Below are 51,225 nucleotides of genomic sequence, written 5' to 3' on the forward strand. Positions count from 1 at the left end.
GTGCTCAGGCTGCACCTCTGGGCCTCAGACCCTGCATCTGACACCTGCTCCCCAACTTCTCTCCAGCACCCCGGCTCTGCCCAGCCCCCTGCCCGGCTCCCAAGGCCTGGGGACCATTTATAGACCTCACCCCACCTTGCAGGAGACACCCCAGCTCCAGCTCCCAGCCCTGCTTCTCAGGGCCTTGGTTTTCTTTTTAAGGGACCCACTTTTTTTCTTTTTTTTTTGAGACAGAGTCTCACTCTGTTGCCCAAGCTAGAGTGCTATGGCATCAACCTGGCTCACTGCCACCTTAAACTCCTGGGCTCAAGCGATCCTTCTGCCTCAACCTCCCAAGTAGCTGGGACTACAAGTACGCGCACCATGCCCGGCTATTTCTTTCTATATATTTTTAGTTGGCCAATTAATTTCTTTCTATTTTTAGTAGAGATAGGGTCTCGCTCTTGCTCAGGCTGGTTTCGAACTCCTGACCTCAAGCGATCCGCCCACCTCGGCCTCCCAGAGTGCTAGGATTACAGGCGTGAGCCACCGCGCCTGGCCGGACCTACCTTTTCTTCACCCTCCCCAGAGACACTACCTGGGTCCTCATCCCCTTAAATCACTTCCCCTGAAGCCTGTCACTCGAGGGCAGAGAACACACCTGCGTTCCCACTCACAGCCTCTCTCATCTTGAACACACCTCAGGCAGCTGCTGTGCATTTTTAACATTTTATTTAAATGTAGACTATTCGTCAAATGATTGGAAAATCAATAATGAAAAATAGTTCTTTAGGGTTTTCTCCTGGTGCAGAGAAGGGACATGTGATAGCTGCACTTGCCCTGGTGCGGGGCCGGGGTCAGCCTGAGGGGTCATACAAGACCCTGTGGGTTGAGGGGCCCTCATGCCCCCGGCCCCAGCCCCCAGCACGGTGACCCTCCCCGGGCCGCAGTGCACGCAGGGAAGCCACCAGCCGGCCCTCGGCACCAGCCCCTCTGAGGCCGTCCCACATCCTGCCCTTTCATAAATACGTACAAATCCCTGGACAGTCTGGGGCACCAGGCCCAAGGCAGAGCTGGGGTTGCCTGTCCCCAAGCCTGTGGCACATCGACTCTTCAGACGGGTGCCTGGGGTAGCTCGGACCATCACCGCCCCCCACACGTCCTCCCGGTCGCCCGCTCTCAGGCGGCTGCCAGCTGGCCCAGGACCCGGCGAAACTGCTGGGTGCTGTGGCCCAGCTCCTTGACCCTGTCCACCATGTCCTGGGCAGCGGAGGGCGAAGGGTACTGCAGGGCAGCGGCCTTGGTGGTGGCCACGATGCCGCGCAGGAGGTCGCACAGCAGGTTGCTGTAGTGGGTCACCTGGCTGCGCACGTCGGCTGCCTTGGCCTGCCGCGACAGCGTGTCCCCGATGAACACCAGCTTGTGGGCGCTGAGGATGACAAACTTGCTGTGCGCCACGAAGATCTTGGGTGGCTGGTTGGTGGCCACGGCGGTGAAGAAGGCGTCCACAGCGTTGGTCAGCGTGGTCAGGTTGGCCTCGCACTGCTCCAGGTAGAAGAGCAGCAGCTGCCGGTCCGAGGGCCCCAGGCCACCTGTCCTCCCTGGGCCCAGGGGCTGCGCTGGCGTCCACCTGGCCAGGTCGTGGTCTATGGGCCGTGATACCTCCTGCTCCAGGCGCTCAAACTGCTTCAGCTGGAGAGGCAGGGGAAGCAGGACAAGGTCAGGCTCTCGGCCAAGTTAAGACCACAGCCACAGGGCTGGGCAGCCTGCCCTGGGCAAACCGGCCAAGACTTTTCTAGAAAGGGCTACTCCTTGGAGCTGTGGAGAAACAGGCAATCTCTTGTCCTAGTGGTGGGTGGGGCCACATACTGTTAGTCTTCTAGAGGTTCTTTAACACATTAACTGCCATGTGAGTTGTATTTAACTCACGCTAGTGGTGAGCCTGGGGCCTCGTGAAGCATGTGTAACTCACACACGTCTCTTCGTCTTGGGAGCCTTCACTATTTTTCAAATTGGCATGTAACTAACTCACCCACAGAAAATGATAAAATAAAATAACAAATTCTTCATTAAATTAGAAAGGATCGTTTTGTTTTTGAAGCTTTTATCCTATTTTCACAACAAAACACCGTGGTCCCAATGAAAAAAAATTTTTTTTCTAGTGTGCCAGTTGATGTGCTAAATTACTCTTCCAACCAACCTTAAAAGGTAGGATTCCGTTTATTTAACAATTTTGAAACGTGACAACGATAGAGGTGGAGAACAGGTCAGTGGCTGCCGGGGGCAAGTCACCGCCCCAACTCTGGGGATTGGACTGTTAACTACTCAGCACTGGGCAAACCCAGTGAACGGTGCTGAGGACCTCCCTGCGCTGTCTCTGCAAATTCCTGTGAATCTATAAATATTTCTAAGTAAAAAGTTAACAAAAATTTTCACCTTAGTTCAAAAGTAACACACACATTATAAAAGCACTCAAATATACCAAGCAGAACAATGGTAGATATTACCTATAATCCATGTGCCCCTAGAAATAACCTCTGTTAAAATTCTAGTGAATTATCTTTTAGAACTATAGACTAAAGAATTTGTAGATGAAATGGTATATAACGTCTTCAAAATAACTGACAAAGAAGAAAGGGAGGCAGATGAAACAGGATTAGCTGTTGTTCGGATAACAGATGCTGACAGATTCTTGGGGGTTGCTTCACCTTTTCTAATGGGTACCTGGGGAGCTATTTTCTCCAATTTTATAAATGTATTAAATTTTCCATAGTAAAAATTTTTCTTTTTTTCCGAGATAGGGGTCTTGATCTGTTACCCGGGCAGGAGCGCAGTGGTGTGATGGTACTATTGCACATTGCCGCCTCCGACTCCTGGGCTCAAGCCATCCTTCTGCCTTGGCCCCCCGAGTAGCTACGGGCTACCACAGTGCGGGCAGAGCGCAGAGGGAGGATAAGATGCACACTAGTCTCTTAAAACAATGAGGTTCTGAATATATTATATGTACGTTTACATGTTTGTTTTCAAATTATTAGCATTTATTCCTTTCCTGAGTGTTTCCTAAGTGCCAGGCGCTTCCTGAGCACCTCCCACTCTTTACTCATTTATTTTCCTATCACTCCTGGAGGGCCCCAGCTCCCCGCTGGGAAGCACCACGCCTGGGCCCCCGGTGGAGCAGGTCCTCTCCTCTCCACGGTCCTCTGCTCACGGAGAGCGCGGTCAAGCGCAGGAAACTTGATGGGTGATACGCTTTCGTGTCTACTTGGTGCTGTTCTATATTTTAACTTTTAAAAATTATCTTTATAATCAGAATAAGCTCCCTTAGTATTTTTTTTTTTTTAACTATTCCTTTCCTACCCTCAGGAAATGATTCAAAATACAAAAAAATTCTGTGTCTGCACATAAACACAACACTCTATTTATAAGGAAAACTAGGCACAACAAAAACGTTTAACAACAGATATTATGTGACCTTTAAAAATAATTTCTGGCCAGGTATGGTGGCTCACAGCTGTAATCCCAGCACTTTGGGGGACCAAGGTGGGAGGACTGCTTGAGGCCAAGAGTTTGAGACCAGCCTGGGTAACAGCAAGATCTCATCTCCACAAAAAACAGAAAAATTAGCTGGGTGTGGTGGTGTGCGCCTGTAGTTCCAGCTACTCAGGAGGCTGAGACGGGAGGGATCGCTTGAGCCCAGGAGTTGGAGGTTGTAGTGAGCTATGATGATGCCACTGCATAGCTCTAGCCCAGGTGACAAAATGAGACCCTAACTCAAAAAAAGGAGAAATTTCTGAAGAATGTGTAATGCCGTGGAGACATGCCTGAGACAGAAGCAGGGTGCAATGTTCACACAGCACTGTCTGGACAGGCAGGGACAGGCCCCAGGGGAGGGAGCAGGGTGACAGGCAGCCCAGCTGCAGGATTTGCTCCCGCTGAGTCCTCCTGTCTGTCCTCTCTGCCTCCCACCTGCACCCTGGCAATAACCTACAGACGGAGATGGCCACGGGCTGGGATGGAACGAGACTGGCTGGAGGCTAGTGCCAGGCCCAGCCCTGAGTGCTGAGGGGGCTGGGAGAAGCTAGGGAACCGAGGGTCTCGCCCTACTGGGCAGGAGCCAGGGGCCCGGCGTCACTGGGCCTCACCTGCTGCAGCTCCAGCTGGCTCTTCGCCTGCCGCACGATGTTGCCCTTTTCAAGCAGCTCCTTCTGTGTTTTCTCAAACTCTTCCTTCCCCTGCAAGGGAGAAAGGGCTAGGTTGGGTCCAGTCTTTGTGCTGAGCAAACAGCACCAGCCAGCTCCTGCAGCACAGCGAGGGCCTGGCGGCCACCAGATGGCGCTACACGTGCCAGACTGGCACAGGCCTGGCCCAGGAAGGGGCTGGGCACAGGGCGAGCTTCACACGGAGGAGGGACAGTCCATGGGGCGTGGCCACCCTCCCTGCCTAGTTCCCAGGTTCCCCATAGGATCGAACTCCAAGCCCCTTCCCTTGGCCTACAAGGCCCGGCACTTGGTCCTGGCCCACCATGCCCAGCCTGGAACATTCTGCACCAGGACATCCATCTGCGGGAACTCAGGCCTCTGCTCAAGGGTCTAAGCCTTGGGACCAGTCCCAGCCACCTTCCCACAGCCTTGTTCTACGTCCCCACGCCTCAAATCGTCTTTCTATTGTATTCTTTCAGAATGTGTCTCCCCAAGCACAGCAAAGCCATCTCTGCCCTGCTCACCAGAGCCACCCAGCCCTGGAGGTGCTCAGGAGCCACCCCTGGTTGGGACTACAGAACCCAGTGACACGGCCACACTGGGCCGATGTGGGCTGACAAATGGGCTTCAGGGGCCCATCTGGCCTGGAAGGCCCAGGTGAGAGGAGGGTGCAGGGACTTACCAGTGGTCGGCCCCGTGGGGAGGGAGGGCGGGGGGAGCGGGAGCCACCCACCTGCAGGTGGACGTAGTCATAATCCTCCATCCAGCCCCCCTCGCTGTTCTCGTACTGCCCGTCCGGTGAGTCCTGGGAGGTGAACTTGGGAGGTGAGGGCAGGGGCCGTGACTGGATGCTGCTGGCCTTGTCAGTGGGGTTGGAGTGCAGGGGGCCACCCCCCTCAGGCCCTGGGGCAGGGGCCTTGGTCCGTCTGAAGAGCAGGGAGGCATTGCCGTGCAAAAAGGAGGCCAGCTGCTTGGCGTCCTCGGGCACGGCCCGCGAGCAGGCCACCAGGCGGTCCAGGTCTTCAGGGGTGGCTCCCGGGCCTCCCCGGCCACTGTCGAGGGCCTGACCGTGTGCCACCAGCGTCTGGTACACGTCCTCCATCTTCTGCAGCTGCCTGCTCAGCTTGGCATGCAGGGCACGGTCAGATGTGTGGGCGGCGTTGCCCACGGCGCTGCGGGCAAACTCCAGCAGCTCGTGGACGGCGCCCTGGACGGCGGCCACAGCGGCCCGCAGGTCCTGCACTGGTGGCTCCTGCAGCTCGGGGGTGCTGCGCCAGCCCCCTGCCCCCCCAGCGCTGCCCGCCAGGTCCAGGAGGTGGGCTACGGTGGCGCTCACGCCCTGCTGCAGCCGCGCCAGGGTCTCCACAGCGACCTCCAGCTCCAAGGGCTCCCGGCCCGGCCCTGCCACCTCCAGGGAGGACACGGACTGGCTGCTGCGTGTGCTGCCGGTGCTCGAGGCCGACAGGCGCTTGGCATCGGCCTGGGCCTCGCGCTCGGCTGGGGGTGGCACCGAGTACACGCCGTCGTCAGCCACGCTGCCGTCGGCTACCTCCGGAGGAAGCGCCCGCTCACGGGGCACATCGTACAGGGTGCCGGGGCCGGGCCGCCGCAAGCCAGGGGGCACGTCATAGAGGTCGGGAGCAGGGGGTGGGACGTCGTACACATCCTCGGCTGGCGGGGAGTCCGGAGGGGGCGCGGCAAGGACCAGCGGGTGGCGGGCAGGGTCAAAGGGCTTGGTCTTGGCGAAGGCGGGGGGCACGTCATAGGTCTCCTCACGCAGCAGCAGGCCGTCGGGCATGTCCTTGCTCACAGACGGGGGAACGTCGTACACCTGGGGTCAAGGCTGTCCATCATCTGCCTTGCCTACCCCAGGGACTGGGGCAGGACCCAGTCGTGCACGCATGCGCACACACACACACACACACGTGCACACACACACACACAGAGCCCGGGGACACGTTCGTCACAAGTCTTATCCACGATGCTTACAGTGAAGAGCCCAGTTCTGGAGCCAGGTGACTCTGCCTCTCTGTGCCTGTCTACTCAGCTACGACAGGGAGGACCTCACAGGGTCCCAAAGGTGTTAATGCACGTAACTGTGTAGGTGCAGACGCTCAGGGAAAGGTCAGCTACCCTACTGCCACCACCACCACCACTATCATCGTCACTATCATCACACACTGTCACGTGTGGACTTTCTACTCTATAGCAGGCTGAGCTGTGTGTTATGGTCAGGGTGGCCACGCCCTGGTTTCCCCACGACAGTCCTGGTTTGTGCCTGATGTTCCCAAGAAACTATCAGTGCCCCCTTCACTCTCAGCAGTATCCTGGCTTAGATGACAGACCCTGTGGCCACCCTGTTGGTACCTCTAAGAACCTGCTGAGAAGGCCCCACGACCTGCCGGCCGGCCCACAGGTGAAGCAGCTGAGGCCCAGACACACATATACTCACGGGGCAGAGCGGGGCCGGGACCAGCCTCCTCCTGCCCGCAGCTGTGCACACACTAGCCACCCACAGCCACACGCAGGGGTAAGGCCCCGCATTTGCTGCCTGCTCACCGCGTGGTGGCTGGATGGCGGCAGGCCCTTCTCCACGCTGGGGGGAACATCGTACACGTCCAGCAACGGGTCTCGGCCATTGGGACCCTTGACAGCCATGGGGGGTGTGTCATACACCTAGAGGCAGAAAGAGTGCAGCGTGACAGGTGCCAGGGCCATTCAGGTGGAACGGGGATAGCAGGAACGCTGCAGCACCCACCCCAGGATTGGCCAAGCAGAGGCACAGCCTCCCGGCTGGCCCTTACCCCAGACACCTACCTCCTGGCCATACTGGTTGGGAAGGAGCCCCCGAACGGGGGGCACATCGTAGATGTCCTGGGATCCGGGGGCCAGCAGGTGGCGTGGGATGTCATACTCGTCCTGCTCCGGCTGGGGGGCCTCGTAGACGTAGCCCTGCCCTACTCGGGTGGGCACCACCACCTGCGGGCAGACGGCCGACTTCAGCCCTGGCCCCCAGGCCAGCCCTTGGGATCCACCACGGGCTCAGGGAGACTCCCTCACACCTGCAGGCCACCTCCCCCGTGCGGGGGCAGGGGCCACGAAGCCACTGGGTCTCATCCCCTTTGCAGCCTCTGACTTTTTTTCAGCGAAATGCAGTGCTTGGGGTACAACAAGACCCCTGAGTTTTTAGAGCTGTCTGGTTCTGGGTCAGGAAACAGAAAGTTTCTACAGCTGGATGACCCGGAAGGTTCCAGAGGAGGGTGCATGTGAGCGGACCAGGAGAGGAGGAGGCGGGGCGAGGGGCCGAGGCCCTGGCTCTGGAGGACGTTCGTTGCCAGTGGGCAAGGGCCACCCCTGACTGGGGCGCCTGGGCCCTCCAGGGTGAGAAACCACTGCCTGTCGTCACCTCCCAGCTGCGCCCTCCTCGGGAAGGCCTGCCCCGACCAAAGGACCCAGCAGCTGCCTCCCAGCTCTGGGGACAGGTGCAGGTCCCAGGCTGGGCCCAGAGGGGGTGGCCTGAAGGGGATACCGAGGAGTCAAGGCCTGGGGCCTCCAGCAGAGCAACAAGCACCCTCCCCTGTCCCCCTGCAGCCTGTCTGGGGGACATCCTGAGGACAGGAGAACCAAGCACTCACAGACCTCAGGGCCAGCTCGGGAGGGCAGGTGGGGGGCAGGGGAGTTACAACCAGAACCAAGGCCCCCACTCCCCTCTGCACCTGCACCTGCAAAGCAGCCTGCAGCAGGCAAGACCCCAACCACCCGGGGAACAAGGTCTTAGTGGGGGGATGCTGGTCCAGCCCTTCCCCTCCCCAGGTGCTCTCACTCCGGCCCAGGGCGCTGGGCTGCAGCAGCAAATCCTCGGCACACGTGGGGCAGCTGTGGGTGCGGGGCCTGCTCGGGACAGCAATGGCCCTTAGCCCGGCACAGCGAGCACGCAGGGGGGTGCCTGGCAGCCGCCTTTCCCGCAGGCGTCCGTGCGCCACCCTGGGCAGGATGAGGCCCAGCAGGTCCTCTGGCCCAGCTCAGGCCCTCACAGCTCCGAGGGGCTCCCTGTTCAGCTCTTTCCACAGAAAGGCCTTTGTTCCCTTATCAAAGGGGACTTCTGGGACAGGGTTGACTCTGGCCACACACCCCTGGGGGCAGTGGAGAAGCAGGCCCCTCCTCCAGGCCCAGCGCCCCAGCACCCTGCACCCTGCCGAGGCCCTCTGAAGGCCTCCTGGCCTGGGCTCTGACGACAGGCGCTGGCTCCCAGGAGCAGCAGCAGCTCCACCTCCCTGCAGGCAGTGCGGGCGGCCTGGCACAGCCTCCCAGGCGGCGGCAGGGCTCGGCGGTGATGCTGGGCCTGCTGGGCCTCTGGCCGGGCTGTCTGGCAGCAGAGCTGCGGGCTGGGCGGTGCTCCCTGCCCCCCGGGGCGTCTGTGTGGAGTCAGGGCTGCCTCTCTAGACGCATCTCCCTCCAGGAGCCCCAGACTGGAGTCTCCTCCAGAGCTATTTTTAGATGCTGGAACCTGCCAACAGCGGGGCAGGCGGGGGCTGGCGGGACGTGGCAGGTTGGCCAGGCCTCCAGGCAAGGCCCAAAGCCTCTCCAGGCCCCTCAGCCTCCCAGAGGCAGGCTGGGCAAGTCAGGTAAGCCCTTGAGACCAGGAGTCCGAGTGACACCCTCCACCTTGTGCCCTCCCACAGAAAGGGCCTGGGGGCGCAGGCCAGAAGGGCTCTGGCAGCCAGACCCCAGACCCAGGGCTAATGGCCGCTTGCCAGTCCTGCGGTCGAGGCGGGTGGCAGGCAGCAAGCAGCCACACCGCTGAACAGCAAATGCCTTCTCGTTAGAAAACTGCAGGCCAGACACCAGCGGGGAAAACCTGTTAGGGAGACGGACTCTCCCGAGAGCTGCTGAGCCCCACTAATGATGGGCCACCCTGCTCTGCACCTGAGGCCCCATTAGCAGGACCTGGAGGCCCCTGGGGGTCGAGAGACACAGCCAGTGTCCGGGAGGAGGAGTCAGAGACACAGCCACTGACACAAGACCCACACGCTGACACACACACCCCTCACACGGTGCAGGAGAAACAGAAACACACAGCATGGCACGCTGCCAGAGGCACTCACAGCCCCAGGCGGCACAAGGCCCCGGAGGCCTGGGCTGCCTGTCCTTGCGACCCCTCCTCCCCAGCAATGGGGCCTCAAGGGAAGGGACGAATGACTCAGAAATACGCCCTAGCCTCCAGGTCAGTCCCAGGAGGTGACTAAGTCTCAGGGCAGGCCTGGCCCTGTAGGGAGAGTGGCCCCTGCCGGCCTCCCAGCTCCGCACTCTACCCTGGGCGCCCTGATCGCCTCCAGGAAGCTCGGTGGCTGGTCTCCCCCTTCTGAGAAGTGGGTGTCACCTCCCCGACCTGGGCTGTCTCTCTACTCTGTGCAGCCCGCCCCCTCACCCGGGAATCTCATTTTCCTCCTCCGGGAAAGGGAGCTCCACGGGAGCACCATGGGGTCGGGCAGGTGACTGCTACTCCTAGGACACGGCGGAGGGAGAGACTCGCCTGAGCAGGGTCCAGCGCTGCCTGAGCACACGCCTCCTCCCACTGCGGCGAGAGGAGGGTCCAGACCCAGGCGGAACGGGACTGAGTTCACACCACAGCTGCAACCCCTGACCCAGGGACGCTCCCCCAAGAGTGACCTCACACGGGTGCCTCCCCTGCTGGGGGGTCCTACAGGCACACAAAGGAGCCTCTGCCTTCAGCTCCTGGAAGCCCACGCCCTGGCCCAAAGGGTCTCAGGACCCAGGGTGGCCCTGACCTCTCCCCCAGCCACACAGGTCACTTGCTCCCCTCAGCACCAGAGGGAACCTGCTCCAGGCCCAGGGGTCCAACCTCTCCTGGCCATCAGCCTTGTCACTCGGCTTCCTGGGTGCCAGTGGCCTCCTGCCCACATGCAGCTCTGGCAAGCCAGCCCCGCCCACCTCTGCCGGAGCCAGGAGACGGGTTCCCAGACATCTGAGGGCAGGACCTTGAACGTGGCACAGATGCACACATCCAGATGCCGTTTGTGACAAAGACACGAGCAATCCAGAGCCACCCAGTGCCAAGCCCAGCAGGGGGGTGGCCTGGCACACTCTAGAGAGGAGTTTAATAGCCCAAGAAAATGCTTTAGAGATCTAATGTTGGATTTACAACTTCAAAATGCAAAACTACATGTACGAATCTGTGAAACACAAATAGGGAATATGCTAGACAAAATATGCCAAAATTTCCCAGTGATTACCTCTTGATAGCGGAATTCCATCTCTAGAGTTTTTCATACATTATGCATTTTCTATGGCAAACAAGCATCGCTTTCATGATCACAAAACACAAGCAGACACAATCAATGCTGCCCAGGGCAGGGGCAAAGAGGCTTCGCGGGGGAGGGCAAGTGGGCCTAGGACACAGGGCAATCCTTCCTGGGCCACCAGCCCTGTCAGGGCTTGTGGCACACAGGCCCAGGCACAGGAGGGCCCAGCCCCTGAAGCAGTCTGCTAGCAGGCCCCTTGCCTGGGAGGAAAACAGAACAGCCGCCAAACTACAGGCTCAAGGCCCAGCCCGGGCCCCAGGGTCTCGCTGCTGCTCCCTGGCCACAGGCTCCTGCTGCCTGCCCAGCCTCCCATTTGCACCAAGACAAGCTTGGGGAGGAGAGGGCAGGGGAGAGGGTGTGCCTGAGTAGGGTGTGGGCAGTGTGGACTGCGTGGGGGTGCGTGCGAGCACGTGCATTCACACGTGTGGGGCGTGGGAGTGAGCGTGCACCTGTGTTCAGATGTGTGGGTGTGGAGGGGAGCAGTGCCCAGCCCCTAGATGGGGTTGAACACATGCCTGGCTGGGCACTGCCCCTGGCTGGGCACTGCTCCCCTTGGCAGGACCCTGCCCTCCCCTTAGAGCCAGCGTGGGAACAGCCCCACCTGGGCTGTCCCAGTCCAGCATGGCATACTTTTCTGCTCCTTGCCTGTCTCTGACCAGATGGCTGAAGAAGCAGGTAGCTGGGGACCCAGGTTCCCCTTGTGGCCAGGGGTGTGTCCCGTCTGCCTCCTGACTCGCTGCCCAGCTGGCACCAGCAAGATCCCCACCTCACCCTTGGCTGGCTCTGAGTACAGAGGCTCAGTGCCACGGGCTGAGTGTCCACTTCACTTGGCCACTGCCTGATCAGACACAAGTGGCTCTGGATGGGACATGGTGAAAACACGAGGCTGGGCCCGGGCCTGGGGGGCTGACCCAGCAGAGGCCGAGCTCCTTCTCCTAAGGGCCAGCTGCTGTGCCTACCACCAGGTGGCCTCACCTACCTGCTGTGGTGTCCCTGGGACCTGGCTGACTGCCAGGGCTCTCCCTGGGAGTGTGGGACAGGTTTCTTGGGTCCTCTTGGTGAGCTGCAGGGGAGGGGCAGGGGTGGAGGAGGTGGGGAGCTAGGCATGGTGGCTCAGCCTCCAAGTCTTCCGGGCTTAGGAAACTCCACTCCCCAATCCTGGGGGGGCTTCGGACCGGGGAGAACAGGCCAACCAAAGGCAAACCGAGGTTGCTCCTGACTCAGCCCAAACAGCTGGCAGGCCAGGCCTCTGCACAGCTCAGGCTGCTGTGCTCAGAGCCTGAGGCCAGAGGTCTCGTCCCTGGAACCAGAGTCCAGTCGGCAACAGCCCACATGGGCCTTGAGTCCGGGTCTCTCCAGGGTGACCCTGCCCTAGCAATCCCATAGGCAGCATCCCCCATGGTCCAGGAGTCATGAACAGGTCACTCTGCAGGCACCTGCTGGCTCACTAACAGGCCCCAGAAGAGAAGGGCTGGCCTGTGGAACCAGGCATGTGTTCAACCCCATCTAGGGGCTGGCCAGCGGCTGCTGAAGGTCCTCCAGAAGCCCTCTGTCCCTTCTTCCTTAGGACAGAGTCCCAGTTAGTGAGACATTAAGACAGGTGGCCACGAGGAAAAGGCTCCTGTTCCCAGAATCCCTTGCAGCTAGATGGACCACAGATTCAAGTTCTGGCCGAAAGAGGTAAGTGGAAGGACCACCAGAGAGGGCACATCCTCCTTTGTCCCTCCCTTCCCTACTGGCCAGACAGACGGCACCAGAGCTCTGGCAGAAACCACCCTGCCCTGAGACGCAGGACCACGCTGAGGACCGCAGAACACCTAACACTTGTGCAGGTGCCTGTCTGTCCTGGCCTCTCCCCTCCAGACTTGGCTTATATGGGAAAGAAAGAAACACCTGCTGCTGCCTCCACGTTTGATCTCTCCCCTTCAAGTGTGGCCCCAGACCTCATCCTCCTCTTCCTGGGCTCCCTTGTCTCAGTCTTGACCTCTCCACACTCTGCCATGTCCTCTGCTCGTGGTTAGAACAAGTTCGCTAAGACGTGGATCTGGGCAGGTTGCACCTACTCAAAACCCTCCACCATCGGGCAGAATCCAGCCCTTCAGTGGGCACTGGGCCCCTGAGATCCGCCCCAGCCTGCTGTTCCGGCCTCGCGTGCCAAGCCCTGCCTGCCCACCTGGAATGCAGGACTTTGTCCACACCTCCAGACCTTTGCAGGCTGCTTCCTCTGCGTTAACACCTGCCCACATATGTCAGCTTGTCCAAGGCCAGCTCAATGTCTGTACTCTGGGCTGCCGTAGCCCGGTCACATCTATTTTCACAAGACGAATGAAAGCTTTCCCCAAACACTCTCACCTTGATCCCAGACCAAATGCATATCCACTGCTGGGATGCCAGCAAGCCTGAGGGTGGCTGGGCCCTGCTGTGCCCAGAAACTAGGGCCTGGGCTAAACCCACGGCGGGGCTGCGGGGCGGAGCCAGGCTGGCCTTACCTTTGCCGGGGTCTTCGTCCCCTCCCAGCTGCGTGTGTCCATGGACAGGGGGACCTGGTAGATGTCATGTCCCATCCCAGCAGAAGGTGGCACCTGGTAAATGTCCTGCGCAGGACTTCCGGGTCCTGGTGGCACCTGGTAAAGGTCTGTGGCTGGGCTGGGAAACGGGTGATGGGACGGCTGCTTCGAAAACGTGGACGTCTGCTTGGCCGGGGGTGACTGGAACTGAGGGCTGGGTCCAGGGGCTTGGTAGAGGCCTTGCTGAGCCTTGCTGGGGGTGGGCACCAGGTAGACGCTGTCAGGTTGGGGCTGGTAGGCGGTGGGGAGCATGGGCGTGTACTGGGAGGCCGGGGGCACTGCAGCGTGGGGGCCCTGCGGGTGGCCGGGCTGGGGTTGGGCCGGGGTGGTGGGCGGGCCGGGGCCAGGCCCTGCCGGCTTCTTGTCGTACATGCCCACCAGGATCTTGAGGCGGTTCCCTGGCACGATGCCTTGGCGCCCATGCAGAGAGCAAAGCCACCAGCCGTCCAGGCCCTGCGTGTCCCGCTCCAGCACGGTCATGATGTCGCCCTTGCGGAAGGAAAGCTCGTCCGGGGACTCGGCCACGTTGTCATAGAGGGCTTTAGCCAGCACGTTCTGGGGAGAGGACACAGACGGGCGTGAGGGCAAGAGGATGTGCACGGGGCTCCTGGGGGCTCATCTGGCCCTCCAGGACCTGGCAGCATCTGGCTTTGGCACTGGGAAAGGGGTTCAGTCGGGTTTGGTGAGATCATGGTGCCTCTGTCCCCTCCCACCCCCCATCCCCAGCAGAAAGGCTCAGCCGATCCCCCCAACTGCAGTCACCAACAACACTAGCGATGATATTCAACACACTCCTAATCCCCTCCTGAGGCCACACCACCTCAAAGAAACAACAAATGATTGTCCCATGATACGCAAAAAAATAATTTGACAAAAATGACAGCTTCTTAGGATAAAAATACTGGAAAAAAAAAGAGAAAGGACTTCCTTAAATTAATAAGGTCCATCCACCAAAAACTATAATTAATGAAGAAACTTCAAACACCTCCCCTAAGGCTGGGGAGAAAAGAGGAGGCACACTCCCTGCTCCCTGTCCTGCTGCCCTCAGCAAATCCCCCCAGAGCAGGGCTGCTGCTCCATGGGGCCCAGGATCAACGCAGCCTGAGCGGAGCCTGGAGGAGGCTGTGGGATTAGAGGCAGGAGGACCACAGTTCAGGCAGGCCCAGAGCCTCACTGGGGACACAGCCTGGGTGGGGAGGCCCCGCAGTTCTCATCCCTGCTCGTGCAGTCCTCATTCCCACTGCTGCTCCCCTTGCCCAGGTGCCAGGCTCAGCGTGAGCCCAGAGATACCACAGACGGTGCCCAGCTACAGGGTGATGGTCAGTTCCGGCAGAGCAGGCACAAGGGAGGTGCCGAGGAGAGACAAGGCCAGGGCTTCCCAGCCCCTCCTAGGGCAGCAGATAGGTGTCCGGGTTCAGCAGGGACCCCAGGCCTCACACAGGGGGAAGCCAGGTCTGCTGGGCTGGTGACCCCTCTGGGCTCCAGCTGCCCCACCAGCCTGGCCTCAGCTCTGGGCTGCCCTGCAAAGTCCCTCCTTGGAATCTCCTGGGGTCTGAAGACACAGAGCCTGGTCTAGACTGACTCAAAAATGGGACTTTGGTTCTGGTCTGAGTCCTGTCTCTGGACTCCATCTCCAAGGAATCAAATGAGATTCCAGGCGGAAGGAAGGGCCACACACACACACCCCTCACAGAAACAGGAAGTGGGAGCCTGGGCCCACCCTCCTGCCTCCACCCTCCACCCTAGCAGCTGGGGCTGGAAAGTGGCTGTGAGCTCCACCTCCCAGGCCTGCACACTGAAGGTGGGAAGAGGATCCTGGGGAGAGGCCCAGGCAGGCAGTGGGTGATCCGGGCCCCAGGAGCGGACGTTCAGATCCAGCCACTCATTTGCCCAGGGAGCCACCAGCCAGGAGCCCACTTCTCCAGAGTAGCTCACAGCCCTCAGCCTCAGAAAGGACCAGAGGCCAGAACCTTGGAGCCAAGAGGGGCAAGGCCCAAGGGACAGAGTAGCCCACACGAGCAGCTTGGGGAGGGCAGAGCCCGGCAGTGAGGTGCAGGGGCTACCTCAGTACCAAGGTGAACGCCAAGGGCAAAGGCCCTTGGAATTGCTATAGTTACCGCAGCACCATCCACACCACAATTACAACACAATTTAAAAGGCACTGAAGGATAAATGCTGCCTCAATTAAACATCATGAGAAATTTTTAAGTGGAGAGAGGATCGGAATAGCACCGGCACGTTGAGACAATAGAGAATACTTTCTCTTCCTGTTTTTCAGAATTTTTCAATTTGTACTTAATGAGTATTTCTTGCTTTGGGGCTGAAAAAATACACATCCTGAAAAAGCAAACAGTGAACTACCTCCTAGGCTCCCAGGCAGGATGGGACAGGCAGCCTCGACCCGACCAGAGGCCAGTGCCCCACAGAGGAGCCGGCAGGGGCGGGGGCTGCCCCGCAGCCCACCCAGCTCACGGCCCCCCTCCCCAGGCTGCCAGCCCGAGACTCGAATTTCCCAAATATGGTCTGCAGCCGGCCACCGGGACTCGCATCCCATCAGGGGGCGGGACGAAGGCAACCTCCCCCAATGACCCCACAGAAAAGAGCTGCCCTACCCGGTCCCCCTAGCCCCTGCCCTGGTGACCACAGGAAGTGCCAGCAGAGTGAGTCACAGGAAAATTCCCCTCCAGGCAAGTCAGAAAGATGGGGGTGTGGACAGAGGAGACTGCCCCCAAAGGCCCCTCACCTCTTAGGAGAGCAGCCCAGTAAAGGCTGGCAGAGATGCCCCACCAACCAGGGCAGGGCACTCGGGGTCTGCTGAGGGCAAGGCTGGTGGAGAGGGGAGAGGGAGGCCTGGCCCAGGTGTGCCAAAGGCTGGCCTTGGGCCTCCCAGGATGGCCAGTCCCCACCCCCTCACGGCATGAGCTCACTGAAGGCTACAACTTAGTCTGGGGCAGCTGGAGCCGGTCTGGGAAGCACTTCCTGGGCTGGGCACGTGGCACCAGGCGCCTGGCACCAGGAGCTCCCCCCCTGCGTCAGCTGGCATGGCCCCACCCAGTCCCCAAGGCAGCCCCTCCCCCACCCAGCATAGGTCCTGGGTACTGCTGGTGCCCAACAGACCACTCTAGCCGGCCAAGCACCCACCTCTCTGCCTCCCCAAGAACATACTTACTACTTCTTTCTTTTCTCCCCAGTCACCAAGTAGCAGCTAAGAACCAATAGGATTGTTCTTTTGTTTAAAAAAGATTTGCCTGGCTCCATGAAGAAGGCCCCTGTCTTTGTGGGGCTCACCATGCAGTGGGGCAGAAAGTTAGCTATGATGGGGAAAAACTGGGGTGCAAAAAATAATGTGGGACAAGGCCTCTACATACAGGGCTGGAGATGGCCTCCCCAAGGAGGTGACATTTCAGACAATTCACGTCAGGGAAGAGCATGGGGGCAGAGAGGGCATTACCTGAGGAGCTAGAGCAGGAGAGGGAATGAGGGGAGACAGGTTACAACCCTGGAGTGGCAGACAGGCAGGGACTGGTAGCACTGCAGATACCACGGGATGAAGCAGCAGTAACTCAATAAATGTCATCTAAACAGCAGCTTCTCGGGGCCAGATGACCCCAGACCGGCCAAAACCCACACCACCCCAAGCATTCCCACTCTGGACATGCTCCCAGGCCCCCCAGTCACCTCTCTCGGAACCCTGTATTGCACCCCAAGCTGGAGGAGAGGCCACAATCCCCAAATCTGCTGTCCTGGCCTCCCTAACTGCTGGGCCCAGGCATATGACCCATCTAGGCCAATCAGGGGCTCCCATCCCAAGTTCTCGAGGGGTACAACTGACCTTGGAGGGGTGCACAGCCAGGCCACTGCCAGTCCAGGTGGATGCCATCGGCCATCTGTTCCAAGGCACAACAGAGGCTGTTGCCTGACTTGCCCAGAGTCTCTGGCCACCCCCCTCCTGCCTCTAGGAACCCTCCTGCTGCATCCTAGTCCTCCTTCAAGACACGCTGGGATAGCATGTCTTGAGGTGTCATCTCCCCTCACCACCCCAGCCACCAACTTGCACCTTCAGGCAGTCTCCGGGTCCCTCTGAGGGCACCCACACCCCCTTGCTCCTACCTGCCACTGCTGATCAACATGTCTTGTTACTGCCCAGTTCATGCCCCGAGTGGGAGGGAGAAGTCCATCTCCTTTAGCGCAGTGCCTCTGAGCACTGGGCCTTGCACAGGATGCCCGGCCAGCGAGCGTCGGCTGATGCTGGAGAGGCCCAGGCGAAAGGCCAGGTCCTTCCCTGGGAGCCCCTGTCCTGCCTGGTGAGCAGCCTGGCTGCACAGAAGGACCCAGAAAGACCCTTTGGGGCTCGCTCATTCCAGAGGGCGGGGGCAGAGAAGAAGGCCAGCCCAATATCAGCACTCCCCAGCCAGGCCCACGCAGAACAACATCCTGGTTGTTGCGCTTGGGAGCCGCCAGGGCTGCCCCACAGGCCAGCGTGGCTCTGAGAATGGCCCTCATTGTGTCTCTGGGGTCTGTCCGGGCGCCAGACCCACCCAGACTGGGTGGACCCTCAGAATCAGAGCAGCTGGGGCCTTAGCCACAGGCGGACACACGTCAGGGAGAACTACAGCCATTTGATGGGTGTTCAGGTCTCCTCCTCGGCTCCACCAGCTGCCTAGGGGAGCCCTAAATGTGGGTATCCCCAAACTCTGACTCTGGGGGAAGGTGCAAGCTGGTGGCTGGGGTGGTGAGGGGAGATGACACCCCACAAGGCTTCCTCTCTGAGGAGCCTTCCCTGGTTGCCTCAAGGGAAGCCCCCACGAGTTCCTTAGCAGCAGGGCCAACTGGGCCAATACGGAGGACACTGCAGGCGTCTCTGCTGACCAATGACCCCTCTGCCAGGCCTGGCTCCATGTCTGGCCTGCTTTCTTTCAAACAGCAAATGTGTTCTCTATACCCACAAGCCAGCCCACGGTGGGGCTCCTGGTCTCTGCCCAAGTCCCTGGGGTGGGGGGAGAGACATAGAAAAGGTTAACAGCGACATGCTGGTCACCAGGTTTACAATGCTGACAAGTGTGGCACGGTCACGCCCCACCAAATGCAGAGCTCTTTTGTGTACAGGCATCAGCTCATTTAACCCTCAAAACGACCCTGTGAGACACTATGGTTCCCTCTGCCTTACAGCTGGGGAAACTGAGGCTCGGAATAATTACCTTACTTGCCCAGGGACAAGATCAGCGGCAGCAGGGGCAGACCAGGGCTCTGAGACAAAGCGGAGCTGGTGGCTCCTGGGAGATGCTGAGGTTCACGGAAGCTGGGGTGGAAATTCCACAGGCCTTTCCCGCCCTCCTTGCCCCACCCCCAACACACAGCCTTACACAGCAGGGACTTGGGAAACACTGGGCTCCCTTCATACCCAGAACGTGGGCCAGGTTTATTTCTGGGATATTCTATTTGCTTGTCCCAAAGAACCCCCAGTGGCCAGTGGACGCAGGCCCAGTGAGTGTGTGCCCGACTGGCAGTCTGACCCACCAGCCCTCCTCACTCATGCCCGGGGATGCACCTGAAGGAGCCTGCCACCAGAGACCTGGGGCTAAGGTCCTGGCTGTCCCACCGTGCCCTGCCCCCAGGCTCCGAGGGACTGCACCTCTTCCTTTCCGTGCTCAGAATGCCCCCCCTGCCCCACCATGGGTGGAACTCTGGGACCAGCCAGCAGTAGAGGCATCTTCCCCTAATACTCCCACAGACAACTGAGTGGCCGGGGTCTGGCTCAAGTCCTTGGTGGTGGCAGAGAGCAAGAACATGGGTGGACCACACGGCCTGTGTGCAGGCCTCACGTTCCACAGCTACCCCAAAGGGAGCAAAGCTCTCGTCCCACCTGCCTCTTAGCATCGGTGGTGTGCAGGTCCTCAGCCCCATGCTTGACACTCAGCTGCCACAGGAAGGTCTGCAGACTGAAGGGATAAAGAGCCACCTGTGGGCTGGGTGCAGGGGCTCACGCCTATAATCCCAGCACTCTGGGAGGCCAAGGCAGGAGGACCACTTGAGGCCAAGAGTTCGAGACCAGCCTGAGCAAGAGCAAGACCCTATCTCTACTAAAAATAGAAAAAATTAGCCAGGCATAGTGGTGCAAACTTGTAGTCCCAGCTATTCAGGAGGCTGAGTCAGGAGCATCTTGAGCCCAGGAGTGTGAGCTATGATGATGCCACAGCACTCTAGCCCAGGCGACAGAACGAGACTCAGTCTCAAAAAAAAAAAGCTACCTTTTGGGTGGCCACTGCAAAGGGCTCCCCTGCACAAGCACAGAGCCACAGCCTGGCCTTGCGCGTAGCAGCAATAGCAGATGCCTTTGTGTCCAGGGCCAGCTATGGGCTGGAAGCATGTCCCTGGCCACACTCCTGCCAAGACATCCCAGACACTGTCCCTGGGAGGCTGGGCAGAGGAGTGCCCTGGAGAGCTCTCCTGCTGGACATGGCATCTGCAACTCCAAACACACCATGGATGGTGGGGACATGCTGGCAGACCCCGCGCCTACACCCGACTACTCTCTGCTCTCCTTCTCTGGCCTTGGAGCCCTGCAGAGAGGATTCACAGGATTCTCCAGAGGACTGGCAAGTTCACTCTTGTGAAGTGGGTCTCAGCGGGGAGCTCAGCATAAAGCTGACCCCTTATTTCAGAGACAGCAACAGCCCAGTACAGGGGCAAACCAACCGCCAGCCCCAGCGCTGTCATCATGGGGGGGCCCAAGGGCCAGAGGCAGAAGGGACACACCTTACAAGGCCTTGGTTTCTCCATCTTAACATCTAAAGCACCCCGCAGCTCTGCCCACCCCACTCCAATCCTAAACGGTACCTTTCAGCAGCCCTTAACACAGGACTATCTGCCTGTGCAGGGACAGGGAAGAACACAATGTCCCAAAATGTGAGGTTCTCCAGCTTTGAAAAAAAGTACCAAACCCCTGATTTCTGAGATGCACCAGGCCCGAAGTGAGACCCTGTCTTTCTACCCTCTGACTAGGTCCACCCCAGGGCAGGACCTAGAGGGGAAGGAGCAGGGCAGCAGCACAGGGCAGGGCCAAGGCCTCTCCCCCATGCTCAGAGAGCCAGAAAGGGCCTAATAGAGGGCAGAGCCCCAACCCTTGGAGGGAGACCACCCTGCTGCCTTTATCTGCGTGTCCTAAAGACCCAGAAGGAGAGAGGTTTGCCGGGTGTCTTGTCCACAGATAAGTAAGATCCCTATCACCAAACCCCACTTCCCACACTTCCAGTCTGACTCCAATACTGCCTCTTCCAAGAAGCCTCCTGGAAGCATACCTCCCCTTCTGGTTGGTTCCGGCTGCCCCAGCTGGCTGAGGGTTCCTGGGGGAAGGGGAGGGAGTTGTCCAGTTCCAGGAGAAATGGGTGGTGGGACCTCCTCAAGAACAATGGATGCCAAGAGGGGGCCACAAAGGCACAGTCTTGGAGCCAGAGTGGCTCCACCATGTTGGCAGCCCCAGTAGAGCATGGCAGTCCCTCCTAGACCAGAGCTCCCCCAATCCCAGGTAGGGAGCACACGTGGTGCAGCACACGGGGCCATGCCAGGAGACTAGGTTCTAGGTTCAGTTCTGTGAGGACAACTGACTGTCTCTCTCTGTTACTCAGTCTCCCCTCCCCATCTGTATCATTCATAGGGGGGGACGACGACGACGACAGCTGTCCCAGGAGCCTCTCCTGTGCAGACAGGATGCCCTAGTGGCACTGCCCTTATTTCAATCCCTTGCCCACACCTAGGCAATGGTACCAGCCCATAGTGCTCATACTTCTGCTCAAACAGTAACGGCCTGAGTCTCCACTCCTCCTCCCCCCAGCCAAAGGCGACTTTCCCGTCAGAACGTGCGACTGCCCTGCGCTGCCTCCACCCAGCTCCCACTTCGCTCCTTCCTAGCCTGGGGCCAGCGGGTAGTGGGGGCTGGGGCCAGCGGGCAGTGGGGGCTGTGGCCAGCGGGTAGTAGGGGCTAGTGCCAGAAGGGAGGGCCAGCTCCTCCCATAGCTCCTTTCGCCACAGGCTCCACCTGTGCTCAGCCCTGATCCCCCCCAGGCACCCTCACCACCCAGCTCTCCACCAGGGGAAAGGAGGGTGTGTGCCTCAGCACAGGGCGGTGGGAAACAACCCCTCACCTGGCCAAATTCAGCAAAGAAGAGATCGACCCACGGCCATTCTGAGAAGGTGACGACTAAAGCTGCAGCAAGCCCGGGAGTGCCTCCCAAGCCAGACCCTTCCACACACTGGGGGTGTGGGGAAAGAAACTAAGTGCCCCCAAGGCCGATATGGGAGCCTTGTGGTTGGAAAAAGGAGCTGTTGCCCCCAATCTGGAATTCACAACCCCAACATCCCCCAGCCCCTAACTCGCCTTTCCAGAGTCCCTGTTCCCCCAACGCCCCCAGCCCTCAGCAAATCTCGGCTTCCCGATTCCCAGGAGGAGCCCGGGACTGCGGACTCCGGATCGGCAGCCCCTCCCCTCCCCTAGCTCTGCGGGCTGTCGCGGCCCAGGATCCGCCTACAGTGGATCCCAAGGCCCCCACGTCTATGCTGCAGAACTGGAGCCTAGCCTAGCCGCTTCCCTCGACTCTCCGCGTGCCAAGCAGCGCGGTCGCAGTGCAGCGCTGGACTCCGGCCGCCAGGATCCGGCTCCTACCGCCGCTTGGCAAGCGGGGCAGGTAAAGTCCGAGGAGCACCACCCCTGCTCCCGGAATCCAGCGCCGGTGGCCGGGTGAATCATTAACTGACCTCGGACTGGCCCTCCGGATGCGCCGACTACCCACAGACGCACGTACCTGCTAGCCCGGCCCTCAACCCCCTAGCCTGCGAGCGGTGGGCAGTCCCCACTCCTAAACAGTCGGACTGCTACCCCGCCTGGAAGCTCACTGTCACGGCCTCCAGGGACCCCCCATTCTTCCTCGCACCCGGGGAAACTGAGGCCCGAAGGCAGGGCGCAGAGGCCCAAGGTCACACAGCAGGCGGTAGCCGGCAGGGGGAGTGCGGGCCGCCCGCCAGCAACTTTCCCGGATCCAGGAACTTTCCTGCCCGCCAGCGGCCCCTGCGCCCGGCCCTTCCATCCGCCCCCAAGCTCCGGGAGCCCTTGGCTCCGCGCTCCCGGGACACGGAGGAAGGAGGTCCCAAGACTGCGGACCCCCTCCCGGGCGCGCCCCCGCAGAGCCTCCACGGGCCGGCGGTTCCCAGGACCCGCAGGTCCGGCAGGAAATGCCACTCGCTTAACTCCTTCCCGCCCGGGCCCGCCCCGGGAGCCGGTAGGGCGGCTGCCGCGAAGCCCGGCCGGCCGCCGGGACCAGACCCCGGGCGCGCCTGCCGCACTCACCAGGTAGTTCATGGTGTCCGGCCGGCCCGGGGCCCCGGCTCCGCGCAGGGGCGCACACCGAGCTGCCCGGGCCGCGCGCCCTCGGGGCTCCCAGTGCGCCGCGGCCGCCCGGTCCCACTCGCGCCGCTCCGCCGCCGCCTCCGCAGCCCAGAGCCGGTCCCACTTCGCTCCGCCCGCCGCCGCCGCCGCGGCCCGGCCGGCCCAGCCCGGCTCCCGGCATGCCTGGCCCCGCGCGCCCATTGGCCGCTGCGGCTTCCCATGCAAATGAGCCGCCGGCGCGGGAGCGCGCGGTCAGGCGCCCGCCCGGTGGCACCGCCCCCCAGGCCTCAGGCCCCTGCCCGATGCCAGGCTCTAGCCTGTGGTGCGGGATATCCCTTTTCCTCCAGAAGCACGTCCCCGCCTTCCTGCGCGGGTGAGCACGCACCCGGCACCGAGGGCCCACGCAAACGCCTCCACTTCTGGGAAGACTGCCCGGATTGCCCCCTCCTCGGAGCACTGGGCACGCTGCACCCGCCCCACCACCGGCTCCAAGTCCACTTTTGTCTTCCCCGCCCACCAGCCCCAGGGCATTTAACGCGTGTCAGTCGGGCCTTCGGATTCAGATCTGAATCTAGAGGGAAAGAGGAGGGGGCGTGTCCCAGCCTACGGAAAAATAATAACCACGGGGGCTCTGACTGTGGACAGGCCTATCGTTTGAGGGCCCCAGGAAATGAAGACTCAAAGCAGGAAGGCTGGCAAGCTTCAGCTTTACACATGCAGCACCTCCTCTCCCCATGCAGTTTACTGGCTTTCGGGGACTCCAGCTGATCTGCCTCTCCCCTGACCCATTCCTAAGTCAGACCCATTCCTAAGTCAGCTGCGTCCAGGCCTAAAACCTGTGCCCAGTACCCTCCAGAGTCCTGCTCCATCTTGTCTGTCCCGACAACACGGGGGAGGGGCGGTGTGCCAGGAATGAGGGAGAGAGAAGGAAGAACCACTGCAGTGAAAGGGAGTACAGCCAGCCTTGGCCTTGAGCACCCTCCTCGCTAGGCTGCAGGTCAGTGACTGTCACCTCATGCAGCAGAACCAAGATGCCAAAGTCCCTGAGCACTGCAGGGAGATCTAGGATGGAAACTGCTCTGGACCAGACGGGATCCCCAGTCAACAATCCTGGGCGATTGCTGAGCACAGGGATGCTATCAGACAGTTCACGGTGCTAGGGAGGCAGTGGGGGAGACCCAGCTTGCCCCAGCAGAGAATTCTCAGGCACCTACAGCTGCCCCTCTGCCTGACAGCTGGGGCTCAGCTGACTCAGACCTGGCCAGATGTGCCTCCTTGGGCAGGGGCTCTCCCTCTCTGGGCTCTTTTCTCAAAAGTAAAACAAAGGCAGCCCAAGTCTGGGTGTTTACAAATCCTCTGGAGAACTTGTTAAAAGAAAAACAGATTCCTTGGCTCGCACCTGCAATCCCAGCATTTTGGGAGGCCAGGGCAGGAGGATGACTTGAGCCCAAGATTTGGAGGTTACAGTGAGCTATGATGGTACCACTATACCCCACCCTCTCTCTAAAAACAAAAAGAAAAAAACCCAGATTCCTAGGTCCCACCCCTCCAGTAGAACCAGACATCTGCATTTCCCCAAGCTTCTGAGCTCCTGGCTTGGGAACCACTGGCCAGAACTCAGCACGTGCATGAGGAAGGAGCAGTGTGACAGGACACAGTGTAACCCAAAGTTCTCGAGAGGAAAAGGGCAACTAACCAATACCCTGTGCCCTCCCCAAGGCTTGCCCCGCTGGTCACCCTCCAAACAGCCCACTTCTCCACAGAAGAAGAGCTATCTCTCAGGGCAGCACTGCCCGAGCGTCCCCTCCCTGCTTGTTCTCAAGAGCTATGTCCCCAGTTTTTCTGACACCCCAGCCCTGCCCAGCCACTAACTCCTCAGCCTGGCTGGCACCCCATGTTCCCAGGAAGCAGGTCTGAACCCGCTGACTGTGCTGGGGGCCGAAGGAGTCCTCAGGTTGTCCCTGGGTCTCCACTGTATGGGGATGGGTAGGGACCAGGCCTCAAAGCCAGGCAGGGCCCAGCAGGCAGGAGGTCTCTGCAGGGACAGTTAGGGACACAAAAGGTCTAGCCCACCAGGGAGGTGGCCCCTGCTCCATGGTAGCTGGCCGGAGAGGAGTGTGGAGGAGACAGAGAGGGGAGTCTTGGGGAATGGGAGAGCCTCCTTCCCAGGAGTGAGATTAGAGATGCACTGGGGGTGGGACTGCTGCTGTGGGCAGGGAGGCAGGAACGCAGCTCAGGCACAGGCATTTCAAAAATTTGCTCCTTTTCCACTTAAACTCCCTCCCCCCCAAGCCTGTGCCTCCCGGAATGGCATTTCCGCTCTGAAAACAGGCCCCAGGATCTACACCCCACTGTGTTGGAGAGGGCACAGCTGTGGGCTCGGGGGAAATGCCCCCTCTCAGGCTGGTGTGTGGGGAAGGAGCACCCACAGGGCCAGCTCTGGCTGGGGCAAATGAGGGGCAGAACCTCAACGCCAGTCTGGCCTCCCTGGCCCTACTGCCAAGGCCGACAACAGGGACGCAGCCCCAGGTGCCAGCACAGGCTCCCCCCCCCCCCCCCCCCCGCAGCACTCGCTTATTTCACAATCCTGAAAAATGGGCTTCACCATTAGCCCCATTTTATGGATGAAGAGACTGAGGCCCAGTTTACCGGCCCTTGGCCCATTCCACACACTCCAGGCACAGAAGGGACAGAGCTGGTGGCCAGGGAAGGGATGGTGGGGCTGCTAGACCTCAGCCCACCCTGACTACTCTGCAGCAGGAAGGGAATCTACCGACAGTAGAAAGCCAAAGACCCCTGACATGCTCAGGCTCAGAATCCAAAAGGACAGGCAGCTGGGACAGAAGCACCCCATGACAACTGAGCTCAGCACTAGGGCTCAGCGCCACCCACCCATGAAGCTCAGCTCTCCTGGTGAGGAGGGGTCTGCTAAATATTTGTTAATTGGGTGGGACCTCAGAGGTAGCCCAGGTGGGAAGGGCAGGCCAGCGTGGGGAAATCTGAGGCTGCCCCAGTCTCGGTAATGGGGGTGGTTAAGTCACACACGCAGGCACGCACAGCAGGACTGGCAGAAAGGAGAGGGGCCTAGGTGACTATGAGCTGGGAGGAGATGCTGCTAGTCTATGCAGACAGCAGCAGGTGTACAGCCCAGGCGCCAACACAGTGCTCCTCCGACAGCTGTCAGTCATCTCAGGAGTGGCCTGGCACCTCCAGCCAGGCTGAAGATGAGCTCATAGGCTGTGCAGGGAACAGGGAGGGCCCTGCACCTGGGGTCACCAAAGTGTCTCCTGGGGGTGGGCTGCTTAGACTGGACCCTACGTGGGGAGAACAGGTGGGGACACAATTCTTGCATTCTGGGTTTTCTGAGGTCTTAGTCTTCAGCACAGACCCACTGCACTAAAGAACTCTTCTCGCCTGACGCTTAACGATGTCCATCAAGGCATTAGTGACAGCAAATGGGGTGGGGGAGGTGTAGCATAAACGTCAACTCTAGGGGACTGGTCAGACAACCACAGCGCCTCAATGGAACACTGCGCAACTACTCAGACTGCCACCTCCAAGAACCAAAATAATGCAGGAAAACGCTTATGACAAAGTGACATGAAAATAGCAGGTTAAAATCGCCTGCAGGACTTGACGGCCTGCCGCCCCTTCCCCTCCTGAAGCCTCAGCTTCCCAGCAGCAGAGGCAAGAGGGGCTGGATGGGTCAGCTGACGGCCGGCTCTGGGAGCAGCGGCAGGAGAGGATTTCCTGAGGCCGGAGGTGAGCACTGCCAACCCCAGGGACAGGAAGAAACCATGCTCTGGAGGGCCACGGGGAGTTGACGCCTTCCGCCTGGGCTGGCCACTTCTGCTGGCAAGCTCAAAACCCAGGCGAGGGTATAGGGACCCTTACGGATGGCACAGAGGTGAGCCCAGCTGGACACAGACTGGACACCCCCCACACCTGAGATGAGTCAGTCTCACTGCTGCCCCAGGGACCAGGATGGAACTACAGCTACCCAGAGGCTCAGAGAGGGGCGGCGCTTCACTCGGGTCACATGTCCAGAGAGTGGCAGAGCTCACAACCCCGTACCCAGCAACTGGGTGTGTGCCCACTAGAAAGCACCCCAGGTGACCCCAGACAGGGCAGAGTGTGCACTGTTAGGGTGGGTGTTGGAGCTCTTGGGTGGAGTGACCAGTGGGGCAGTCCACTGTCATTACAGCAGTGATTCTGACTGTGGGAAGGTGGGCAGGCCCTAAGCCTGGAGCCAATCCCTCCTCAGGAGGCCGTCCCCTTCAGCATGACCCCAGGCCAGTCCCTAGAGATGGGGGAGGACAGGGGGGGCCCTAAGGTGTGCAGGGTTGGGTGGAGCCACCAGGTTGGGGGTAGGGGGACATAGCCCAGGGTGAGGGGTGCCTCCTGCACCGCAGATCCAGGCCGGGATCCTAGCAAACCCAGGCCCTCCCATGGGCTCTCCTGAGGCACTGTCCAGCCACAAACCTGGAAGAGAAAGCACAACTCTCCCAATTATCTTATCTCCTGCTTTTCTAATTTGAAAATTAAAGAGGAGCAGAGGCGCCTGCAGGGGGTGCCTACCTCAGAGAGGGGCTCTGCCCAAAGAAGCTGAGGCTGGAGGGGGCCAGCAAGGCTGGGCCCTATAGCACTGCTCAAAGGCTCTCTGCCCCAGCCCAGGATGATGGCCGTGGTGGCCTGAGTCCCCCTTTCTCTTCTGCACCCTCTTCTCCCACCTCCTATCTCCCTCTGAGACCACCCTCTCCCCTCCCATCAGGGGCCTCCTTGGGTGCTGGCTGGCAGGTGCAGACTTGGACCAACAGCTGTCTGTGTGTGTGTGTGTGTGTGTGTGAGAGAGAGAGAGAGAGAGAGAGAGAGAGAGAGAGAGAGAGAGAGAGAGAGAGAGAGAGAGAGAGAGAGAGAGAGAGATGAGGCTGGGCCTTGCACACTTTGTCCTCCCTGCAGACCTGGGACCCCACTCCCGCATCCTGGCCCCGTGGCAGAGGCAACCTGTCTACACGGCCTGAGTGAGCAAGGGTCCTGGGGGAGGGTGGGTGGTGAAGCAAGGGGCTCAGTCTGCAAAGAGGAAATGGGGATAAGGGGCAAGTGTCAGTCCCCAGAGAGCGAGCTCAGCTGCTGGTGGCTGCCCAGGCCTCTGATAGGCTGGGTGGGTAAGGACAAGGGTGTGGTCAAGAGGCTGCCCCGGCCGGCCATCTGCTCTCGCTCTCCCTGGCAACCAGCCCCAGCACATCAGGCAGAGATGATGACTTCACAAGCCATCTGCTGCCCACCCCTGGCCGCTTCCACCAAACACAGGTGCCCACACCCACAGATACCCACGGAGGGGCAGAGCAGTGTGGCCAGGCCACTCTGCTGGGGTTGGCAGGCCAGGGGCAGCAGGGCCACAGGAGGGGACCCTGGGGCTCTGGGGTGGGAGTGCAGGAAGGAGTGATTCCGGAGAAGGCAGAGCTACAGCAGCCACTGGAAAGTAATGTGTTTTCTTCCTCCTGGACAGTACCCTGGCGGGCGGGCGGGCGTCCCAACCTGGGCCTGCTCCAGCCTACAGAGAAAGGCTCCTTTGCTCCAGGCCCACGTCCTCGCCCAGGGTGAGCCTACAAGGACAGGAGCAGGCAACATCAATGATTCTGCACAACACTGATGGCTTCCCTGAGAGGTGCCAGTCATTGCAACCTCTCAACTTCTCGGTGTCTCAGAGGTGAGGCTCATCTGTCACACCTACACCCTGCCAGCAGCCCTGCCCATGCCCAGGGCCATAAGACTACGGCACAGGCCAGCTGTCGCCCACAGGGCACCCTGACACCCCACCTTCAGCAGCACACCCCCCCCCCGCACCATCATGCACGCTCCCCTGGCCTGCCCCACGTGCACAAGGACACCCCTATAGGCCTATCCCGCAAGGAAACCCTCCTCTCCTCACCCCTGCACAGATACTCCCTCCCCAGGTGCCCTGAGCTTCCCCCACCTTCCCCAAAACCTTGTCTGAGACTCTGGGGCAAAATCTTTCCTGGGAGTTTTGCTGCTCCAGATCCACCAGCCAACACTGGGGGGTCGGTAGGGGGCAGGGTCTCCCCTCAGGCCCCCCATGGAGGGTGTGGGGAGCAGGGTCTGTCCCTGAACATTACGATGTGATGCTTATTCACTCACACACGCTGCCCCGCACCTGTGTGCTAGGCTCTGCAGGGCGCTGCTGCCGAAAAGGACAGTCCATGTCCTCAGAGAACTTACGCTCTGAGGCGGGGGTAAACACACACCCATCCGTGCAGGTAGGAAGCTGCAGGAGGGCAAAGCAGAGTGATGGGGCCAGGGGCACGTGTGGGGGTGCCCCTCCAAGGAGGTGACATTTGAGCAGATGTGTGAATCTTTTGCTAAGGCTCATTATGCAGGAAAAAATAACAGTAAAGATTTGTAAAAATAGCGCAGGCGAGCCAGCTCCTTCCTTCAGAGTAAGAGCCAGGGCAGCTGCAGGGAAGGTGGCACAGAAACATTTGGGGGGGGGGAGGCGGCCACAGGGCACTCTCAAACAACCCTGGCCCAGTCCTAGCTTCTTGAGAGGTGGGGTGTCCACTGGGCCTGGGGCTCCTAGAGTGGAAGCAGGAACAGCCAGGAGTATCTGCTGGTGGGATGTCTTGGCGCATGTTCAGAGAAGAAGAGGAGGGGCCCAGGAATCTGTCCGAGCTAGGGAGAAAGGATGACATGGACACTCCACTGCCTCCCCTTCTGCCTCCTGGTCTCCTTAGGGCTTGCAGCCAGGACCTCGGAGTGACAGGGGCCCTGGCAGAAACACAGATGACTCAAAAGCCTAAGACACTTACCCTCCCAGGTCACCTGGGAAGACAGAGTTCAGACTCTGACACCTGGCGATGGCTGTGCATGGGGAGGAGTATGGCTATCCCACCTTCTGGGCAAGCACAGAACGTTGGCAGAGCTAGGACGTGGGGCACAGACCTGTGGCCATGCCTCCAGGCACACAGGATTGGGTATCAGGCTTTATAAAACACAGGAACAGGGTGTTAGGCCAATGATAATGCCAGTGTTCCAGTACCCCAAAATACACAGCACGCTCAAGCTAGAGTCAGAGATCCCTCAGCAAGGGCATAGACAAATGCAATGAGGAATATTCGTAAATGGAACACTCCTCGGCAACAACAAGAGAGAACAAACCACTGATACACACCGCAAAGCTGCAAATGTCAAAACCGCTATGGTGAATGAAAGAAGCAAGGTCCAAGAGTACTTACTGTATGTTTCCCCTTACACCAAGTTCAAGAACAGGCAACTCAGAGCCGGGGTGACAGAAACGGGAGTGGTGGGTGAGGGCACTGGACTGTAAAGCAGCTTTAACTTTCTCGGGCGGCGGAGACATTCGCTATCTTGGTTTGACTGACAGTTACATGGTCTGTATTAGTCAAAACTCATCCAACTATACATTTAACATCTGCACCTTTTTTGACATGTAAAATCTATTTCAATAAAAGAGTCTCAATTGATAAAAAAAATAAATAAAAGAAAGCACAGAAGAAAAAATACATGGCATTACGAATACCAAAACCAAGTAGTGCAAGCCTAAACCCACCATGTTATCCTTTATGCCCTGGTTGTGAGGGAGCTTAAGGTAAATCTGTATGCCTACCTACCTACACTTTCTGAAATAATTTTTCCTCCTTTCTCATACATTCCATAATTCTGGATTTTTTGATCATTCCAGATTATTTGTGTCTTCCACTATAATCTGCTTCAAATCCTCGGAACTTGGCAGGGCTCAAATAATAAATTAAAATTACTGCAAAGCCTTCTCAGCTTCTAATCCCCCTTAGAGAAGAGATTAACTTTAGAGCCGAAACTTGTGACGATCTCTCTCGCCAGAGTGGGCATCCTTCCTCACCTCCACTGAGGTCTCCACGTGTCCTCAGCTCTTTTTCTTCTTCCCAAAGAGAGGAAGACAAGTGCCCCAACAGTGACTCAGAGAAAAAGCCACAGCAACTGTGGGGTTTGACCAGGATGCAACAAAAGTCACCAGCTGCAATGAAACCAAGGCCAAGGCCAAGGCTGAGGAGTCAAGTGAGCACAGGGCAGAAAGGGGACCACAGCTGACCACAAGGCACAGCCGCAGGCCCGGTGGGAAGAGGGGAGGTCTGCAGGAGCCACGTGCATCCTGCACTCACCTCACAGGCCTTGAGGCCCACCCGCCTCCCTCGTAGGCTTGAGCCCCCCTCCCTAAGGGGCCGTGATCCTCAGGGTGGGCAATGGGGGCTATCCTGCCCTCTGAGGTCCTGTCTGCCCTTGCTGGAGCAGGCCGCTGCAGACCACGCCTGAGGAGAGGCCTGCGCCCCTGCGTGGCTCCCATTGCTGCAACTATGCTCACGTGATGGGCCCGCTAGTGGCCCCAGCAGAGGTCACTCTCTCAGTAAGGTGAGGACAAGGCGCAGGGGTCCCACAGGCCACACCAGTGCAGGGGAGAGGCCAGGGTCATCCTACCACTAAGGCTTTGGCGGGAACCATACAGACCATAAAGAAAGGGCTGGAGGCAGACTGTGGGGGCCCCAGAGAACCCAGGGGGCCCATCCGCTGGCTGTGCATGAGCCAGGAGTGGGGCTTGGGGCACGGCACCGGCCAACCACGGCAGGATAAAGACAATAATCTCCACAGCAGTAGCTGTGTGACTTGCTATCCCCTACTGACAGCTTCACGCTTCCCTCAGCAATCACTCACAAAACCCCAGCTCAGGGCTGTTAACGTCCCCATGATACTGATGAGGAAAGTGAGGCTCAGGGAGGTTCAGCAACTCACTCAGGCACAGAGCTGACACCAAAACACCCTTCCCACCCCAAAGCAGCCTCTCTGGGAACCCCTCTCAACCCCCCGAAAGGTTCTCAGGAGAGTGGGAAGACACCCGGCTCCGAACGGGGACCTGGCCCCTACCACAGGGGCCACGCCCTCAGCTGCAGCAAACAAGGGAGAGAGAGGGGAGCAGGGCAGCCACCGGTCCCACCCTGAGTGAAGCCTGACAGCAACCAGAGCACCCACCACTACCAGCCATCACCCACGGGGCAGGAGGGCTTCCGGGTGCAGAGGGCTGGCGGGAGCAGGATCACTCCTACAGAGGGAGGGACGGCATGGCCAGTGCCCTGCTGCAGGCGAGGGCGTGGCAGAGGCTATGGAGACTGAGCTGAGGACTTTGGACTTCGACGTGGCCACTTCCCACTGTCCCCTCTGGAGCCTGTTCTACCAGGCGCCAGCTGTCTACTGCCCAGGCCAGCTGTGAACCCAAAGGCAGACCCTCGAGGCTCCTTGGCCAGCTCTCCACTCATGGCACTGGCTAGCACAGAGCCAGATATGGAGGGGGCCCAGGATGGCTGGCAGAGGTTCGACCAGATGCCAAGCCTGGTCCACTGATCTCCAGTGAGCCCGGCGGGGGCTGGATGGGCTAGACCGAGCCGGCTGCCCAGCCCTGGGCAAGCTGCCTGGCCTCTCTGAGCCTGAGCTGCCTGGTCTGCCAGGGGTGCCGAAGGGGTTGCACAAGCTCACACGTGGAAAGCTACAAGCAGAGGGTCGGTCTCTCAGCAGCCTTAGCCTCTGGGGATGGCTCAGCAGGCTGCAGCCCCCACAATTAGAGGCCATGCAGGATGATGGTCATTTCATGGCTTTGGATTCTGTCAGTCTTGGTTCCCACCCTGCCTCTGCCTCGCCCTGGCCATGCATCTCTGGCAAGACACGGGCCCTCCCTGCACCTGTGAAGCCGAGCCCAGTGCCTGGCACGCAGGGCAGCACTTGTGCTCCCTGAATGGACCCTCCCCCAATGAAGGGGCACAGGAAGGGCTGAAATGGCCACACCCATTTCACAGACAGCAGAAGGACTTCTCTGCAAGCCGGAAGCTGCCCTCTCGCCAGGCAGTGCCAGGGGCAGTAGCATCTTGCCATTCCTAAACATGGACCCATGCCAACGCCAGCTAGGGGTCTGAGGTGGGTGACACGGCCGTTTTCCTTTCACATGTGTCCCGCCAGGCGAGGGAAGAGACAGGCAGGGCACTGGCCAGCCGTGCCCAAGAGGAAGGCAGATGTCAGGGAGCAAGCAGGTGAGTGTCCAGGGACTGCCTGAGCACAGGAAACAGCACTGAGCAGAGGGAGCTGGGGACACCCTGCTGCCTTTCCCTCTCTGGACCCCAGACCCCATGTGAGTCAAATGACAGGGTGACACCAGCCAACCCCTGCTCAGATACTCAAGAAGTCATTCCCTACTCAACCTGGCCCACACAACCTCTTCTATCTGTTCTGAAGCATCTTGTAATTTCTGTAGGCCAAAGTGCCTGCGTCAGCCCCATCCAGGAAAAGACTGCCCAAATGAATGGGTGTGCTTAAAACCCAAATGTGTCCCTGAGCACCATGTGGGCAATCACCACTCTGGGTTCCAGGAGCAGGGCTTGAGCAGGCGGCTCAGTCTGGAAGCCTCTGCTGGGCCTCCTCAGCACATGAAAGCAATTTTCTGAACATTTCACTGCCGCTCCAAAAATGAACTTCTCCTCCTGGCCCCAGCTCCTCACAGACTGCCCAAGGTCCTAGGAGAGAGCCAGAGTAATGTGACAGCCCAGCCACACAAAGGGCAGATGGTGAGACCCCCACCTACCCCTACAGAATTCCTGTGGGCTGTGGCTACAAGTGAAAGGGTGGGAAGTGACTTGGATCCTGCAGCGGTGTGGATGGACCAGACCTTGGTGGCAGGTCCCCACAATGATGCTGGTCTGTCCAAGTCCCACCTGGCCTGCCACCCCTCTTGTCACACATAAGGCACAGAGCCAGGAAGGCTGCCCAAAGTCCCATAAGGCAAGGGGTCTGCATGCCATCCCAGACCACCAAACCAAATCAAACAGAACTTCTCCGTTAGAGACCTGTCCAGGCTCTGATGTGGCCAGAGTGACATTCCCTGCTTACTACTGCCCTGGAGACCCCGGCCTCCCAGCAGGCTCAGGTGGTCCACCTTGCTTCTCTGAGGAGTACCCACAGGAGCAGGACTGGTCCGTCCCCTGATGACCCTGAGCCAGAGAAAGCAGAGCTCTGCAGGAAAGCAGAGGAGGAGAGAAGTGCTGGCAGGCAGTTTCTGTCTCCTTTCTTTCTAAAGATGAGGCAATTACGCTCTGAACCAGAACAGACGGGGGGGGGGGGGGGGGGCGTGCACATTAGCATGGTCTGGAAGCCCTAATTTTTTCATCTGTAACTCTGCATTACCGCTTCTGGAGACAGGCAGGAGCTGGGATCTTTAATTCCATAATAACAATGCTTTGCACTCACCCAGCATCTCCCCTCCAGCAATCTGCACACACTCTGTGGTAGTTAACCAAGAGGCCACTTGCCCTGCCAGGAAACCCCAACTGTCTGCTTCACAGAAAGGAAGAGGTCGCCCAGGTGAGGAGCAGTTCCAGTGGACAGGCACTCTGGCCCACTGCCCCTTTGTGATAAGCCCCTAACTCAGCAGAGAAACAAAGGCTGGAGCCACAGCTCTCCGGCGTGCAGAAGGTCCCTTTCCTAGCAGGATGATGGGTGTCCACCTCCCACCTCGGTCAGTCTATCTGTAAAATGGGCCTGTCCCTGAGGCCTGGTCACCGAGGACAGCCAGGATCACTTACCTCCCTCAGGAGGTGAGATCCAGGTGCCCAGAGACACCAGCGCCCAAATGTGGAGTCCTGGCCCTGGGTCTGCCCAAGCCTGCCAGCCCCACCAGGAAGAGGGGGTGTCAAGCAGAAGAGAAGCCCCTACAGCCGGGCGGAGGGGGGGGGCTGCCAGTCAGGGCCCCGGGGGTTCAGCGGAGGGAGGAAAACTTCCCAGGAAAGTGAGTAGCCCAGCCATTAGGGGTGGGCACCATTCCCAGCAAGCCAAGCTGCCCTGGGAAAGGGGTGTCTGCGGGCACAGGCACAGACCCCGCCCCAAGCCTGGCCACACGGGTGAGGTCCCTGGAGCACAGCAGGGCAGCTATCCGAGGGGGTTTCCTGAGAGCCAGCAGAGACTTCCCCACCCCGCACCCCGCCCAGCAGTCCTGGAGGGCTGTCCCCCCACACCCCCGGGAGTGGCAGAGACCCTCCCCACTAGGCCCAGCCCTCCTGGCGTGGGGTCCTGGGGCACGGCACGGACTCCAGCCTGGCCCAGCTGTCCCCAGGGGGTCCTGGGGGGCCAACAAAGACCCCTGCCGACCCAGCCATCTTGGGGGGCTCCCCGCGAGGACAGCACAGACCCCTTCTCCTGGACGAGGATGGAAAGGCAGGGGCAGAGGCCGGCTTGGGGGAGGCTCCTCCACCCTCCCCTCCCAGGCTCGAGAAGGCCGGGCGGAGCAAGCCCAGCCGGGCGAGCCCGGGTCGGGGAGCCCCCGCGGCATCAGGCCTGCAGCGGGCGGCGCGAGGTCGCAGGCCCGCCAGGGGCACCAGCCCGGGGTCCCGGCGACGGTCGGCACTCACCGGCACGGACATCTTGGCCGCTGCTCCCGGGGCCCGGCGGGCAGCGGCGCGGCAGGCTGGGGGCTCGGGTCCGCCCGCGCCGCTCACAGCCCCCGGCGCGGGGTCCCGGCGCTGTCGCGGCGGCCCGCGGGCTCCTGCGCGCTCCCGGCGGCCGGACTGTCCGGCCGCTCCAGCCGCGCCGCGCATGCGCCGCCCGCGCCGCCCCTCCCCCTCCCGTCTCCGTCGCCGGGGGCCGCGTTAAAGGCGAGGACCCCGGACCTCGGCGCTTTTCTGTCGGCCCAACGCGGGGAGGAGGCTGCGTGTCCACACCTTGCCCATCCTTCAAGGGCCACCGCCAGTCAGTCGCACTACGTCCTGCTCGCCCACCCGGCTGCCCCACCCCCACTCTGCACATCCCCGGCGCTGGGCGCCTGCCCCGTGGCCCTGGCCCGGCCCCCGGCCCCGTGTCCCGGCTCGGACGGGGGAGGGGCTCGATCCGGCCGAAGGCCACCGCCGACTGGCGGAGCAGGGTTCCTAGAACCGCTCTGCCGGCCCCCAGCCCAGGGGGAGCCCAGAGACCCCCGGCACCCACGCGGCGCTGCCAGGGCGCCTCTGCCGCCAACCCCGGGGAAGAGGAGCTCCCGACAGACTGGCTCATCCTCGGGTCTCCCGATAGTGGGATTTGGATCCCTCCTCCCTCCCGTCTCCCGGTGACCCCACAAACGGGCCCACCCACAGCCAGGCGGGCTGGGCCACAGACCACCTCTTCAGGTGCTGGCAGACATGCCTTTGCGGACCTGAGCCTTCCTTTCCCCAGATTAAACACCCTCAATTTTTTCAGCTGTTCACATGTGATTGGTGCCCAAACATGGTACCTGCAACCACTGGGCACATACATGTTAGTCCTCATCCCCCGACCCTCTGCCAGGTGGGCCTGGCTGCTGCTTCCAGGTTACATTTAATAGGCTGAGGCTCTGAGATCCCTCAGCCACCAAAAGGAAGAACCAGAGGTGTGACCACTCTGCTCTGCTGCCGAGGGAGGGCTGGGCGGAGCCCAGGGCAGTGACCCTGGGGAGGAAAGACACAGCTGTTTCCATGAGGCTGGTTGGCAGCAGCCCCGGCTCATAGGGAAACCTGGGGAGCTCCAGCCGCCTGGGAAATCTGTGTGTGAGTGTGTGTCTGTGCATGTGCCTGGGGACAGGCTTTTCTGCCTGCCAGGTGTGCTGTGCCAGCAGGCCCATGGTGATAGGGTGGAGGAAGGAGACACAGGCAGCAGGCTGGCTTCCCCAGAGACCCACATCTGGCCCCAGCTCCCCAGACCTCAAAACCCTCTGTCAGCAGGTCATTTATTGGAGTTTGGAAGGCTTTTGGCCTTTCTCTCAGGGGTGTCCCGAGGAGAGGAGGGTCCTAACTAGCCATTGGCAATGAGGGGAGTGTGAGATGTGCAAGAAAGGGGGCAATGGTGGTCCAGGATAAGCCCCAGTTCCCTGTCCTGGCACTGATGAGGGCCCCCCCACCCCACCCCCACTCCACCGCTCCCCCCCACTCCAAGGGAGCAGGGTTGCTCCCTTCACCCCACCGAGTGGGGCTCCCAGTTGTGTACTTCAGTGTCCCCAGCCCGCTGCTCAGCAAGGCGTTGGAGGGGGCAGGCAGGGCCACAGCCAGCAGGGGAGTCTGGCCCGACAGCTGCCGTCTCCTCAAAGGGCGCTCTGTGCGGATCTGGCACGCAGCCCTGCCCGTGCCCACCCTCCAGCGTCCAGCTGGCACTGGGGCTCCTGCACCGGGAGCAGCAGCTCAGCCTGGCACCCTCGCTCCAGGCCACACACCCCGCTGTCTCTCAGGCCCAGCAGCCACCCCACACCCTCAGTCCTCTCCCCTCCTCCCCTCCTGGGCCAGGCTCCACCTCTCCCTGTCTCTCCTACTCTGTTGGTTCTTAGGGCCAATGGCTTCTGTCTCCTCTCCCATCTCCCCCATCTCTCAGTCCCTGGGCCAGAACGCGGTGGGCGGTAGAGGGAAAGACCCCTTCCACACCTGTGGGTGCAGGGAAGTGGGAACCAGGGGAGGGGTGCCGCTGGGGTCCTCGCAGCCCTTACTCAGGAAGGCGTCACTAGCTCATCCCGTAGCACAGGGAGAGGGCCCCCAGCTAGCACCTTCCCTTACTCCAAGGCCAGGATCCTTGGGGTGTGGGGTTGGAGGCGGCCAGAGGGCACTGAACACCCTTTCCACTGTACCAGGTGTCTGTACAAGCAGCTCCTCCCGCACCCACCCTGGCCAGCAAATGATCCCACGATGACTCAGTCAGTCCTGCAGGGAACAGCCTCTGGGCTGCTCACGCCTGGCTGTCAGACCAGAAGCAACAGCTGGGCTGCCTAAGCAGGCACCAGCACCCTGAGAAGGTCCTTGAGGGCTGACCAGGGCCCTCACACCCAGGGGCGCTGGCTCAGGCCCCAGGGAGGCAGGGGTCATTGTTGTTCCTGGCACTTCGAGGGAAAGGAATTTGGACATGGCCACAGGGTAAACCTGTGCAGAGACCAGCTGCAACCCAGTGCTCTCAACACCCAAGCTGGCCTCTGTCCCCTGGGCCTTGCCATGCCTAGAGGGGCTGAGGGCTGGGGGGTGGCTCCTTCTCTCTCTGCCCACCTTGGGAACTGGGGGCTTCTCTGGCAAAGGAGCCCCTAGCCCAGGAGTGTACAGCGAATGTTTGGAGGCACTTTCCAGGCTCTGTATAACAATTTTACGTTAGCATGGTACATTTGTCACCATTAATGAACCACTATGGACACATCCTTATTAACTAACATCCACATTTCATTCAGATCTCCTCAATTTTTCCCTAACATCCTCTTTCTGTTCTGGGATCCCATCCAAGGTCTCACACTGCATTTAGTTGTCCTCTCTCATTTGGTTCCTCTGAGCTGTGCCAGTTTCTCAGACTTTCCTTGTTTTTGATGACCTTGACAGTTTTGAGGTGTCAGGGTGGTGTCAGGTGACACCTGAGGTGTCGGGTGGCCAGTGACTTTATAGAATGACCCTCCATTGGGATTGGTCTGAGCTTTTCTCATGATTGGACTGGGCTTGTTGGTTTGGGGGAGGACAGTGGCAGAGGTACACTGCCATTTTCATGACATAAGATCAAGGGTACATGCTATGAACATGACATCACTGTTGATGTTGACCTTGAGCACCTGGCTGAGGCATGCCAGTTGCTCTTTCCCCTTTGTTTTCCCCATGGTTCTCCTTGGCAGGAAGTCACTGTGCTGAGCCCACACTCACGGGGTGGGGAATTTTGTTCCACCTTGTTGAGGGCGTGGTAGCTACATAAATTACTTGGAATTTCTTCTGCACTGATTTGCCTTTCACTATCGACTCATGGGTGTTTGTTTTACACTTTGGTTTATAATCCAATACTACTTTATGTATTTTGTGGCTCAAGCTGTTCCTGCTTTAGCCATGGGGAACTCTTTCAATAGGTGAATCTGATTTTTCAAGAGACTCTAGAAATCCAGACTGGATTTCTGGAGTCTTGAAATGTCAAGATCCAGATGAAAATCTCTGGATCTTGAAATGTTTACCAAATAGGCCAAAGCAAATGCTTCTACTGACTCCCGGTGAATCTGGGCTCTGAAGTTCGATGCCTGGTTTTAAACCCGGCTGTGCTGCTTGTGGCTGAATGCCCTTGTGTATGTGAATTAACCTGCTTGGAGCTGTTTCCTCATCTGTAAAATGTGAGACTATTCCATGGCTGGTTGAGAAGTTTTGGTTAAATAACACAGGTAAAGTCTGGGGGCGCTGGACCTGGCACAGATTCCTTGCTGATTAAATGGCAGTGAGCATCGTTGCCACACACATGAGCCAGGCATGGTGATGCATCTTGCTCCCTATGGAGGGCAAGAACTGCGTTTGATCCTGGGAGACCTGGAGGATACCTTCAGGAATGGGGGTGGCTGAAGGCACCCAGTGAGCTGTAGAGTGGGTGGGAACAGGAACTGCCCACCCTAAGCCTGGTTTTCAAGATGAAGATATCTACTATGCTGTAGTAACACCACATCGCCTGGTGCTAGATGCCCTGTCTTACTCTCTCTAAAGTGTGCATGACTGTCTCTCCCCGGGAAGGTAAGTCAGACTGGCACAAAAAGAAAGGCTCAGTTTTGTGAAGTGGATGGGGATCCCATCGGTCAGCCAGGCTGGACCCCAGGCCCTGGTACCTCCTCACACTTCCTCCATGACCTTAAACATGTTCAGTTTCCAACATCTTTGAGGGTAATTTCACAGTCTGCTCAAGAGTGGGGCTGGGACAGGCTACCCCTATCTGTCTCCTATGCTTAGAACCTTGGGTGCACTCTGCCTGGAGGAGGTATCTGGTGGTGGTGGTGGGGGGGGAGATGTCCAAGACATCAGGCTGCTGGGGGCAGAGGGAGATCATTGTCCCTTAGACAGTGGGACTTTCAAGACCTGGGGAAAGGGATGTATCAGTTTCCTGTTGCTGCTGTAACAAATCATCACAAACTTAGAGCCAATTCAGTGGCATTAAGTACATTCACAATGTTGTGCAACAATCACTGTCCATTTTCAGAACATTTTCATTATCCTAAACAAAAATTCTGTATTAACGGCTGGGCGTGTTGGCAAACACCTGTAGTCCCAGCAATTTGGGAGGCTGAGGTGGGACGACTGCTTGAGCTCAGGTTTCGAACTCCTGACCTTGAGCAATCCGCCTGCCTCGGCCTCCCGGAGAGCTGGGATTACAGGCGTGAGCCACCACGAGCGGCTGAGCTCAGGAATTCAAGACCAGCCCGGGGAACCGAGTGAGACTCCATCTCAAAAAATACACAAAAAACAAAAAGACCCCCAAAGCTCTATATTCATTAAACAATAACTGCCCACTCCCTGCCCCACCCCCAACCCATGGCAACCCCTTTCTGCTTTTGTCTCTATGAACTTGCTTATTCTATGTACTTTGTATAAATGAAATCAGACATCGTCTATCTTTTTGTCCGGCTTATTTCACTTAGCATCATGTTTTCAAGTGTAACTCTTTTAAGAACCATTTTTGAGGGGAAAATGCAGTTTCCAAGTTCTAGGAGCTGCAGACCTCCCTGGAAAGGTTCCCACGGACCCCTTGGGGTCTGGGACAAGGGTCTTTCCCAGGGGCAGACACTGAGGGAGGCTGGGGTGGGGCTGGGGGGCGCAACCAAGCTGTGAGCAGCAATGTGCAGCCCCAGCAGCCCCCAACCAGGCAAGAGGATGAAGGGCAGTGTTGGGGGGCCCCCATCATCCAACCTCTGAGCTGTGCAGACCCCCAGGCCCCTACCTTGCCTCCCACAGCACCAGTTGCTGGCCTCCTGGTCATCTAGGATGTTTGCAAACACCCAGAGACCAGAGCCCCTTCCAGGAACAGGCTCCTGTTCTCAGTGACTGTGACAAGTGGAATTTCACTCTCCACTGGAAACAATCCCCAGGGCATTGTGTTTCTGAACGCAGAGATGGAGCTGCCTGCTGAATAGTATACATTCTCTAAATTATTAAAGAGCCGAAAGAGCGGCTGCCACACCAGGGTCACCAGAGCGCGTCCCCAGAGCAGCAGTTTCATGTTCTCAGCGAGGCCTGAACGCCAGGCACCCGGTCAGCTGCTCTGTGATGTTGTCAGAGGCCCAGGGCCTGCCCCAGGCGGGAGTGGGGCGCTGGGAAAATCTCGCTGCTCCCTGGGAGAGAGGCTGAGCCTGTGAAAACGGGAACTCGCTGTAGGGAGTGAGGTCTGCGCTTTGGTGAGAAGCCAGGCTCCCTGTCACCTCTGACTTCCAGTCGCAGGGCGGGGCGGGGGCTGGCCTGGCTTCTAGTCCTACCGTGTGAACTTCAGCAAGGCATTTATACTCTCTGGGCTTGTTTTTCCCCCATTAATAAAGCAATGAAGGCAGGGCGCGGTGGCTCACGCCTGTAATCCTAGCACTCTGGGAGGCCGAGGCTGGTGGATTGCTCAAGGTCGGGAGTTTGAAACCAGCCTGAGCAAGAGCGAGACCCCATCTCTAATATAAATAGAAAGAAATTAATTGGCCAACTAATATATATAACTAGCCAGGCATGGTGGCGCATGCCTGTAGTCCCAGTTACTCGGGAGGCTGAGGCAGTAGGATCACTTGAGCCCAGGAGTTTGAGGTTGCTGTGAGCTAGGCTGATGCCATGGCACTCTAGCCCAGGCAACAAAGTGAGACTGTGTCTCAAAAATAAATAAATAAAAAAAAAATAAAAAAAAAATAAAGCAACGAAGTATCTCACAACCGCAGGGAGCACCATCCTTGTTTTACCCCATGTGGGTGGCGCCCTGCAGCTGTGCAGTGCTGTGGCCCCAATTCAGACTCAGCGTCCGCATCCTGTGGCCCTGGAAAGACTCAGGTATAAGGCTGGTGTGGCACCTGGCATGCAGGAAGCACTCAGTAGGAGTCGCTGTTTGAGTCACTCTCTCCAACCTGCACCCACCAGCCGGAGCTTTCTGCTTCTAGAACTCCCCGCGGCAGCAGATGGCCCTGCTCCTCCAGAAGGACGCCCGTGTTTACCCACGGGGCTGAGCGGACGATAGACTAATACAGTTGCTGGAGGCTGCCCTAAATTCTGGTCTCTTGGATAATCTTGGGCAGTTTCTTTACGTAAGGCCCTTGGGCTCAATGTTTGACAGAAGGCTCTAGAAGGAGCTGCACATTTTCCAGGTGACAGATGTGCTGAGTGGGACGGAGTGATGCTCCCATCCTGCCCCATCCGGGGTGACATCCCCATGGACACCAGGCTAAGGCCAGTACACATAGATAGACCCTGACAGAGTAGCTGGAGTGGTGGCCCTTCCCTCCTGGCCTGCCGGGGATTGGCAGAGGCTTCCTGGAGGAAGTGGCCCTGGGATAGGAGCTTGAAGGATGAGAGTCTCTGGGCAGCAAAGCCAGTATGGAGAGTGGCTCCCCTCCCAGAGTCCAGGGGCCAAAGCTCTATCTGTGCCTGGGGAGAAACAACTTGAGGTTTTACAAAGCAGAGCCCAGTGCAGGGGAGGCAACCTTGCCCCTCTCCAGAACCTCAGTTTCCTCTTTTGTGCAATGGGGCAGTTGTGCGGAGACCTGAGCCCTGCCCCAGCTCCAGCTGTCTTCGGATCCACTTTTTTTTTTTTTTTTTAAGAGACAGGGAAGGGGCAGCTGTCAGAGTTAGCAGCCAACCCTCCCACCCGAGGAAGGAGTTCCGGGACTACGTCCTGCGTCCTGCACGGAGGGGAATGAGTCAATGGCTCTGTGAGTTCTTTTTCCCTTACGGAGCCAAATCCCTGTGACACCACAGGCCCTTAGGCGTATCTGAGACATGCTTCTTCCCAAGGTTGCCCAAAGAAAGGCCCTCAGAATAGTAAACAGGTGAGGATGGGATTTCTAAACAGACTTTACTATCACTCACCTTCCCCTCCTGCCCCAGCATCCCTCCAGAACGGACGCTTCAGGGAGGGAAACCTGCCCAAACCCCTCCCTGCTCGGGATGGAGCCTCAGACAGAGAGGAAGGGGCTTCACCTAGGTCCCACAGAATTGGGGCTAGAACCCCAGGGCTTCTGATTTCTAGTTCTTTCTGCTCCAGGGAGAAAGTCCATGGCAGAGCCTCCCTTTTGGGGGAAAGTGCTGTTGGTGAGTGGAGGCCAGCTTTAGGGCCGTTGAATAATCCAGGCCGGCTACAGTGAGGCTGGGGACAGGACGAAGCAACCCCCCACCCCCAAGCCAGCCAGCAGCCTGGAGGGGACAAAAGACCATGACCTAGCTTGGACAGAGGCCAGGGCAGCTTCCTGAGAAGCTCTAGCCGGCCTGAGCTCCCTCTCCTCTGAGGAGGCAGTGAAGGGAAGAGCTGCCACAAGGCCAGTCTCGCTGCTTTGGAATTGTCAGGAGACATTTCCATTCTACAGACAGTGAAAGCAAGCAGACAAAATTACAAAAGAAAGAGTGGTGCCACGATGGATGCATGGGGCCTGAACCCGGACTCTGTGTGTCCCAAGTCCAGACAGACCTGGAGACCCAGGGCACACGACACGCAAAGGAGGGACTCTGTGTGTCCCAAGTCCAGACAGACCTGGAGACCCAGGGCACACGACACGCAAAGGAGGGCAACTAAGATGAGAGAGGCACGCAGTCATGAGGAAGAGGAGCCTGAATCAGAGCAAGTAAAGGCAGAGAGGGCGAGGTCAGAGCACACGTGCCGTGAGGCAGAGAGCAAGGCAAATGTGGACCTGTGCACCAAACCCAGACCCACCAGGGAGCACGGGAAGTGATGTGAACCCCGCCTCTTAATGAACACAACTCACCCCAAAGGCAAGAGGATAAATGGATCTAGAAAGTGTTCAGAGCAACTCCCAGATGAGTGTGCTGCAAAGTTGGGCTTGTGATGAATCAGGGTCACTTGGGCATGTCCCTGCTGTATCCAAATGCCTCCTTCAGAGACAGAGTCCTGGGCTGGTATGGCAGAAGGTTCTGGAACTCAGGAACAATCCAATCCCATCTGTCCTCGGATGGCCATTCTTTTCCTAGTTCAAGGCAAGTCTCTGCTCAGAGACAGGAAGACAGGGCTTCCTCCATGAATCTTTTTTCAGAGGGTTCACACAAGCAGAGTGGAGGACACTGGCCCCGTCCGAGTGGGAGTAACCTTTCTGGCAGATAATCAGGATTCTATTTCAAGGCTTTGAAAATGTGGGCCTCCCCTGACACAACTCCACTTGTAACTGTAATCTAGGAATAATCAGCGATGCAGTTGAAGACCTAAGGGCAAGGCAGTTATCCCAGCGTTATTTATAATGATAAGTGGATGACCCAAATGACTTGTGGAGCTAGATTGGTAAACTATGGTGTGACCACGTCATGGCATGCTATGCAGCCCTTACAAACCACGTTTTCAGAGAACATTTGAGTAAACGGGGAAATGCTCATATTCTAACATTAGGTTAAAAAAAAGAACACAAAACCACATATTCCAGTGCAGACTGATTCTGTGATAATGGAAATGTTCTTACCTATACTGTGCAGTACTGTAGACACGAACCACATGTGACTATTGAGCACGTGAGATCTTAGCTAGCACAATAACTGTTTTTTCTTTTCCCAAAAATCATGGCTTGTTGGAAATAACTGAATTTTTGATTTAATTTTTTTTCTGTTTATTGTACCCATGCAGAACTGTAGAATTTTTAATTTTAATAAATTTAAAATTTTTTTTTTTTTTTTTTTGAGACAGAGTCTTGCTTTGTTGCCTAGACTAGAATGAGTGCTGTGGTGTCAGCCTAGCTCACAGCAACCTCAAACTCCTGGGCTCAAGCAATCCTTCTGCCTCAGCCTCCCAAGTGGCTGGGACTACAGGCATGCGCTACCATGCCCGGCTAATTTTTTCTATATATATTATTTGGCCAATTAATTTCTTTCTATTTATAGTAGAGACAGGGTCTCGCTCTTGCTCAGGCTGGTTTCGAACTCCTGACCTCGAGCAATCTGCCCGCCTCGGCCTCCCAGAGAGCTAGGATTACAGGCGTGAGCCACCGCGCCTGGCCAATAAATTTAAAATTTAAATAGCCACAATGTAGTGAATGACTTTTGTATTGAATCACACAGGTTCACTATAATCCCAGTCATATTAATAAAAGTTATGAAAAACATGAAAAAAGGCCGAAAGTATTCCAAGTGCATAGTCATTTTCTCTGTAAGAGGAGATTTAAATTTTCTTTGTTTAATTTTACTGCTTTCAAATTTTCAAACAATGAACAGATTTCTTGTCTTATCAGAAGAACAGCAGAGGTGTGTCACAGGCAGAGGAGAAAAGAACTGGCAGAGCTTGGGGTTGGCAGGAAGGGCCCAGTGGGCTCCCCTGGCCGAGCTGGCTGGGGCGGGGAGGATCCGCCCTCGCAGGGCTTGTTTTGACAGGAGTGTTGTGCGTCTGGTGGTTGGGTCTCCTCTGAGCTGCAGGACAACCTAGCTGACACACCACAGACTGGGCCTAGCTGGCATGAGTGTGTGCGTGCGTGCATGGGGTTTTACCATCTGTTGCCAACCTGGCAGCAAAGTGTTGCCTCTGCACCTGTGTTTGTTGGGACTGGGGTGGATTTTGTTGTTTGAGTTTCTCACTTGCTTCTCAGGCCTGACTTCAGCTGCTTCTCCAAGTTACTGACAACTTTAGGGAGACTTCGGCTAAATCCTTTGCTGGAGCTCCAAAGACTTCAGGAAGTTCGAGTAGTTCTGCAGGTAGGTGAGTGTCAGCAGAAGTCAGGGAGGGAACGTAGGCTGGCTTGCTCATTACTGGTTTGCTGGTGTGGCAGTTTAGGAATTTGAAGTATTTGAAGTGGCAGGGATAAAGGAAGATGTAATTTTCTTAAGTACATAGCTGGAGGCTTTTTAATTTTTTGCAGGTGGGGAGGTCATACCCACAGGTTCTCAAGCTTCAGAGTGCGTAAGAATCACCAGGTTGCTTGTTAGAAACCTAAGATTCCTAGTGCTAAACCCTAGGGATTATTTAATACATCCCCTCATTTTACAGATGCAGGAATGGGGTCTGGGAGGCAGAGGGCCAATGCCAGGTGCCCAGGCCACAAGCTGGTCAGCAGAGCTGGGATTAGATCTGGGTGTCAGGCTGGGCGTGGTGGCTCACTGCTGTAATCTCAGCACTTTGGAAGGCTGAGGCAGGAGGATTGCTTGAGGCCAGGAGTTTGAGACTAGCCTGGGCAATACAAGGAGACATCATCTCTACCAAAAAAAATACAATCTAGATGTCCAATGTGGGTGTCTTTCACAATATCATGCTGCCTCTCAACTTGTCTATGGCAGTTCTTTGGCCTTAAGGGAAGAGTTAGATGAAAGTGAGGTGTGTGGTTTTTTTCCAACGCTAACCAATTCTCTAACACCAACTGGATGTCCAACAATTTAATTCAATTCTGACACTACCCAGAATTAGCACATCCCCCATAGGTTAAGGGCTTCTGCCCCACTTCAGACACCAGCTGTAAACAGGGTGCCCAGACTACCCACACTTCTGCCCAACTGACTACAAATTTGGGAGTTTCTACAACCTCTTCCCCCTCTCAGGTTTGATAATTTACTAGAATAACTCACGGACTCAGGAAGGTGCTATACTTATATGCTATTGCAGTTTATTATACAGCATACGATGAAAAAGTACACAGGGTGAGGGTCCTGAGCACAGGAGTCTCTGTCCCCATGGACTTGGGGGTAAAAACACCCTCTTGGTATGTGGTTGTGTTCACCAACCTCCCCCAAACCTGTTGTTTAAGGATTTTAATGGAGGTTTCATTCCATTCATTCCAATCATCCGACTGTCATTGATTGGACTCAATCTCTGGCCATCTCCCCTCCCTGAAAGTTCTAACCTTCTAATCACACGGTAGATTGGTTGGTAGGTTTTTAGGTCAACCAGCCCCCATCCTGAAGCTATCTAGGGCTCCCCCTGGATAAGCCAGGATCCTCATTTGCATAAAAGAGACAGTAAATTCTAAGGGTTTTTTTTTTTTTTCAATTCTAAGGGTTTTAAGAGCTCTAAGCCAGAAGCACAAAAGCCAAATATTTACTATTTTATTATACCACATGGAGTATTTGCAGTTTTTTGGAAAACACCACTTACATTGCAAAGACAAAATAGGCCTCTACAATGATGCTTACTCTCATCGTTTCTAGCCTAGTTGTCTGCATCTCACTCAAAGGCAAACATCAGACACTGTTGGTACAGGAGGGGGTGGGGAGAAGCAGTCACCAAAGGATGGGCAGGTTTTCCCTCCTTGTGTCTCAGGTCCCGAACCTCAAACTCAAAGATCCAGTACTGGGGCCAGACAGGCCCCATGTGTCAGTCAGGGTGCCTCTGCCTCAAACTCCAGCAGCCCCAGGTCACAAGGCAAATGCGTAGGAGGACTCAAGAGAGGAGTGCTCCACCCAGCAAGACGTTTTGGCTACACCTCCCATTGAGAGAAGGCACCCACAGCTGGTTCAAGGCCCAGCTGGGGCCCAAAGGCCTTGGAACAAGCTCAGGATATTGAACAGAGTTTGAAGATAGACAGCCCTATGACTTCTGCCAGAAAGTCACACATTGAGTGTTAATTCATTCTGGTATCAAATTTCAAGCTCATTTATCCAGTTCAGGAACCACTCATTTTGCATCCAACAAGTTGAGGCCTGCGCAGCACCTTTCTGACATATGGCCTGTTCACATCCTGTCTCTGTGCAACTGTCAAGCCCATGTCGTGGGGGGTGGAAGGCTGACTCAGCACCATTGGCTGGCAGGGACAATCTCACCGGGCAGCTGCACAGGGAGTGGCTTACAGCCTGGTCCAGTCCCCTTAGCTGCCCCTGACTCCCCACATCTGCTCACAGAGAAAGGGGTGTGGGGGCATCTGGCAGGTCATCTATGTGAGTCGGTCATCTCCTGGGAAATGTTCCAGCAGCCACCTGTGGAGACCACTCTGAAGTGCCTGCTACCTAGAATGGGATGCAGAGAAAGCTCCCCGACGCCTAGCAAGCTCATCACCACGGCAACCCATCCATCCTGAACTGCTCCTCCTTTGGGCCTCTGGAAAGGAAGCTGACTGAGGCAATGCAAGCTTAAATGCTGGCTTGCCTCTCTTCTGAAAAAAGTTATCTCAAAATATTTCAGATAAATAATAAGATATAATGGAAGCTGGGAACAGTGGCTCACACCTATAATCTCACCACTTTGGGAGGCCAAGGCCAGAGGATCGTTTGAGGCTAGAAGTTTGAGACCAGCTTCGACATTTCGAGACCCTCATCTCTAAATAAATAAATACATTTTTAAAAACTGAAATTATAGGCCGGGTGTGATGGCTCACGCCTGTAATCCTAGCACTGTGGGAGGCCGAGATGGGAGGATCTCTCAAGCTCAGAAGTGTGAGACCAGCTTGAGCAAGAGCGAGACCTTGTCTCTGCTAAAAAATAGAAAGAAATTAGCTGGACAACTAAAAAAAAAAAAATATATATATATATATAATTAGCTGGGCATGGTGGTGCATACCTGTAGTCCCTGCTACTTGGGAGGCTGAGGCAGGAGGATCACTTGAGCCCAGGAGTTTGAGGTTGCTGTGAGCTAGGCTGACGTCATGGTACTCTAGCCCAGGCAACAGAGTGAGACTCTGTCTCAAAATAAAATAAAATAAAATAAAATAATTGAAATTATAGGATATAACGAATAATATAAGAAATGTCTGTGCCCCTACTTCCCAATTTAAGATATAAAACCACACCTATAATTAAGCTCCTTTTTAATCTTTTTCTGGTCATATGTCCTTCCTCATCCCTATACTTTACTTAGGTTCTGAACCAAAATGTATTATCTTTTACATGTTTAAAAATTTTTACTGAGGTGAGATTCACAGAACATAAAACCAACCATTTTAAAGTGTGTAAGTAATTCAGTAGCATTTAGTGCATTCACAACAGTGCAACCATCACCTCTGTATTTGCAGGTTGTTAAATTTATACAGCTGGAATTGTACAGTAGGCCTTTTGCAATTTGCTTTTTGCAATTGCATCAATGCTGCTTACATGGATACGCTGATGCACATGGCCACAGTTTGTTCATTTCACTGCTGAATTGTATGCCACTGTGTGACTTTTCACAATTGATCCATTCTCCTGGTGGGCACTGGGTTGTGAAGGCGTTTACAACATGCCACCCCAAAATACGCCACTCTGGTCTATTGACTCTGTTGAGTTAAAGGCACTTGAAATATAGCAGATGCAAGGATACTCTGACTTTCCTTTTTTCTTCTTAAAAGCAGATGAAATTAGCATGTGAAATGTGTCTTCCCTTTACCAAAAGGAAAGAGATGTTCTTATCACCAAGGACGGGAAGTCAAGCCTGAGAGAAATCTGTACAAACAAACTTTGTTAAACTAACTCTTATCTTTCAAGTCACTTTTCCACCCCACTTAAACTTCCAAGCCTCTTTGCCTTGTCACATTTTCACAATTTATTACTGTTTGCCTAACTCAGCATATAAGTGATTCTTTGGGTCCTGGTTCTTGCAAGGACTCCCACGTACATGTAAAAAATTAAAGCTTGTATGCTTTTCTCCTGTTCATCTGTCTTACGTGAAATTAATTTTAAGGCCCAGCTGGAGACCTGAAGTGGGGAGGAGATAAATTTTACCACCTCCTCTACAGTGGCTTTCAGGTCTCTATAATTCCCAATAGAGGTTGAGCATCCTAAATCTGAAAATCTCAAATCCAAAATGCTCCCAAATCCAAAACAATTTTGAGTGTTGACATAATGTTCAAAGGAAGTGCTCAATGGAGTATTCTGAATTTCAGATTTGGGATGCTATTCCAAAACCCCACAAAAATCCAAAATCTGAAACACTCTGGTCACAAGCAAGAATCTGATAAGGGATACTAAGCTCTAATCCTGCCTCCTGTCATGCTGGTGCTTCTCAGGGGTGTACCTGAGTCACAGACCAGGTCCAGCTCCAGATTTATTAGACATTGCCAAAGTGTTCTCTAAGGTGGTTCTGACTTATACATCCATAGTGTGGCTTTCTTGGGGAGCTAGGTGGACAACTTAATTATAGTAACTTAACACTTGGATAGTATATTCCATTTAATAAAATGTTGTTGGGTGGGCAGAGCAGGATTACTAACTATTCTCAGCAACCTTTTGAAGGTGAGGGATCTGAGACTCAGAGAAGCTGAGCTAGGAAAATCAGAGGCACGATGCCACCCACACTGCTGGACTTCTACATCCATTTCCTTGTTGAAGTCAACTTGCCTGTACAGCACAAAGATTGCATCTGGTAGTGTTTTTAGATCTAAGTCGCCTTAGGAGGGCACAAACAAAAGTAGTAAAAAGAGATTTAGCAGAAAAGGCGAGGTGGGAATCCTGGGCGCACCTGCGATCCTGCGGAAGGTGGGGCAGTGGGAACGGCACTCACTGTACCCAACTCTGAGCCTCCTACACACCAAGTGGCTGCAGTCATCTGGGCACTGAGTCCCTCCTCCTCTCACTCCCTAACCCCAGGCAGCCTTCCAAAGAGGAAAGGATAACACTCACTACGCTGCTCAGCACAGAACTGTGATCATGAGCGGAGCTTAAATGTGAGTGACACCTGCTACCAGGCCTGTCTGAACCAAGGCCGAAGGGCGTGTAGGGGACGGCTTCTCCGCAGCCCGTCTCCCCTGCCAGAGTGAGGTTCAGACGCTGCCCCAGTGTGGGCAGGATCGGGAGCTGAAGCCAGCGCGCCCACATCTTGGTGAGTTCTGATGAAAACCTTTGGCACTGGCGGCCCAGATGCCATCCTCTTCTACTGCAAGCACCTCCTCACGCTTTGATTCTTCCAGCCACATGCCCTCACGTCTTCCCTTCCCAACATGGCGCTGGGACCCAGAAGGCGAAGGGAGGCTGTTTAATCTTGTTCCCTCCCACATCCTGCTTCTAGTCATGCCCCATAGGTGTGACCACGGGCTGTTTTGCTGGATGACCTCAGGCAAGTTTCCTCTTCTGAAAGATGGGCAGAGGATCTAACTAGATAAATGTGGGGAAGCACCTGGCACATGGGACCATGTGATCATTTGTTGCTGCAGCGGAGAGCTTCTGATCCTTCCCCAGGAGCCCACCATTCTCAGACCAATTGCTGTTGTTCACTTCTAGTTTTGGTAACTGAAAAAAGTCATGAGTCCTACCCAACATACCTGAGCAATTCCAGTTCTGGGTAAGGAATGATACCAAAAAGCGGAAGACCACACTCTCAAAAACCTGTTCTCTGCCCTTTCCACCATGCCACACCAGACCACACAAACCACACCACGCCATGCTCATGACATCACATACATACTCCATCTTGTTATGCCCACCGGACCACCTCTGTTCTGCTGATGCCACAAGGCAGCACAGCACCTGGAGAGCCCACCACCTGGCCTTCCTAGACCCTGCCCAGGTGCCAGAAGCACCAACACTCCACTCTGTCCAGTTCTGCCCTTCTGCAGCGCCAGCCCCTTGGCTAATTTGCTAAACGGCACAGTTGTCATGAAGACAGGCACCGGGCTAAGCATCTGCCAGGGCTCTTAGTCCAGTTCCTCCTTACTGGCTTCAATAGGATATAGCTCATTCAAAATGTAGTTCTTAATGTGCCCCCTTTTGTCCCTAGAGACTTCACGCCGAGTTCCTAATTAGAGCACTGTGTTCTTCAGGAAATAGGTGAGCAGAGCTCATCAAGAGGCTTGTTTTATTCTTTGACCTCAACCTGTTTCAGGGGAGTTTTTTCAGTAATGAGAAGGGACCAGATGCCCTGGAAACCCAACAAGCCAAATTGGGACATGGAGAAGATGAAGGACTGACAGCAAG

The 51,225-nt window shown here is 57.1% G+C and overlaps 1 protein-coding gene across 3 annotated transcripts; it reads right to left on the reverse strand.

Moving 5' to 3' along the window:
• Positions 1 to 694: 694 nt before the first annotated feature.
• Positions 695 to 35,088, reverse strand: BCAR1 (BCAR1 scaffold protein, Cas family member). Of its 3 annotated transcripts, none has more exons than XM_012772512.2 (7): positions 34,903 to 35,088; positions 12,991 to 13,623; positions 6,996 to 7,157; positions 6,738 to 6,854; positions 4,912 to 6,009; positions 4,122 to 4,211; positions 695 to 1,671 (listed from the first exon to the last, which is right to left on the reverse strand). In XM_012772512.2, exons 1-7 carry the CDS (start codon positions 35,086 to 35,088, stop codon positions 1,159 to 1,161), a joined length of 2,799 nt encoding a protein of 932 aa, XP_012627966.2. In that variant the 3' UTR covers positions 695 to 1,158. The 3 variants fall into 3 exon arrangements, with proteins under 3 accessions (XP_012627966.2, XP_012627965.2, XP_012627968.2); XM_012772511.2 differs by lacking the exon at positions 34,903 to 35,088 and adding an exon at positions 22,409 to 22,625; XM_012772514.3 differs by lacking the exon at positions 34,903 to 35,088 and adding an exon at positions 21,210 to 21,406.
• Between the last annotated feature and the right edge of the window lie 16,137 nt (positions 35,089 to 51,225).

This window comes from Microcebus murinus, chromosome 20 (genome assembly GCF_040939455.1).
Source record: "Microcebus murinus isolate Inina chromosome 20, M.murinus_Inina_mat1.0, whole genome shotgun sequence".
Classification (NCBI taxonomy): domain Eukaryota; kingdom Metazoa; phylum Chordata; class Mammalia; order Primates; family Cheirogaleidae; genus Microcebus; species Microcebus murinus.

What these genes read in the sequence shown, in the direction of transcription:
- BCAR1 (XM_012772512.2), bottom strand. Translation starts at nt 35,088, where the DNA reads ATGCGCGGCGCGGCTGGAGCGGCCGGACAGTCCGGCCGCCGGGAGCGC. An exon ending in CGCCATCCAGCCACCACGCG is followed by an intron (nt 6,010 to 6,737) that starts GTGAGCAGGCAG and finishes CCTTGACCCCAG; the next exon opens with GTGTACGACGTTCCCCCGTC. An exon ending in GCCAGCTGGAGCTGCAGCAG is followed by an intron (nt 1,672 to 4,121) that starts GTGAGGCCCAGT and finishes CTGCCTCTCCAG; the next exon opens with CTGAAGCAGTTTGAGCGCCT.